Raw genomic sequence first — 56,721 nt, 5'->3', positions numbered from 1 at the left:
AAATATAATTATGACTTTAAAATTAAACATTTTAAAAAAAATTAAATAATCTAAGTTTTTTATTGAACATATTATCAATATTATATTGGTATTAATTATCTCTAAAAAAATCTGATCAATGGAGTTAAAATCGATAATTTATTCCGGTAACGAACATAAACGATTATAATATAAGTGAAGAACTTTATATATAAGAATTCTTTGTATGGATAATCTTTCTTGTAAATCTTTTAGACAGATGTCTTGTCTGAGTTTAAATCCATTATGAAAAAATTAAACACGGTATAAGATTCATAAGTTTATTATCTTAAAATCTTCAATTAAAAGTTATATCAATTACTTATATGAATTGGAAGTATTTCATAGATGTTGTATTACCTAAATGAATATTTTTTCAAAAACTTATTATTTTTTAATAAAGTTATACTTACTTTACACCATCTCATTATTAAAAGAACAGTTATATGGATCAAACACAACTTTAATTAATAATACATTTTTATTATTTTTGAGTTAAACTCAAACATGAATTTAATATAATAAAAAATGAATTATAACCCTGCCATACACAACTTCATTTAACTACTGTAATCTTAGAAAATGTTAAATGCTGTGCATTAATGTCGAATCTTTATATGTAAAAGTTTCTTTATGTCTGTTCAAATTTAGTTGAAATATTTTTTTGTTAAAAAAAATGGAGACACTAAAGTTCAAATTTAAAACCTGTATGTATCAAAGTCTCCATCACGTCAAATCCAATTAATATTAAGCATGCACATTTATGGTGGTCTTCCAGGATATAATTAGGTATCATACTTTCATATTGCCATTTTTTTTATGTTTATATAAAGATGGTATATGTGAACAAACTTATTAGATATATTATTTTAATTTAAAAACTATAAAGAGGTGATGAAGTGTTGAGTAAGTTGACTCGATTAGCAAGCTTTTGACAAGAACATGATTAGTACGGGCAGATTTGCGTTAATTAGCACAAAATTAGCTGTCTAATCTTTCTCATTTCAACCCATTCTTCTTCCCTTTCAGTACTTATTATTTTAACAAAATAATTTTCAACTTTTCATAAATTTTGTTTTTTTTTTACTAAAAAAACATATTTTATTCTTTTATTTTGATTTGATTGCCAATCAATATATGATGTGATTGCTATTTTATGTATGATTAATTAAATGTTTTTATATAAAAAAATAAAAATTAATTTAATTGAATTTTAATTTTATAAAAAAAATATTTTATTAGGTGTTTAAATTATTTATATATTTTTAATTAAGTTTCTGTCACTAATTAAAATGACATTTTGCAATCTCTAATGAAATATCATGAATTTAAATAATAATAAAATATTTTTTGTTCTTTCATATAATTGATTTTATTTTATTATTTAATTTGTAAGATGAATAATATGTAAATTTTTATAAAAGTAATTAGAATTTTATAGTTTTTTTTCTTAATGTTTTGATTTGGGGTATTTTATTTGAGAAGGTAAATGATCATATTGATGATATGAACTTAATTTTAAAAATATTAAAATTTTAAAAAATAATTAAAAGTATTTAAATTTTTAAATTTTTAAATTTTTAAAATTTAGTTAAATCTATAATAAATAAAACTTTAAATATACAATTTATATCTGTATATTTGTAAAGAAAAATTAAATTTAACCACATGGTGAGTATCATTTATATTCCCCAACATGATTATTAACAAAATTTAATATTATTTCATAATTTACAATGCTCTAATAGAAATTTTAAATTAGTAGTGAGACTTACGAAAATTTGGTACCTTTCACCCAAAGATAAAATTAATTTTATTAATTTACCAACTTTTTTTATAGGACTGTAAAAAGCATTTCTTACTACACACAAAATCAGTGCAAATTGACGCACCTTATTACTGCATATTCCTTTTGAAAAAGTAAATACCACTGTCTTAAAAAGTTTTCTAAGTTCTTCTTTATCCCTTCAACTTTCAACATGTTTATAACTCACCCTTCAAGTCTTCAAAGGGATGATCCAAATTTGCAGAATTGGCCAAAGGACAAATAATAGTGTGTTTGTCAATTGTAGGTATTTCCAGCTTTGAAGCAATCAACATTCTAATGAGATGCAGCATCCAGATTCATAGATTCTCACACCATTAAAAGGCATCCTAGTTTTCTAATAAGATGATTCAAAATTAATAATCAGTTTTATATAATTCAAAACTCACTAATCAATAAACTAATTAATGATTTTACTTTCTACTTGAGTCACAAACGCCTTTCGAGAATGGGGAATTCATTTTATTGCTGTGAACCAAAAACAAGGTTAATTCCAGATATAAATTTGATACTAAAGACAAAGCAGAGCAAAAGGATATTACTAATGTTATGAGTATTAAGAAAAAATATATGCAATTTGTAAGGATCTAAAAAATGGGTCAAGAGCAGTTGGACCTTATGTTAAGACAGTTAGGCTCGTAACACTAAAGACATCATGATCTTAGAAGGGATTTTTCAAAATCTGAGTTCATTAGCCAAATTTCCCTTCTCTCTAGAACTCTTATTTTCCTTAACCTTGCTCTGCCTTCTCTCTACCATTCCCTCACATTCAGCCATTGCATTGTTGATTAGGTGGTGCTCAAGTGATCGCGGTGTTGAGACCTTCGCAACCATCCGAATAGATTTTCATTCTTCAGCGGGTAAGTAGCTCTTCACTTTTCTCCGTTGTTTGGGACTTAGGACAAGTTGCATCTGCCTAGTGTGTCCTTCTTTACGTTTTTCCTTTGTTCGTTCTAGCTTTAAGAGCTGTTTCTTTCGCCACTTGGGTGATTTGTAGAGTGGGGTTGTGCCCTTGCTGTGTGAGGTGTTGTAGAGAACAGTACTGTAAGTTGTGCTATGGAGCTTTCCAGGTAAAGGGAGCTAGATATTGTTTTCAATTTGCTTGCAGTATTTGTATGTATGTTAAATTCCTTAATGGGTGTGTTGTTTGGTTTGCTTGTTTAAGCTCTAAAGTAAGTGAAATTATGGTGTTTTAGGTCACTTTGAGAGGAAGTAAGGTAGTGATTTTGGGCATTTGAGGTCTAAAGCGCAACTGGGCTGTTGGGGCAGCCTTAGCAAGTGAATTGTGACTTGTTTGAGTCACTAAATTGATCAAAATAGGTGCAAAGCAGTAGGATTGGGTTTTGGATCCCGAAGTTGGGAAAATTGGTGTTTTAGAGTTGAAATTGAGTCTTAATCACTTTAGAATGGTAATAGGAATGTTCAGAATCATTTAGATGAGTTTAATTAAGTATAAAACAAGAATTAAGGGTGTTAGAAGTTAGTAAAAATGGTTAGGAATGGTTATGTTAGGTGTTGTTCATAATTCTACAGAAATTCTGCAGAATTATGCAGTTTCGCCGAAAGTGAACTGATAACCGTTCGGACATACGTTGTTAAGCGTTCGGTCTTAGTGCTCGGTCTTAAGTAGAGTTCGGTCTTAGTGCTCGGTCTTAAGTAGCGTTTGGTCTTAGTGCTCGGTCTTAAGTAGAGTTCGGTCTTAGTGCTCGGTCTTAAGTAGAGTTCGGTCTTAGTGCTCAGTCTTAAGTAGCGTTCGGTTTTAGTACTCGGTTTTAAGTAGAGTTCGGTCTTAATGCTCGGTCTTAAGTAGCGTTCGGTCTTAGTGCTCGGTCTTAAGTAGCGTTAGATCTTAGTGTTCGGTCTTAGGTAACGTTCAGTCTTGATAGTGTTCGGTCTCTTAGGTAGCGTTCGGTGTTGATAGTGCTCGGTCTCAGGTAGCGTTCGGTCTCTATGGTAGCGTTTGGTCTTGATAGTGCTTAGTCTTAGGTAGCATTCGGTCTTGATAATGCTCGGTCTCAGGTAGCATTCGGTCTCTATGGTAGCGCTTGGTCTTGATAGTGCTCAGTCTTAGGTAGCGTTCGGTCTTGATAGTGCTCAGTCTTAGGTAGTGTTCGGTCTCTATGGTAGTGTTTGGTCTTGATAGTGCTCAGTCTTGGGTAGCGTTCAGTCTCTCAAGTAGCGTTTAGTCGTAATAGCGTTCGGCCTTAGTGGGTGGTCTTAAGTAGCGTTCGGTCTTATTGGATGTCTTAAATAGTGCCCGGCCACTTCTTCGGTCTTACCTTTTATGGACCGTTCAGTCCTGTCCTTTGGGAAGGGAGATACTGTTCGGTCTCACCATTCACCGGGTGTTCAATCTTGCTCATTACGTGTTGATGTTTTGTGTTCGGCCTGTATTCCTATTTATTCCAGTATGCTATTTTACTTAATTGTTCCAGTCGCTTTAAGGGCTGATGTGTGCATTATCATGTTGGTAAGGTGAAAAGTATCAGTATTGGACGTAATTCCATGATCCTCAAGGGAGATACATGGTGGTGCCCTCAGTGTTTAGAATGCTTTGCATGGTAGCTTAGTCTTGGGGATTATCCTGAAACTACAATGGTCGATCATTCTCAAGTAGAGAGGATTGAACCATGTCGTGAGTAGTAGCAGGAGGTCCTAGTCTTGGGTGCTTCCAGTATGGCCCAAGGTGAGTGATAACGGACTAACCTCGTGAGTGTGGTAGGGTGAAACCCATTGGCAATGGCTTTGCAAAGCAGTAGAGGCCACCACGAGTGCACGACCCGCCATTGCTCGACAATCATTCTAAGTTCGAACGAGTCAAGTTTAAGTGCCACAAGTCATGTTTGTATAGTATAGTATATTCATCTTTACTTGCATGTTGCCTATGACTTTTATAACATAATTTTTATATCTAGCTCACCATTGCTTGTGTGTTTGTGTTTGTGTTTGCTTGGGTATGCTTTCTTTTGCAATGATCATCCACTTGGATGTGAGCAGAGATGGATGAGATGTCTCTGGAGCAGGCTTTGGAGGAAGATGATGCTGCTGCTTAGTCTCCTTAGGATTCTATCAGTTATTCCTTTTGAAATACTCTAGTATGCTTAAGTTTTAAATTCTGACTCCTTATCGGATGACTGTACGCTTAACAAACTTTATTTACAGTCTACTCTAACTGTTCTCTTTTATTTAAATGTGAACTTACTATGTTATATACTTCTATATAATCTGGGATGTTACCGTTTTCCTTTATATTATGTCTTATCTTAAATTTTTGGTAAACTTTAAAATATTTAAAAAGCTAACATAAATTTATAAATAAAAATAATTTTTGTTTCTTAAATCTGAAAATAATTTAAGGAAAAACAATTAATATTTTTTGGACAACTAAAATTTAGTTTAAAAATGTGTAAGAATAAATAAGGGTTAAATATGTTTTTAGCCCCTATACTATCACGCGATTTTGGTTTTAGTCCCTCTTTCAAACTAAGGTACATTTTAGTCCTCCTCCTTAAGGAAACTTTGATTTTAGTCCTCCAAAATTAACACCGTTAAAAACCAGCTGACGTGGCTAACGGTAGGCTGACATCATTTTCTTTTCTTGCGCTGAGTGAGTGTTTCTCACTTTTTCTCCTCTCTCTCCCTCGTCTCTTCCTTCCATCTTCTACCCAACCTCCCCACCCTCTCCAAAAAGGTCATTGACGTTGTGCAACTTGGGTGGTCTGCAGTGGAACAAACAAATTAGGCTGTTGAGGTTGCTGGGGTGGAGTAGGAGCACCATAACCTCTTCCGTATCTAGGATCAAACGGTTGTTGATAGCTATCAGGATATTGAATTCCAGAAACACCATGCTGCACATGAATGGGTACTGACTCCTAGATGATGAAACACATGGAATAATTTCATTGAATGCCCCATTTCTTTTAATGCCTTTATGTTTAAGAATACTCCATTTCTTTTAATGCCTTTTAATGCCTCATCAAAGCCTGGTGGAAAGGAGCGTTTGAATCACTCTCTTCCCACCAACAAAACAGAAAACCAATAGTTTCATAGAATTCACTCATTATGGTGGTTTATTTACAGAAGTTGAGATGATAAGACGCTAAGTGATTATTTACATGAAAGTAGATATTTATTTTAAATTAAAACCTTATTATTTCAATCTCATTTGTAATTCTTTTAATTGATATGATTTATTGTTTTGGATTCCAGTGAATATATTTCATTATAGGGCTGACTACGTTCCAAGCAAAAATATCTCCTTCAATAATGACACTCATCCATTCTTGTTGCTTCTTGATTCTGGTTCTGTCAACAAAAGCAACATACAGAGCAGTGTGTTAAGACTGAAAATTTTCACATGACACAAATGAACGACAGAGGTCCTCCCATAGTTTGCCCTCATGAGAGTGCGACTTATGTAAAAGTGCAGGATTAGGTTGTTATTATATTGATACTCTCACATGTAAGTTTATATGATGACTGGTATAAGTAAAATATTGGACACCTTCAATAAATCAAATTAGTTGCAGAATATGATTGATCGGAAGTCTGATTAAATATTATTTGTCAAGAATAAGATTTTAAAGATACTCACAATTCCACCTGATTCTTGTGAATTTAGTTTATTGTGATAAGAACTTTAAAGAAAATGTTTGATGAAAAAAACAGAGGACAAAGTTAAGCTTTAACCATTTGCAAAGAAAACTATTTATCTGAAAGTATCAGTTACAAGTAACCCATATAAAAGGAAGTTTCAATAATATTCGGATTCGGTAACTCGTGAATTGGGATATGTGAAAACCTAAATCGACAAGAGACTTCATAGAAACACAGAATTGGGATATGATTATTCGTTCTAAAGTGAACCAGGGACATACTAATGGACAATATGGTTATGGTGCTCCTACTCCACCCCACAGCAACCTCAACGACCTAATTTGTTTGTTCCACCGCAGACCACCCAAGTTGCACAGCGTCAATGACCTTTTTGGAGAGGGTAGGGAGGTTGGGTAGAAGATGGAAAGAAGAGACGAGGGAGAGAGAGGGAGAAAAAATGAGAAACACTGACTCAGCGCAAGAAAAGAAAATCATGTCAGTCTACTGTTAGTCACGTCAGCTGATTTTTAACGGTGTTAATTTTGGAGGACTAAAATCAAAGTTTCCTTAAGGAGGAGGACTAAAATGTACTTAGTTTGAAAAAAACAAAAAAAAAAAAAGAAAAAAAAAAAAAAAAAAAAGAGGGACTAAAACCAAAATCGCGTGATAGTATAGGGACTAAAAACATATTTAACCCAATAAATAATTGAGGAAGAATGTGACGTTTGTAAGCAAAAATATCGTTGACATTAAGCCTTAGTTTGAATGAGAGGGCCACATTTTGAAAGCCTTTAAATTGAAGTTCAATTCTTCATGCATCAACTGAAGCAAACACACATAACACGTCAATGGCATTTGGGAAAGTTTTTCCAAAACGCCTTTTCGAATCTGTTAAAAAGTCGTTGCGTGTCCTAGTTTCCCCTAAACTCACCTCCCGCTGCCACTACCTAACCTCGCCGGAATCCTCTGGCTTTCTCCACCACTTTCTCGAGGTTAGAAGTGTGTGCGGCCACTTCGGCAATCCCTCACTTTCGATGGGAGACAGACTCACAGACATCAGGACCGTTGATCTTGATGTTAATCATCCAACGGCTCGAGATGTCAGCGGAATTTTCATCCATGATGCGAGAAAGATTCTTAGAGAGTCGCAGATGCAGAAGGTGAAAGCGAAGCTGAGAGACATTCCTCACACTTCAATTTATTACTCTCACTATTTTCAAATCTGTCTTCAGTACTGCGGTCACAGTCAACATCAAGCCACGGTGTTTGCCGAGACACTGAATCACTCTGGAGATGTCATTGTTTTCGGTGACGTCGTTTTTTTACGCCCATAACAGGTAGGCCTCTTAGAAATAAACAATTCTTTTTTATTGTAGAATAAAATTAATAAAAGTATTATGATGTAAAATTGTATATATTTCATATTTTATGGTGTAAATGATTTTGCTAAGTGTAAATCTACTTGGTAACATAGTATTTGAGTGAGCCTATCTTAGTTATGTTCATTGATAAATTGAATTTTATAAAATTGAGTTATATATAAATCTCATCACTTCCAAAACTAAAATTTAAATTGACTTGTCTTTTCTTCTTCTCTGACAAATTCACGAGTTTAAAATTTTGGAATCCTGCTGCAGGCAGGGTGGCATATGCAGAACTTTTCGTTTTGTTTTTTTATAATTTTTGTTAAATTATTTGATATAGTGTCAGAGTTGTAAGACGAATTTCTATTTGATTTGAGAGCTCATATTGACTCAATTCTCATTATATCCTCGAATGAGACAAAGGTTCTGATGATCTCCTAATTCTGAGGGTAGTTTCAGGCAGTGGAAATATTCTTGTATGCTAAATCATAACAAGACTGTAATATTTTTAGTAAAAACTATATGTAAGTTCTAACCCTCAGATTACATCTATTCTTACATTTCAAAGAGAATGTAAGATTTCAAGTATATATACAATCTTACTCTCAAAATTATTTATATTTTAACTATATTATTAAATAAAATAAAATATTCTCCTAAATGAGCAATTAAGTTTAGAGTTTATATGGTTCTGTGAATAAATACTTTCAAATAATATGTTAAAACGATATAAATAAAAACCCTTAAAAAGTTATCAAACAAAATTGATAAAACTTGTTTACGTAATAAATACTCCATCTTATTGCTGATAAAAAAATATTCCATCTTATTACTCCGATTTGAAATAATTTTAAACTGCACCTGAATAGAAGATGTGAAAAATAAAAATTAAAAACTATTTAAAAGTACATATAAGATATGCTTAATTAACTAGAGCAAAACTTAAAATAAACATAGACTGAAAATAAACTACTTTCAAGAATTTACTATACTTGAATTCTAAAATACAATTAATTTACTATACTTGAATTTTAAACATGAAAATTTACTTTCAAGAAAATAAAATATAGTTTAATATATTAAGGGTGGTTAATTACTTTGCATTTAGTTATACTACGTATTTTATGTATATTTTGCCATAAGATCTTTAAAAAGTGCTTGAAGTTTCGCCAATTTTAGTCTATTTTGATAAATTTATTTTTGAGAATAAAAGCCTTAGTTTTTATTCATATATAAAAAAAGTGATTGGAATGGAATGCATCCTTAATATTACTTGATAATATTAATTGTGTTCCGACAAAAAGCTCTTTCTAATTATTTATCCCACTTTTATTTGTTTTTAACAATAAATAGATTTATTTTGGAAGATAATTTTTTCATTCTCGAAATCACATTTGATCCACCATTTCATGCATATCTAAAGCTTCCTTTCAATTAAAGAGAGTAATAGTTGTATGAACACAACTACAGTAAAGTTTTAAATGTTGCTTAATGGTGAGAGATTTGTGAAAAGATTGGAGTGTCAATGAATAAAATGTAATGATGTTTTAATTTATAGGTAGCTAAAACAATGGAGCGGTTAATATCGGAGTCAATAGCAAATCCAAAGGACCGAAGGAAGGAGTTAGAGACTATGGAAAGACAAAAGTTAGGGTGTTACTCCCTCCACCTCCACAGCCTTCTCCCTCCACCTCCCCAATTATCTTTAATTCCAATTATATCCTTAAAGTTAAAATTTTTTATTTTTATTATTTTATTATTTTAATATTTTAATATTTAAATATAAACTAATATAAATATACCTTATTAAAATACATTAAAAAGATATTCAAAAATAATAAATCAAAATATTAAAATATCTAATAAATAATAACAGAAGCATAAAATTAAAACAAAGCTTAAACGGATGACATCCTTCAACGGATGTCAACATCCGTTTAAGGCGAAACGGATGTCGACATCCGTTTTGCCTTAAACGGATGTTGACATCCGTTGAAGGATGTCATCCGTTTAGGCTTCGTTTTCATTTTACATTTTAGGGTTAAAGGATTATTGGAAAGATTATTGGAAGGATTATTGGAAGGGTTTAGGGTTTAGGGTTTAGGATTATTGGAAGGATTATGACTACGTACCTGGAGAGGAACCACGACAAGCACATTACACCACAAACGCACTGCACCACGTACTGCACCGAAAGCAAGAGGAAGATTGCTTGATAATTCTTTTCACGATCACTGAGCTTTGCAGAAAAATATTTTACTCATACAAGGAACTACGTAGGTTATCAGTGAAATATGTTATAAATGAGTAAAATTAAAAAACAATAATTCTAAAAATAAAATTTTACTGAGGGACAAAATATTACTGAGGGGCAAAATAGTAAAGGGGAGGTAGAGGGAGAAGACTGTGGTGGTGGAGGGAGCAACACCCCAAAAGTTAATTATCGATGAAAAGGCAAAGGCCCAAGTGAGATGCGAGCTTTACTGTGGGCTGGGCTTCTTAACCCTCTGAAACAATTGGGCTGATGAGACTTACTTTCTGGGAACTGGACTGGGATATGATGGAGCCCATATGTTTTTATCTGACCCCTCTGTACTTCTCTTTGGTATACATGTTCTTCCTAAGGACATCAACAGAACCCACCTTCGAGGGCTATTTCCAAAGCAGGTTCAAGACCATTAAATCATATTAAATAAAAATGAACAAAATAAAACATCATATAAAAATAAAAAGTCCATTAATTTATTATTTTAAAATTTTATATTTTGTGTATGTTAATTTTTTATATGATTAATGAATCTATTATAAATCCAACACAGACCTGTTATTCACAATCACGTCTCATTAATTACTTTTATTTAACACTTCTAAACACGGTGATTAAAAGTACATGTCCAATTAATTAAGATTATTTATTGGTAAAGTTCGATTATAACCTTTAGCAACAACATCGTGTCCTACAAAAATCTTTGAAAGAAAGAAGCTTCAGAACTCTGGATTCTTTTTCGAGTAAACTCGTACCAGGAATTTATTTGAGCATCTTATCCATGAATTATGTTTTTATTGCATCACTATTCAACACGTAAGTTGTGGTTTTAATGGACATATTATTTTAAGTTTGTACTATGAAAATATATAATTAACTTGAATAGTCCGAAATATTCTTTTGTTGTTGTTTGTTTTGTTTTGCTGGTATAAATAGCGATTGGTTGTAGTAGTTAGCTACTGGCACAATAGTCACTTTCTAGTATACATACGAACACGTGTATAGAGAACAAAAAATTGATCAACTTGTAGCTAAGCCATGACCCGCCATTTTTTATAGGTTTATATTTACAGATCTTTATCTATATGAATATATCATGCATTGTTCATGTTGTGACGTGCATTGAAAATGACAGCAGTGTAGCTTAGTCTGTAATCAAACAAATAGATGAAAACGGTGAGAGTTCAAAAACCCATGCAGCTCTACGGTATAACCGAGGCACTAACTCGTGTGATAAATATTTGTAAAATAAAATATGTAATGACTTCTTTTAGAAATTAAAATATTTTTTTAATCATTTCAGCTATTATAAAATAATCTAATATATATTTATAATTAAACTGATTATTTTGTTATTTTTTATATTTTTGTTGGGAATGAGTTTGTTTAAACAGAAGTGGTATGGACATTAGTGTCTGGCTGGAGGCCCACCAGCACGTGCCCTACCACCGAAAGGTCCACAGAGTGTAAAAAAGTAGTAACCTGATGCAACACTTGTAATTGGGTTGTTTTGAGAAGTTCCGATTATCAAAGGTCATGCAGCATTAAATTCGTTCACACTTACATTCTTTCTCTAGGAGAATGGATGAAAACATGTGCAAAGGATTTTATTGCTTGAATAGGAAGAGAATTTTAGGAACAAGTGGATAGATTTCAGAAAATAAAGAAAGAATTGTAGTTTTGTTTGAATTAAGAGGTGAATGAAAGAATTTGAAAGAAAAATTTATATTTTTTTTAAAAACCAAATAATTTTTTTAAAAAAATAAAATAAAAATCATATAAAAGAAAACATATTTATCAAATATTCAGTATTAGTATTTTTACTTCTGTCAATTATTTAAAATTTATAATTATATAAATTTTAAATAAAAATAATAATTGACTAATAATAAAAGAATTGTATAAAATATTTCATAATTACACATAAATAAAATTTCATGACAACTAAAACATTTATTAATTTTTCAAACCATTAATAAAACCAAATTTATAAAGTTAAAAAGTATTTTTAAAAACTTATAAAAAATTATTTAAATCTAAACATATTTCATATTTTTTTACTTTTTCTTTAGGTTCTAAAAAACTTTTTGATAGAACAAATATTAAAGTAATAATAATTCAATTTTAAATATGTATTTCATTTTTGAAATTCAATATCTTTGAAGGGTGGATAAAATTTATGAAAAATATATTAAATTGTTATATTATAATAAATGAAACATTTTTATATTTATAGCGATAAAATTACAATCACAAAAATAAATTATAAAATAAAAATAACTGTATAAAAATTTATCAAAAATAATATTTATATGATAAAAATATATAATAAAATAAAATGGTAGAATGATCAAACATATGTTCCATAAATGATTTGATATATCTTTAAATAAAATCGCTTAAAGAAAAGAAAATGTATAATTGAATGCATAATAAGTTATAAAATAATATGAAAATGTGAGAAAACTTTTCAAATATCAAATATTCGAATAATTGAAAAGTAATTAAAATTGTTACAGTAGCTTTTTAAATAAAACAAAAGTTAATGATAGAAAAAAGAGAAAAAGGTTTATATTATCTATTAAATTAAATATTTATGCATACACTCGAAATTGAAATTAAATTATTACCGTATAAAAAAAGATAATCAATAAATAAAATATTAATAAGAAATATAAATAAATAAATTGAGACACGGAATTTATCATACTTAATTTTAAACAATGACTTGTTTAATACTGTATTTGGATTAGAAAAATTGTAAAAGTATAATTTATTTTTATAGAAATTTTAAAATTTTAAATATCACCAAAAAGAAATAAAATAGTTTTTCTTTTTTACATTGATTGTTTTTCCTTTAGACTCGTTTAATGAGTTTGATAGGATCTATTTTAGTTGGATTAAGATTAAGATATTACTGGCTTGCTTTAAATTGGAATATAGTTGAATTTAATTAATGTAAGTTGTTAAACACTTTGTTTTTCTTTCATTTTAGTCTGACAAAAAACATTACATACTAAACTTGATTATAGTTATTTTTCAACAATATTGTTATAATTATTTTTTTCACCAATATAGTAATTATTTATTTATTATGTTATTTAATAGTGTTGTTTTTTATATCAATATATATTAAAAAAGTAAATGAAAATTAACCCTTATGAAGAATATTGAAAAAGTAATTTTACGTGATTTCAACCAAAACTATAATAACAAATATCAATCAAAACTAACTGAGTTTTACAAAATCATGATAAGGCTAAATAAATTTTTAGCAACCTTTGCTTGAAAAATAACTCATTTTTGTGTTTAGTAGTTATTTTAGCATGAAAAGTAAAATTTAATAATTATTTATTTTATCCAAATAGAGAAAACTATTTGAACAGGAACCTAGATAAAATTTAATATATTTTAATTTATTGAAATCTGTCAAACTCTTATTGAAATATACCATAATAATACTGTAATCCCTCAATTTCACATTCGTGACGCTTTTATGACTAAAAATATCAAATTAAATGATTTTCTCACACTTTAATGACATAGGAAGGAAAAGGAGAGGTTTCTCAAATTTAAATGCAACCACTTCTTACCTTTAAACTACTAATTTCATTTCAAACAAGTGTGTTTTTAATCTTTGAAAGACTTATGGTATATCATAAAATATAAATTACACTGATATTTTCAAAATAAAAATAATATATTTAATAAAGAAAATAAAATTTATTTCCAAAATATTATTTACTTTTGTTTCTAACATTAATATACATAATCTGATAATCCAACATAGGGAATATAAATTATCGATCATAACATTAATGTCTTCTGAAGTGGAGAGCTGAAATTAGAGCATACAAATACTCTCAAAAGCTTGCAATTCCCAAAAGTTACCAGATCATACGTTATACCTATAGAAGACAACAACTTCCCTAACTATTAAAAATAGTTGGTATATCTATTCATTCACGTGTTTATTTAAGTATACGTGTATAAATCAATCACACGATACTTACTAAAAGATATTATATATTTTTCTTTCAACAAAAAAATTATTTTTTATAAGTTAGTATACAAAATTACACATCGAATCAATTAAATCCATCATCAACGACTTTTTAGACTATTAATGTAAAAACAATAGTTTTGGTCATAAACAGACATTTATAATTAAATGAGGTCATAACAATCTATTATGAACAGAAAAAAAGAAGGTACTTGATTGAACTAAGAAATCCACAATAATATTAATTGTAATTTAATTCGAAACATTTCACAGATTATAATTCAAACTCAGTTATAATTATGTAGTAGAATGTATAAATGTTATATTTCTAATTAAATTTGACGTTAGATTAAGTAAAGCACCCATGTTATATAAAATTCGATTTATGAATATTGCATGTTAGATATTTCGAACGTCTAAAATAAAATAAAAACTGAAAATTTATGTGTGAATTTAAATGAAAATTCATCAATTGGTTATTTTAAAAAGTTATATGATTGGAATTTATTTTTTGGGTTTTAAGTTATGATTACGCATTCCCCAGTAGGCACCACTGCATGTGCCAGTTCGTCTTTTTCTGATATTAATAATGAAAAAGAAAGCATTTTATCTATTAGGATTTCTGGTGAAGGAAATGAAAGGTTTATGATAAGTGGCGTATATGGAGCTACCTAGGAGGAAGTTGTTACTGACATAAACACGAACAGTGTTGCAGTTGAAAACACATAAACTGCATTAGTGGTAGGCAACCTACTTGTTTATTCAATAGTTTCGTATATAAAACTTGAGATTCTTTTGCACCATTACGAGGATTTGTTGCCACCGAAGAAGCAGTACTCATGGATTAGTTGCAACCTTAAAATAATAATGATATTTTAATAATATTTTTTTAAGGATATTTTAACATTATTTACGTGTCCATGATGTTTATGATTATTATTATTGATTGTATAATAATTTTGGATCAATCATACACATAAATAATATTAAAATGTTATCAAGATTTGTCAAAATATTATTATCTTAAAAAATATCTGGTACACGCCAACAAACGAATAAAAAATAAAAAAATGGTGAAACCAAAAAGTTGTATCTCTTTGATTTCATGGAAGGACTCCTATGCTACTTTGAGGTCCACCTTCCATGCTATTATAATTGACGTAACGTATGAAGTTGTGATTGTGCTAGGAACAAGTTTTGTTTAACTTTTCCTCTTGCAAAATTTTAAAATTGTGATAGGTTGATTTGTAATTTACAAAAATTAGATTTTTTTTAGATTTAAAATAAGTGGTTATAATGATTTTTCATAAAAAAAAATTAAAAAAAAGTCATCAAGACTTATATAACAATTTATCTTAAATATGTAAAAAAAAAATCAAACTATTTCATTTTTAAAAAGTATATATCAAATTATCCTAATTTTAAAAGTTTACCTTTTTCTTTTCTCTAAAGAAGATGTACAAAAAATTTACTTCTTATTTACAAATTGGATTCTGCTTAAACCTGGTTCTTCATTTATGTTATTGTAGTTAAAATGGAGAGTTAACCTTTAAGTTAAAAAATCTTGCGGTTTTGCATAATATTTGTGATTTAAATTGAATGCATGATCATGACATGATAAATTTGTTAGGATTGTTGAATGAAAATGTAAAATCATTAGAATTATCAAAACAAATAATAAATTATATATATTCTACGTATTTACTTTTTCAGATGAATGAACTTAGTTCAAATAAAAACTAAACATGATTATAAGTTAATGTATTTAAAAATTTAACACGAGATACCATTTCATTAAAGTTTATTTTTCAACTGGAGAGCTACTACTCATTAAAAGGATATTTTTTTTTTTTTTTTCTGTTGTATGCTTCACTTTTTTTTTTAATAAAACTTATTATTCATGACACAATTTCATAATTTACGATTTTGTGAAATCTTTAATGTTCTAATCATAATCTCAAATTTAACCATCTTGTTTCGTATATTAATTAATGTTTCTTTATGACAAGTAACCTAATGAAGTGAGTGTTTGACCATCTACCCATAAGTTATGTGAAAGGAAAACTACACAAGTCTCAGAAAATATTATAGATGCATTGGTAAAACACTACTTTTATGACAGTATAACTTATAATTTTACATGAAATTAATTATATAAGAAGTGTGCAAAACTAAAACACGAAAATCATAGGAATTTTGATTTTGAACTATTGAAATTATGATGAAGAATTAGAGTGTAATTTTGATTTAATGACATTATTGGGATGGGAGAAATAAGAATGAAATGGGTGAGCTGTACTACAGTTCATAGTCAACTGTGGTTTAGCCAATGCATTAGATTTGCCAACTGTGATTAAACTCTACCGTTACCAAAATACCTAACCTCGTATGGTGAGGTCAAAAGCTGTTAAAAAGAAATAAATAAATAACTTATTTGATAACTTGTGTCTGTATCATTCAAATATCAGTAATATTTGAGGATCAAAATTGTAAAAAATGATTAAATTTTGTTGTGAGTAGGTGGGTAGTTAATAACTTTTTTTTAACTAACATTTTGACAACTGGATATGTATCGTGATTTTATTAATCTACTTGAATTTAATTTTAAAAAAAATTTGAAACGGACCCACAATGTTAAAAAAATTTTAAAACAGATTTTGTTAAAAAAACTTTTTCTTTTTATTATATTATTATCACACAAAAAACAAGGAACAATAAACCTACTTCACATGACCCAATTCCATTGCCTCATCATTTATTTATTTAAAGATCCCAATTCCTATCTTTTAAAATGACAAAATGCATATATATATATATATATATATATATATATATATATAATAAAGAATTTTACCTATTACTAACAAAAACGTTTTTTAAATAAAAAAATTGGTGTATTGACAACTAAAAACTTTTATTTGATAGAATTTTATTTTGGTAAAACACTTAGTTTTAGCTGTATAGCCATTGTCAAATAGAAAACTATAATTTATCAGTGTAAATATTATATTTTATGGAATGTATTATACTAATAACTAATTTTATTAACGAATAAATAATATATATACTACCAGTATTTTACACTGTGTTGAACTTGTTAGAATACATTTTCTGTCCCTCTCGATGTATTAAACTCTTAGGAATGGAACAAGTTTTTCTATAATTTTTTAAAATTATTTTATAATTTTTTTTTATAAACTCATGTAAAAGAAACTTTTTACATGGTTCTAGAAAAAATAATTAATGTTGAAAAATTATAATTGTTTTACATTCACTTTTAATGTGAATATATTATTTACCAAGGAGATTATTCTAATTTTATTATTAGTTATATTTAGATAGAAAAAAATATCATATAGCGAATCCTGTAGAAAAAATTAGGTTTAATAAGTAATTAAAATAACGTTTGCCAAGTGTATAAGAGATAATAGTGTGACAAGTATTTATAAGGTGTAAATTCAAAATACTTGTGTATTGTTTTAGAAAGTATCTGAGAGGAGTATTAGTATTTTTAATATACACCTAATGATATTTGTAAATTTGAGTATTCTAGCATTAAATAATTACACACTTTAGTTAATATACATGTTATTTATTATATTATGTTAATATATGTATATTTTATTATGTGAACGTGGTATTAAAGTTTTTAAATTATTAATCTTTTCTTAAGACAAGATCATGATAAATACCATTATCAATTTTAAGTTAATATTTCAAAATGAATTGATCATTTATAGATTTTTTATAAAATCATATATAATATGGAAATTACACTAAACTTATATATAATAAATAAATATTATATATATAATTTTTCGATAGAGGTTAGAAGATTGGTTATCTTTCACATAAAACAACAATTTTTCTTTTCAAATTTATAATAATTACTTTGAAATTGATAAACTGAGTGACCATATAATTTTAGTTTATAAAAATGATATATTATCAATCCATTTATCATATTTGTTTAAAATTTTTAAGTTACTCAATTAATAACCTCAAATTTGAATATTTTCTAATGCACAATAAACTATTACTATAGCAGAATATGTGCACTCAATGCTCTCACGGTATTACCATTGTGTTTAATAATTAATAGGTTGTACAGGATATTATCCTCAAAAAATAAAAAATAGTAAACTACCTGATATTTAACATATGAATTAATTAATGCGAAACTCCTCTGTAAGTGTTTTTTTTTTAACTTAAGTTTTATATTTTGACCTGAAGAGAAAAAAATGAAGGGTTAAACTATTGTAGTATCTTATAAATATTTTGAAATTTTAATTATACTTCTTGAACAAAATTGCTACCTCAATTGTGACCTATGTTTTCTATTTTTCCCCTTTGAGGTAGCATGTAGTTTTCTGATTGAATCTAATGTGGTAGGCCATTTTTCTGGGACGAAGGAATCACACCTTTTTATATTGCAATTTTTCTTGGATTAAGCAGCGTCATTCAGGATTTATGAGTAGCAGTTCCCATTACAAAAATATCATTACTTTAAGTGTCAGATTAATTTATAGTAAGCATGCAAGTTGAGGATTTTAAACTTTTATTATTTTATTTTTTATGAGATCCGATGGGACAAATAAGGAGAATAGAAAAAACACAATAACACTTTCGAAGTTGCAAATGGTATGAAATCCATCCAATTTCAAAGCAAGACACAGCACACACACTTTTTCCTTTTTTATTTTTTTAATGTAGCTGAATTTTATCCCAAACCCCCCAAAATGGTTAGAATAAAAGCTAATTAAATTAAACACTCATTTCATCATAATTATCAGAAAATAAGTAATTAATAAGTTAATATAATTAAAAATAAAAAATACATTAAAAATAAAACACATGAAAAACAATTAATTGAGGCAATAAAAAAAGATCACATTTACACACGTATTTAACTTAGCTATCTTGATAATTTACTACTTTTATTTCTTAAATAGGCTATCTTGATAATTACTACTTTTATTTCTTAAATAGGCGAACATGACTTGTAAGGTTGGGATACATGTGAAAACCATTGAAATAAAAATAAGACACAGTATTGGTTTTTTTTTTTTAGTTTTAATTTAATTTAATTTTCCATTTAACAGTATTTTAATTATTGGAAAAGCCAAAAATGGTTAAAAAAAAGGAAGATGTTCTCCACCCACTCCTCCACCCAATCTATTTGATTTCTTCTTCTTCTTTGTTCACTGTCAGTGTCTGTTCTCTCTTCGCCCATTTGCAGAGATCAGAAAGAGGAACCTATCAACGCCACTCAGAAGCTCTTCTTTCTTTTTTTCTCTGTCTCTCTCAATCTCCCCACGCGCCACTACCACGTGCCAATTCCACTGTCTTAGTTATCCTTATTAACTTCCAACATTGTTCCTTCGTTTCTCTCAAATCGGAGTCGTTGTTCGTCTTTCCTTTCTTCGAGCAGTTGGATGTCCAAAATGCATAGCAGACGGAGATTCTCCCGCGTTCCGAAGCCGATCGAAGATTTGAGGCCGATTTGATGGAATCTGGGAGGAATTTGTTTCAGTGCTCGCCTTATCATAGAGCTGATGGCTCGGTGCACCTCATGCGCGCTTTCCAGATTTCATTGCAAGCTTAGATTTGCTGTGGTTGTTTTCGTGGTAAAACTCTGCTAGTTTGCGAGTTTTTGTTCTTATTGTTACATTTCTTTTAATTCAAATTTGCTCTGTCGTGTAAGATGTATGACTTCGTGGAATAAATGTTCAACTGTGATTGGGCTCTAATTGGTCGGTGTAAGCAGTGAGAAAGTGAATATTTGAAATTGATGTGTTTTTAGTATTTTTCTTATTCTTGTCCTGAAACTGAACTGTGGAGGTTAGGGTTTTGTTGTCAGAGCAATGATTCATCTAGAGGTGCTGGATTAGTTCTTTTCCTAGTTTTTTTCTTTCTTTCAAAACTATATATTTTTCTGAATTAGAATTTTAAGGGAAGCTGGTCAACTAGCCTCTTTGGCGGCTGATTTCTTACAGGTTATTCATTGGTCTTTTTCGGTGATTCTTTGTCTGTGGTTTCACATTATTAGTTTTGAAATTCTACTGATCTGAGATTTGGCTCTCGTAAGAGAGGGAAGATTTCATAAGATTCTTCTTCGTGTTGCAGATTATATTGATATTGGCGTGGGTGGAGGCCCGCAACGCAAATCTCCACGAACACCAACTTCAGGGAGACTGGGAGAGGAATACTGAGAACATTGCCACCCATTCTTGCATACATGATCAGATTCTTGAACAGAGGAAGCGGCCTGGGCGAAAGGTGTATTTAGTTACCCCACAGGTTTATGAGCCCAGTCGCTTAAAACATCTTCAGCACAAAGGTAGGGCATTACTTGATGTGTCAACTTCTTCAGGTTCTCAAGAGGATGCAAAGAAGCCTATTAGGATATATCTAAATTATGATGCTGTTGGCCACTCCCCTGACAGGGATTGTCGAGCAGTTGGCGATATTGTTAAAGTGAGTGCTCAATATAAATGCAAAAGAAATATTTCGGATGGATTTTATCTACCTATAACTTTGGTATTATATTTCATGTATTTTATTGAAATTAAATCTTAAATTTTATGTTAACAGCTCGGGGAGCCTCCCATGACTTATCCTCCCGGTTTTCCTTCTTGTGATCCCCATGGCAATCCTCCAATATTTGGTGATTGTTGGTATAACTGCACTTCTGAAGATATCTCAGGAGAGGACAAAAAACGTCGCCTTCGTAAGGTCAATTATTTTATCCTTTTTAGTTTGCCTTAATTCATCTGGGTGGTAATCTTTTTTCTTGAGAAAATTACTTGGTGATATGTTAGTTATGTTGTTATGTCTCTTTGAGAAGTGTTGTTCTGAGGAACTATCATAAATGGATAGAGATATTTATCCTTCATAACCAATTTCAGGCATTAGGTCAGACAGCTGACTGGTTTAGGAGAGCATTGGCGGTTGAACCTGTCAAGGGGAACTTGCGTTTGAGTGGGTATTCTGCATGTGGACAAGATGGAGGCGTGCAGCTTCCTCGTGGATATATTGAGGGTAAATTTATTAAATTGCATTTCTTGTAAAAATTAGATGTCAGATTTGTACTTCTGAATTTAAGATATTACCTTTTTGTTCAACTTCTCCAGAGGGTGTCTCTGATGCTGACTTGGTTCTTTTGGTGACTACAAGACCTACAACTGGAAATACACTTGCCTGGGCAGTGGCATGTGAGCGAGATCAATGGGGTCGTGCGATAGCTGGTATATTATCCCATAAACATGTTGGTTTCAGTGGATTTTTTTGTCATCCCACATTTGGAATGCCTCAGAACTGAAAGTACTTCTGTTCTTCTGCAGGACATGTTAATGTTGCGCCTCGCCATTTGACTGCCGAGGCAGAGACTTTACTTTCCGCTACTCTTATACACGAGGTTTGTTGTATATTATCTCTGTGTGGATGCATGAGAAGCGTTATGCGTGGCATTGTTCGTCAAACTTGATTTTTTTTTTCAGGTTATGCATGTTCTTGGTTTTGATCCACATGCCTTTGCTCATTTTAGAGATGAAAGGAAAAGACGGCGTAATCAGGTATAAACTGCCTTTTTATGCTGCAAGTTCAACTCTGGTTTACTTTTATAATGTTGTACGTCTCACCAAGTATGTTTGAGTCATGATTCTTTATTGGTCATTTCTTATAAATGAGGCTTGATAGATGAAAGTCGAGTAAAATGTCTGCCTGTATTGTTAGAGACAAAAACATTCCTGCAACTGGTAATTGTATGCAATTTCTATGATTTGTCTTTAAAATAAATTTTATAATTGTATTGAATTTGAAAACATTTTAGGGGAAAAATAATGAATTAATGTACTTTTTTATCCCTTAATTGAGCACATATTTGTGTTTCTGATTTAATTTTTGGGCATATTTCTTTTTCTCCCAATAGGTGTATTAAAAAATTTCAGTTTCATAATTAATTTAGATTCCAGGTATTTTAATGACACATTTTATAATCTAATCAATACACTTTGATTTTTTAAGGTTACCAAACAAGTTATGGATGAAAAGCTTGGACGAGTGGTAACACGTGTGGTGCTTCCTCGCGTTGTCATGCATTCTCGATATCATTATGCGGTATTTTCTTGGGAGCTACCTATCCAGAATACTTCCATTTTCTTGTTTACTGTTTTCAGTTGTAAAAGGATCCAGCATATGACTGAAGTGACTTGTTGGCAGGCGTTCTCAGGGAATTTTTCTGGTTTGGAGCTGGAAGATGGTGGAGGACGTGGCACATCAGGTTTGTATCCCCTGATTGAGCATTAAAATTCAACTAAATTAAATTAATTTGATCCACTTTCCTCCGGGTAAGATTAATGAGATATACTATTAATCCAAGATTTGTGAATGACTTGCAGGATCTCACTGGGAAAAACGGCTTCTGATGAATGAAATTATGACTGGTTCTGTGGATACAAGATCTGTTGTTTCAAAAATGACATTAGCTCTATTAGAAGATAGTGGATGGTACAAAGCCAACTATAGTATGGCAGACCGTCTTGATTGGGGTCTCAACCAAGGTACCGAGTTTGTTACATCCCCTTGCAATCTTTGGAAGGGAGCCTATCGTTGCAACACAACACAGTTTTCCGGCTGTACATATAACAGGGAGGCAGAGGGATACTGCCCTATCCTAACTTATAGTGGAGATCTCCCCCAGTGGGCTCGGTATTTTCCGCAACCTAATAAGGGTATGTAGAATCATCTCTTCATTTTCAACATGCATGTCGATGCATATATATTTAATGTGTTAATGCCTCTTCTAGTTTCTTTTTTGCCATATCCTTTAGTATTATTCTGGATTGTCAAGACATTGTTAAACCTTTTATGCTATTGCATCGTGATTGATATGTAGTTTCTGATTTTATTTTTCTGTTTCTGTTACACATGATAGATTTTCTTGGCACTATTCATGGGTGGCTGACTTGTAAATATTTTGAACTCTGAATATTTGGCTGTTCACTGGTTGTTGCAGGCGGACAATCCTCATTGGCTGATTATTGCACTTATTTTGTTGCTTACTCTGATGGATCATGTACAGACACTAATAGTGCTCGAGCACCTGATAGAATGCTAGGTGAAGTCAGAGGAAGTAACTCTAGGTAAGATTTGTAACTTAATATTTATGCCCTGAGTCTTCTTTACATTTTGATTACACAGACTTGTGGAGTTGCTGACTATTTTTACCTTTCTGGTACAGGTGTATGGCTTCATCACTAGTACGGACTGGCTTTGTACGAGGTTCTATGACCCAGGGAAATGGTTGTTATCAGCACAGATGTATTAATAATTCTTTGGAGGTATGGTTTTGAGTATCAGTAGAGGTGAAATGATTACCCTTCTTATAGTGGTTTATTTTGTTAGATTTTGACCTGGAATGCTGATACTGCTTGATTCTCCAGACTTTTTAATGAAAAAATGAAAAATGATATTTGGCACCCTTTGTTTTGGATACAACTACTCGACAACCTTGTTAGAATAGTATTAATAATATAGCATTTAAACGTTACCTTGTTAATTCAAACATTCATATTATTAAATTATTATAACAAATTGTCAAGTAGTTCTATCCAAAATAAAGGGGGTCAAAATATCATCTTTCTAAAATATTTTAAGTGATTTCAGACGGACAAAACTTATATCTAGTTCCTTGTATTTTTGCCATCAAATTCTTCATTCTAATGATGACAAGTAGATGCTCTTTCTTATAATAAATAACTTCATTAAATATTTGTGTTAGAATATGTCTTATATAGGCTTTATTGAAAAGCTGTTTGTGCTGTACCTGTCTCTATACCTAGGACTCCAGATATGACTTTTCTTGTTTTTTAACTCTTCCCTCTCTTCATTGTATGTGAGAACAGCCGCTGTTGATATAAATATGAGAACCTAAGAGAGGACAATTAAGCTCTCTAAATAATATTGTATCTTTTTATTTCTCCCAAGTATTTGTCAGAGTTTGAATAATGTATCCATCTGTTATCATTTAATTGGAAAATTTGATGGCCGGAAAAGTGTGTAAGAAAGTAAGGAACTTATATCGAAGTTGTGTTCTTCTTTCTTATATTTGCCATAAAGTTCTTCGTTCTAATGATTGCACATGAATGCTCTTTCCAATAATAAATAACTTCCATTTAATATCTGTTACAGCCTTTTAAATAATGTCTGTGTTATCATTTAGTTGGAGAACGTGATGTCTAGAAAAGAATGTAAGGAACTTGATCTTAGTTTTGTCCTTTGACCTCTTAGCACTGTTTACATACATTGTGTTAGGTTAAGTTGAGAGAAAGGCTTATAATCTGTTAAAATAGGTAGTTAATCTGTTTGCATAGAGGCTGAAAATGGCAAGGTAGTTTGGTTGAATCAGTTTTGGGCAGCAAAGCCCAGGTTCTCGAGTTTTTGGACTTCGATCAGTCATTCTTGTTTGTTCTCTTGCCCCTCTACTAACGTACTGATACTAGTTGGGAATTAGGGATTTGATCATTAAAATGTCATTTTATTCTAGTCCAGTTTATTGCATTGCATCATTTGTTTCCTCCTCGAATTAATGCAATACATTTTTTAGTCCCTAGAATTAATCAATGTACATACATACATCGCATTAAATCCTGGAACTGGAAGGAAAGTTTTTTCGAAAGGTGTCCTAAATTTGTATTGGCAATTTGACATGGATTTGTGGAATGATATTATAATTTTTTTTTTGTAATAGGGTGAACAGGGCATTGTTATTGATCTCATCTCTTTATTTATGTTGATAGATAACTTACATTTTGAAGAAATAATTATACATCTGATTGAGCAATCATATAGTGTTTGAGTTGTGCAATTTCTTCGTATAGGTTTGGGTAGCAATTCCTACTTTTTTGTTAGGTCTGGGTATATACATTGTATGTTTACCTCTCCTTTCCTTTTCCTTTATTACCAAATTCACTGAATGAAATTCTCTTTTCTTTCCACTTTTGTACAGGTTGCAGTGGATGGCATCTGGAAAGTGTGTCCTCAAACTGGTGGACCCATTCAGTTCCCGGGCTTTAATGGTTGATATTACTGCTTTTTTTTTTTTTACTTGTCTATGTTTAGTTGTTTACGCTGGGGTGTTAATTTGTCATTTATTGCAAAGACAATTTACTCTTTATTATATTTTTGTATAGGTGAATTAATCTGCCCTGCCTACCATGAGCTCTGTAACACTGACCCAATAGCTGTGTCTGGTCAATGCCCTAATTCATGTAATTTCAATGGAGATTGTGTTGATGGAAAGTGCCGATGCTTTCTTGGATTTCACGGGAATGATTGCAGTAGACGTGAGCTCTCATTTTTCACTTTTATTTTTATGTGATGATTTGTGCAATATTTGTACTTATACTGTTGTCAGTGTCAGTTAACTCGTGCTTCTACTCTAAGTTACCTTCAGCCTAGCAGCAGCGGGTTTTTCTCATTGTGCTTACTCTTAACTTCTTCCAGGTTCTTGCCCCAGCAAATGCAATGGCAATGGAATGTGCCTTTCCGATGGGATTTGTGAATGTAAACCTGGCTATACTGGCATTGATTGCTCCACTGGTACGTACCAAGATTTTAGACTAGATATTTGCTACAAGAGTATATCTTTGTATTAGAGATCTACATTTATGAGCCGTGGCAAGTTCTTTTTCACAGCTTGTGTATTTCCTTTTATTTTATTGGTTGAGGGTGGACAACATTATCCCTCGCTTATTTTAGGGGCTAAGTTCTCACCATCCTGTCTAAAAGAGTATACTATTTTGTTTCATACACTGTAAAATACATTCTTGAATATCACCAACCTCATGTTCGATTAATGAAAGCTTTACTCCCAAACAAACTCCAAAGCAATAAGATGTCCTAGGGATGAGCTTTTGAAAAGTGTACTATTCTATAGAAGATCAAGCAGCGATTATTGGTTATTTCCATGGCTCCTTTTGGATAATTAAGCTCACTCCCTTATATATAATTGAGGCTTTCAAGCATTTGTTTCATTAGAACAGATATAGACACTGGTAAGGTGGTTGAGTGTACTGATAAATGAACTGTGATACTGGAAGACAAATGAAGGTTTGAGACCTCAAGACATACTTCGTTGGATAAACTGAAGGTTAATTGTACCAATCGATTCCTAAAAGAATCTCAAGATACTCTAGGAAACCTGGAAAAGGGGAAAAAAATTCAGTCAATCTTTTCCAACAATTGTTCGAGTGTGAAAAACATATATATAGATCTTAAAGAAACATGATTTGGTTATTAACCTTTTCCTCATACTTTGTGCAGCTGTGTGTGACGAGCAATGCAGCCTTCACGGCGGGGTTTGTGATAATGGAGTTTGTGAATTCCGCTGTTCAGACTATGCGGGTTATACATGCCAGAACAGCTCCATGCTCCTCTCTAGTCTTTCTGTGTGCAAAAATGTGCTGGGAAATGATGTTTCTGGGCAGCATTGTGCCCCCAGTGAGCCTAGCATTCTTCAACAGCTGGAAGAAGTAGTTGTCTTACCCAACTACCATCGATTATTCCCTGGAGGTGCTAGGAAACTATTTAATATATTTGGCAGCACCTACTGTGATGAGACTGCTAAACGTCTTGCCTGCTGGGTATGCCGTCTTTTTATACTAAAGTTATTCTTAAGCTTTTCCTGTTTCAGAATTGAAATATGGTTGGGTTTTTAGTTATTCGTAAATTTTTGTTTCGCAAGCTGATTTCTGTTGTTTTCATTCCTTCGTTCCTTTCCTAGTCAGTTCATATATAATTTAAGTTGCCGCATGTGACACTCATTCTGACAAAACCATGGTATAAGTTGAACGTAAGTTGTTCGATAGGTGTTTAATTACTTTCCAAGTTTCAATATCCCAATTCAAACACGAGTGATTTACTTTTTTAGAACGGTGAGAACGTGTGACTCTCTGGTTTTTATCCAATTGTACTAGAGATCAATATTTATCAGTCGTGACAATTTCTTTTTCTCAGTTGGTGTCTTCCATTTTGTTGTGGTTCGAAGGTGGGCTTTTGAAAAGCATAAAATTGTATAAAATATCAAGTACTGGTTATTTTAGATATTAGAGCATATGCATGGTTGGTTGTGTTACTTATCTGTCTGAAATGGTTGGCATTTAATTTTCAGATCTCGATCCAGAAGTGTGAGAAGGATGGAGATAATAGGCTTCGGGTATGCCATTCTGCATGCGAATCTTATAATCTGGCTTGTGGAGCTTCACTTGACTGCTCTGATCAGACCCTTTTCAGCCGTGACGGGGAAGGGGAGGGTCAATGCACTGGCTCTGGTGAGATGAAAATGTCATGGTTTAATCGTCTACGAAGCACATTTTCTTTGAGAAATAGTTCCTTGAAAGGAATATCTGTAAGATATAGGCAGCTTTAAGTCTTTTTTTCTTCCTTTTCTTTATCTTTTTGGGATTTTGGGTTGTAATTTTTTAATCCTCAGAATTAGGGTTGCTTACTCATCCAAAATGTTTAGGAAAAATTGGATGAGGTTGCAGCATTGGCTTTCAAAGAGGAGAGCCTTTTGTAGAGAAAATTGGGAATTTAGGAATATAGATAATGTAGAGGGTAAAGGATAAAAAACGAAATGGTAATTGAAATGTTTGTCAGAGGTTGGGCCGAAGGCCTTGAAATGAAAAAAAAGAAGAAAATTCTACTCGTTCATGTCTGTGTTTGTGTGTGTGTGTATATATATATATATATATATATATATATATATATATATATATATATATATATATATATATATATATATATATATATATATATATATCACTTGTTCACTGAAAGTGTTACTTCCTTTTTGCCATTTATTTTATTACATTCTGATTTTCAATTTTACGCATTTCTTGTTACGCACCGTCTATTCACATATAATAGGAAAATCGAAAAATTCATATGTGCGGATTATCTCTAAAATGCTCCTGATTGGAAATAAATCTTCTCCAAGGATAACTGTAAATGCTGCGTGCAACCACCATTTACATTTAATGATATAAGAATGAGTGTGCTGGTTGTACATGTCAAAGTATTGCCTGTATCCTTTTCGTTTGGGTTCATGGGAATTAAGGTAAACTTGAGGAACGTAGAAGAGTGATAACGGAATTATATCTTCTCCTTATTACTAATATTAGATGTCGTGTTTAATAAACCTTAATTATTTATCATGTTCTATTACTTAATTTAGTGTTGAATATAAACATGGAAACTATAATAGAGGAAAGAAAAAGTAACTACTCAGAATCTGTACTCTCTTTGCATATTCAGAAGCGCAAGGTAGAAGCGGGGTTTAACGGGTTTTGCTAAATTATAAGTCGGTTTACATAGTCATTAGGTTCGTGTCGATTTTGGTTTGGGACAATGAAATTAGTGCAACATTTCCCAATTAATTGAGGGGTTGAACCAACTGGACTGGTTTTATTTTTTCTTGCAGTTTCTCACCTTGTCAGTTCTTACAAACAAAATTAACCACATTTCTTCGTACTCTGAATTTGTATATAAAGACATAACCCTTATTTATTATTTAAAAGAATAAAAAGGATAGTAATATTTATATTTTAAAACATTTATATGTTTATATATTAAAATTAAAATTTTATATTTATTATTAAATTAAATATATTTTTAGTCTTTAAATTTTGATACAAAATTAAAATTTGTATTTTAAATTTTGATACATTTTAACTTTTAACTTAAAAATTAAATAAATATAGTCATTTTTAATCAAACCGTAACTTTTACTTACGTGTTAAATAGTGTTATAAACTGTAACTCAATTGTCAGTCTAAAAGGATTTTTAACACATTACAAAATTTACATATTTAAATTAAAATCATTATATTTATTTATAAAGTTTAAAATCTAAATTATATTAAAATTTAAAAAATAGATGAATTTCAATTTTGCATCCAAATTAAACGTCTTCTCTTTCGTACGTTTAACATAGAAACCTAAAAAATCAATATTTATTAGGAGAGCACTTAGATGTAATTTTCCCTTGAAGATCAAATTTAGAGTTTTGTTTTAATAATTTATTAATTGATTTCTTATAAGATATTAACGATATTATTATAATAAAATTCAAAATTTGGTTGACAACAACGCCAACGCCAACGCCGACAATGGTAATACATCTAACTTTTATCCTATTTTTAATAAATGTGTGACGTTGGGTCCATTCTGATGTTAGCACTCACCTGACCATAAAATTAAGAAGACATATATCCAGAAAGCAATGCTTTTCACATGTCTATTCGCAGTTGCATGAATTTCAAAGCAAAAAAAACACAAGAAAAATGTTGAGGAAAACAAAGAAAAGTGAGAATGTTTGGTAACTTTTGACGAGTCAAGTGGAAACATCTCGTTCTGGAAGCCGATGCCAGTATTGATTGATATGTCTATCAAATTCATAAATGATTTCCAACCACAAGTTTGCGAAAGATTTTGATATGTATATGCTACCTTTACTAGATTAATGTAGTGTGCGTAAGTACATAGGCACACTTAATTCACGAAAAATAAGGTCAGAACTTGGCATGTTGACCATTTCTTGAATTGTATAAAAATGGTTAGGTTAGCAGCCCCTCAATTAATTTATTAACCCCATTAACTGTTTCTAGAATCATAGACGCTAGAATCCTCAAATCCAAGTAAGTCAAATAAATCTAATGTTTAAGTATATTTACGAAACAATATTTTATTGGAACATACAAAAAATGACACAAAACACAAAGGGTTTGCAAAGAGAAAAATAAAGCTAAACGAGAGAATTTTACAGAGACGTCTGCATGGAATATATAGGCATGCAGCAGGTTTATACAGAAACAGAGCAACTAAACAGAAACTAACTAAAACAGAAAGAGGTTTGAATTACAACAGCTAACACTCTCCCTTAATTCAAATTCTCGAAGGACACCATTCCAATTTTTGATCGCATATTCACGAACTTATCAATGGCTAAAGACTTGGTACATAGATCTGCCAATTGTTCCAAAGTCTTGCAGTATGTCAACTTGATCCTTTCCTTGTTAACAACATCACGTAAGAAGTGAAATTTCACTTCAATGTGTTTGCTCCTCCCGTGGCTGACAGGATTCCTGGCAAGGTTTATGGCCGAAGTATTGTCCATTCTCAGCTCCACAGGTTCCTCCAAAACAATTCTCAGCTCAAACAATAATTCATCAAGCCAAACTCCTTGACATGCAGCATAGCAACCTGCGACATACTCAGCTTCGCAGCTGGACAGAGCAACGACCGTTTGCTTCTTGGATGACCATGAGATGGGTGCTCCATTAATGAAGTATATGAACCCGGAAGTACTTCTCCTCTCAACAGTGTCACCACCATAGTCAGAATCGCAAAAACCTGTGATCTTCAAACAACTTTCCTGGTTTCCAAAGGGAAACAATATTCCATAGCCAGTGGTGCCTTTGACATATCTGAGAATACGCTTGGTAGAGTCCATATGACTTTTCCTTGGTTGGCACATGAACCTGCTTATCAAGCCTACACTAAACATTAAATCAGGTCTACTATTACACAAAAATCTTAACGACCCAACAACCTGTTTGTATTTTGTGGCATCTGCATACTCTTCAGCATCGTTATTCCCAAGTTTTATATTTGCCTCTAAAGGACTTTGAGCTGCATTGCACTGGTGCATTTGAAATCTCTCAAGTATTTCATTTGCATACTTCTGTTGGTGCATAACAATACCTCTTTCAGACCGTGTGAACTCCATTCCGAGGAAATAATATCATATCGAAGTCTCTTTTCATGTTCATCTTGAATTCATCTACATCCTCCAGCCTTGATCCTGTTACAAGTAAGTCATCTACGTATAAACAAACAATTAACATATTACCTTTTGATGTTTCTTTCACGTAGACACTGTGTTCAACCTTGCATTTTTCAAATCCTTGATTTATCAGAGAAGAGTCAATCCTCTTATTCCAAGCTCTGGGTGCTTGGCGCAGACCATACAAGGCTTTCTGCAACTTATAGACCTTTCTCTCATCATTCTTAATCTTAAAGCCTGGAGGTTGTTGTACGTAAACCTCTTCTTCCAACACTCCATGAAGAAAGGCAGACTTGACATCAAGCTGATAGATCTGCCATCTTCGAGCACAAGCAATTGCCACCACCACGAATGGTTTCCATCTCGCCACTGGCGAAAACCTCGTCAAAATCAATGCCCTTCTTCTGCAAAAATCCCCTGGCAACGAGACGTGCCTTATGCTTTGACACCGAGCCATCTGGATTTAGCTTTCTCTTGAATATCCATTTGACACCAATGCTACATTTTCCAGGTGGGAGATCAACTAAGCGCCACGTGTTGTTCCTTTCAATGGAGTTCAGTTCTTCCATCATTGCATTCTTCCAAACAGGTTGTTTCAGCGCATCATCAACACTCACAGGCTCTGCCTCTGCCATTATAGCTATGTGGATTAGACTCCCTTCCTCATCAATAGCAGAATCTGAGTACGTCTCATAATCGGAAAATCTTGAGGATCTCACAATCTGCCTTCTGGGTCGTTGATTACCAACTTCAACACTGATGTTCTCAGTAGAGTCATCCTCAGTTTCAGGTACAACCTTTGTTCCTTCTTCTTCTTCATGATTTTCGAGAGTTTCTCGTATCAAGATTCTTTTAGGATTCTTATGCATGCAGCTCCAGTCCCAGGTTTCCTTTTCTAACACAAGCACATCCCTGCTGATGACCATTTTTTGCTTCCTTGGATTGTAGAGCTTGTACGCTCCAGTGGGATGATATCCCATGAACACCATAGGTTCACTCTTGTCTTCAAGTTTGGTACGTTTCTGATCTGCAACATGAACAAACGCAAGGGAACCAAAGATTTTTAAATGCTTTACAGAAGGTGTGTTACCTGTCCATACTTCGAGAGACACCTTTCCTTTGATACGCTTTGTAGGACATCTGTTTAAGAGGTATACAGCTGTAGCTACTGCCTCTGCCCAGAAATCACGTGGCACATTCTTTTCTTTCATCAAACATCTTGCAGTATTCAGGATAGTGCGGTTTCTCCTTTCTACCAGAGCATTATGTTGTGGGGTATATGGAGCAGTAACTTCATGACTTATACCTTTCTTTTGGCAGAAATCTTCAAACGCATAAGAGGTAAACTCACCTCCAGCATCAGTTCTAAGAACCTTCAACGTTTTTCCACTTTCTCTTTCCACACCAGCAATATACTTCTTGAACACATCAAGAGCTTCTCCTTTCAATTTGATCATATAAACCCAACACATTCTGCTGAATTCATCCACGAACACGATAAAATACCTATTTCCACCAAGAGATGGTGTATCTAAAGGACCACAAATGTCCGCATGTATGATATCAAGGCATCCTTTTGATCTCATCTCTATTTCAGATCGAAAAACTTTTCTGGGTTGCTTGCCTGCCAAACAAGACTTACAGGCATCATCTGGTATGGAAATATGTGGCATACATGTTACCATATCCTTTTCTTCGAGCCTTTTCAAGTCTCTGAAATTTAAATGTCCATATCGTAAGTGCCACTTCCAACTTTCCTCGTTCTTCACTGCTGATAGACATTGTATATTCTCGGTTCCATCGAAACATACTTGAAATGTTCTATTCTGAGAGATCTTGCTAATCAAGACTAATCTATTCTTGCTGTCGTATAGCTCAACCTTATTTTGATTGCCCATAAACACAGTAAAACCTTTCTCAACCAATTGCCCAATGCTAAGGAGGTTGCATTTCATATCAGGAACATACAACACATTTGAGATAACTACCTGAGAACCATTCCTTCTATTAATCACCACATCTCCTGCACCTTCAACCTTTAATGTGCTATTATCAGCGAATTTAACTTTGCTCTTCTTGGTCTGATTAAAATTGACGAGCCACTCCTTGTTGCATGTCATGTGATTTGAACATCCAGAGTCGAGATACCAGGTCTTGTTTAAAGAATTTGTACATTCTGTTGCTGTCAACACCATCAGAGTTAGCGTTGTCTCTGTGTCCGAGTCTTCTTCAGCAACATGCGCTTCTTTCTCCTTGCTCTTCTTCTCTTTGGATTTCTCTGGAAAACACTCAGACGCAAAGTGACCATACTTATGACAATTGAAGCATTCTATATTCCTTTTATCTTTCTTCTTTTTCCAGCCTTTCTTGTAACCTTTCTTGTCTTTGGAATCAGATGTACTGGTATCGGATTTCTCATCTGGTTCTTCATTATCAGCGTTATTTCCTTCTTTCTTCCACTTCCCTTTTCTTGGTTTTCCTTCCCATTTCTTGATCTTCCTTTTCTCTTCTCCTTTTACGTATCTGACTTTCAGAGCTTGATCATCACGTTTAGACTTCCTTTCAATCTTCCTCATTTCATAGGCTTCTAAAGAACTTTGAAGTTCCTCAATCTTGAGTTTAGAAACATCCCTTGATTCCTCAATGGCAACAACTATGTGGTCAAACATTTCCGGTAACGACCTCATGATTTTTTCGATGACCATCGTGTCTGTAATCTCTTCACCACAGGCTTTCATTTGATTCTTGATCGTTATGACTTGACTGAAAAACTCATTTATTCGTTCACCTTCCTCTAATTCCAGATGCTCGTACTGTCTTCTGAGTGCTTGGAGTCACACCTTCTTAACTTTTTCTCCTCCCGAATAACATCGCATCAAGATGCCCCATGCTTCTTTAGCTGTAGACGCGTTCTGAATCTTTTCAAAATGGACGTCATCAACACATTGATGAATGAGCATCAACGCTTTATCATCTTTCTGCTTGAACTCCTTTTCTTGTCCTTCTCTGCCGGAAGAATCATCCTCTGTCTTCTCAATGACTCCACTTACACACTTGCACAAAACACGAAACCCACCCTCATCTGGGTGCTCCAGCGGTTCCAATTTTATCTGTTAAAATTGGAAGTTGTGATGATGAAAGATCAGCAGCCATTCTCACGAGCCAAGAACAACAATCTTGAACAACAGCAAAGACACCACCAGACACAACAGAAGCCTGGAGAGAAACAACGAAAAGCCCACACGCCCAAGGTAAGGGAACCTTGGCTCTGGATACTACTATTGGAACATACGAAAAATGACACAAAACACAAAGGGTTTGCAAAGAGAAAGATAAAGCTAAACGAGAGAATTTTACAGAGACGTCTGCATGGAATATATAGACATGCAGCAGGTTTATACAGAAACAGAGCAACTAAACAGAAACTAACTAAAACAGAAAGAGGTTTGAATTACAACAGCTAACATATTTGAGTTTTATATATCTGATAGATAACCGACATTTCAATCCACACCACTGGTATGTAATTTATTCTTGAAGGTTTTGCGTAGTATTCACCATGAATCACTTGCTAATATATTTAACTTGGAACATGACAACATAATGGTATATAAATAAAATCATCATCTTTATTTCCATCAAAATCCTTATTTTTTTTATATTATTATAACTCAACTCAAATACTGTATCACTCTTCACTCTACAAACACGAGTATGTGTTATATTTAGAGTACTAGAGTGAGATACACAAATTACTTAATTTATTTTTATTTAGATTTTTGGTATTTCTAATACCAAAATACATGAGTATATGTATTTCTTTAACTGTACAACTTGAATTCAAAATTGGTGAATGAAAACTTTAGGAGTCATTAGATTTGATGACAAATCACAAAACTTGAATAACCGCAGCGTTAGATTAAGCTATATTATGCAGAAGAAGAGGAAGACTTTTCCTTTGCGAATGCGTTTTCACGTAGATTTCAAGACGAACGAGAAAACCAGCGTTTAAGAGAGAGTTGAAAACCATCTCCGATTCCGTTACACCCTCCTCTCAAGTAATGCAGCGAGACCACGCCAACGTGCACGCAAATTACAACCCAACAGTGCCAGCTGGCAATTCGCGGTGAGCCACCCGGCGTTTGCTGGCCAACCCGAGTCCGTCCAGCCGGAACGCGCAACCACGAATAAGCCGACGTGTAAAACAGAATGGCCAGCACCTGAAGCGACTGCGAAACTCCAGCACAGAAACGACATCACCAGGATACGGAGTTGTAACAGTCGCAAAAACGACAACCTTCGCTCACGCAAAACCACGAAGAAGTGCGCAGAAGGTGAAGAAAGCGTGACAAGTAGAAAACGTACGACCAGAAGAAAACACGACCGACGGACGAGTACCTAGGGAAAACAGAGAGCCACTCGAAAGAGGTGTTCTGCTGCGCCGCACAGCCAACGCGTGTCGCGGGCTTCCGCTCGGCGGAGAAGAGCGTGCCGGGTGAAATATCGCGACGGAGATTACGACATGATGAGGCTGTGGAGGGCGGGATAGGTCCTAACGGAAACGATCGACGGCGACGGGAGAGTTTGAGGAGGAGGTGGATGACGAGGGCGGCGGTGATGTAAAATGAAATGCGAAGNTTTCATCCCAACCTAATATCCATGCAACGTAAATGAATTAAAAGAAATTTCAACTGAATGAGTTACTATAACTAAATTGATAATTCTTAATTCATTCAAACATAGTCCTAAAGCATCCAAACATCGGTAAGAATAATTACAGAACTTTGGAAGCATAACTTTAAAGTATCCAAACATAAATCTAACAATAGACTCCTATAACAGCTGCTTTTGTAAACTTTGACATCGTGTTCTATCACTCTCCAGAATTTAAAAAATAAATTATTCGTTTCCTCCTCTTTAGTAGATATAGAGAACGTGTCTTTAACATTACTGGAGAAGAAAAAATTGATCCTAATTAATGTAGAAAAACGATTTAAACCTGTCTTCATTATAGGATTAAAAGTAAGCACATTTCATATAATACATCTTATGCAAAATTAATTATGCTTTCACTTTTAATCTAAAATATCTAATTATTATCCCAAGTCAATGACTTAATTGATACACATCAATACATATCCTTCCCCGTTGGAGTGACGTATATTTCCTTGTCCGGGAACCATTTTGTTTGTCAGCTTAGCTCTCGCACTTACATAAATAAGTAATCTTAAAAATATTATTATAAAATATTTATTTTGTTATTCCTTATATGTGATTAAATTTGAGTTCGTGTTTTAATAGTGTAATATTTTTTTACCATGCCTTATTTTCTTCCTGGGGTATCAAATTTTGTTATAAACACTATCTTTTAGATGTTTTTTAATTCATTTTAACGAATTTAAACTATTCACATTTTTTGGTTTATATAACGGAATTTTCTTATAATATATATGATATCGTTTTGTATATGCGTACAAATTTAAGAATATAGCTTATCTAAATCACACATAAAAACAATTGTATTTAAATAAAAGAATAAATAGTTTTACAGTTACTCAATCACAGAGTACCATCTATGTTAAGTTTGTTAGGTTTTAAAGGTCTTATGAAGGGAGACTTGGAATTATATGGCAGTGTAAAAAAAATTTATATTAGTAAGTTTGTGCCTGATCATTAAACTCTTGAAATAATATATGTGTGTATGTGTGATAATTTTTAAGTAATTATATTAAATGGGTGCGAGTGTAAAGTGATATGAGTCCTATAACACCCATATTCGTCGCTGAATTTTTGAGTAAATCCTCTCTGTTACAGATATTTTGCAGTTCCTATAGGTTCAAGATAGAATTTTAAACCCTAAACACCCATACGATTATTTTACAGTGTTCTTAACTGGCATAAAAAAAATGCAGGTTCTTACAAATGGTATTGAAGTGAAACTACAGAGGAATGCTCTTAGCGTTATTGAAGCACCCACGGGTAATGAGGAAGATGATGACCTTGAATTTGAGAATATGCAGTGGAATGGATCTGATATGGGTGAGTACTTTACAGTTTTTAATTGTCTTGCCTCTGACAGTTACTGGTATTGTGTGCTAATTGTGTGTGCACCCGACACTGAAAGTAGACAAATTTTGGAATGCTGTGGTATTTTTATTAATTAATTGTTGTTTTGGCGTCCATATTCGTGGGCTTCCAAAGTGGGAAGAGGTTGGTAACATTGGATCCATTGTCTTCTGGTTTTGCTTTTGTTATCTCTGAAGTTCTAGTGTTCTGCTTTAATCTCCAATGACCCCACCACTTTATAGTTTTCCTATTTATGTTGTGATCTTTTTTTGATTTCTCAGCATCCGACGACACACAGAAGTCCCACAAATCGAGACACAGAATGCATAGAACATTGGGATCATCTCACAAGACAATGAGTAGGTCCTTCTCTGGCGATTCACACTCGAAGGGGTCCGTTTCTATGCCTCATGGGTCCACGGTATATAAACCTTATTTTTTTTTTAAATCTTTTCGTTCCCACTGACATAGTCAATGATCTAGTTATTAGTTAGTGTTCTATTTATTGACATTATGTTGAAATCTTTCTGTAGAAGGTGGACTTGAGCAAACTTGAAATGGCTGCATTGTGGAGATATTGGCGACATTTTAATCTTGTAAATTTTTTGAACTATCCGCGTTGTTACTTTGTTCCACAGAAGATTATTTTAGCGGCGTGTTTGTGTCCCCTTTGTACTTACTTGAAATGGATCTGTAGGTGGACGCGGTCCCAAACCCATCAAAAGAGCAGCTAGTGGACATTGTTCAGAGGCATTTCATGTCGCAGGTATCTGATAATTGCTGATTGCATTTTCGTTTTTCTTTGATGCTAATTGTTCAAATATTATATGCTGCATAAATTAAGATTTTAAGTGGTGAATTTCATGTCTGATTGCAATCTCTCCGAGAGCAGGCTAATCTCTATTAGCAAATGATAAAAAAAATTATTCTTTCTAATCTTTGAGGAACAAAATTGGAATGAAAGGAATATTCTTGTTATAAACAAGCAGTTAATTATTATACTATATTCTTTGATTGTGCAGTGTTTTGAGTAATGTAAACCTAACTTGTTATAGCTTTGTAAATAACTATTACCAAACAAAGAAGAATTGGGTTTAAATGTATGTGAAGTGTTTGGGAAAGATTGATGAAGAAGGAGAATTTAGCTGGTAGTCTGAAGCTGTGTTTGTTTTTTGTGAAGCAAATTGACGAGTTGCAGGTGATTGTGGGATTTGTCCAGGCTGCAAAGAGGCTGAAGACTGTATGCAAATGAGATGGAATGATGCTCGAAATGATGTTTGATAAGTTAAACTGTCTATGCTAACAAAGATAATGTATGTAATATCCACTTCCCTTCGAATTATGTAACATATTTATCGGTAACTTTTAATATTCTGATATAGTAGTAGGTTAGTAGTTTGAGGTTATAGAGGTTCTTACTCTTTTGTAGCCACCCAGTTGTGTAGATATGTATGACATTGCAACTGGAACGTAGGGAAGTCTCCACGGCTTTCTTTTCATTCACTGTATTGCTGACCTGGGAAGTGGTTTTCAGAGACCTTAATGTATATATTCTTTCACTTTCTCTCAACTTTCTTTTATTCGTTTTACATCACTTCTCCTGTGGATCCAGTTTGGATTTTGTGCTACCTCGAACGTGCGTTGAGAAGAAATTAGAAACAGTGTTCCATTGTTTTACTGAATGTTTTATTTCTCAATGGATGTTGTTGGCGGAATTCTGGAAATATATTTTAGATATAAAGAATTTATATATTGATGTACTTTACATATAGAGAATATCAAATATTAAAATCTTAATCCTATTCAAAATATATTTTAAGCAACAATATGCCTGTTTGGATTTACATTGGTTTACTTTTAAAATCACGTCTTTTTCACTTGAAGTCAAAAGCTTCCTTGTTATTGGCATCAATTTGCGCGTCAAAAACACAAGTTCATGTAACGCGGACGCAAAATTAAACATCACAGATGCCAGTTTTTTTCTTTTACGTTTCTCTCTCTTCTCTTATTTTAGTCTCATTTTCTTAGGGTTACGAGTGGTTTACACTGAGTAGACTTCCATCTAGATTCCATTGAATTAAGTTTGACATTTCTGGTGTGGCAACCCTACTATAATTGAGTTGAATAATCAATTTCAATAATTGAAAAACATTTTACACCTTCACTCTTAACAGAAAAATTTTCAAAATTAACAATTTAAATATTTTTTCATATTTTCAGGCTAACAACAATGTTTGCAATATATATGTATATTATATAATATATATATATATATATATATATATATATATATATATATATATATATATATATATATATACAACTCATTCAATGTAATTCAAATAGATTATGTAAATAATAATAGTGATTATGAATGTATGTGTATGAATGTTTAATCACAATACTCATACGACAATATTTATACGAACTATAAGATTGTTTTTTAATACGTTTTCTTACTATTTTATCTTTAAATTTATGATAATTTGTTTACTTATTAAAATAAATAATAAATCAATAATAGTTGTTGATAATAATTTAACTATTTTTGGAAGTAATTATGAAAAATAAATTCTTATTTTAATTAGTACTGTGTATGCATATTTATTTAAAAATTAAAAATAAGACAAACAAGAAAAATTAAGATAATTATTTTTATACGTATTCAGTCATAATTTTACTTTTTTATATTTTACTAAATTTTAATTATAATAATTATATTCATTGAATTTATTATCCTAAAAGTATGTGACATTAAGTTGCAAAGCACATGTGTTTCTATCAACTGAAACAGATTTCCGAGGTTTAGAAGTCTAAACTCAATGTAGTTATAATTTGATGCACAAAATGAAGTTCGAAACAACCCAAAAAAGTATAATTAGTGTGTTTTGGGTTGAGTGGAGTTAATAATTAATCACAATCCGCTTACACCCTTTACTTTTTCCTTAATTTTTTATTTATTAGTTTTTTTCTCTCCTCTTTCTTTTATCTCCCTCTTCAGTGTCTCCTTTGTATGAATACTTACGAAAAAAAATTAATATATGTATAGTATGAAATATTAACCGAGCGGTTACAAACAACCAACCGGATATTTAGGTAATCTGTTTATATCTTATTCTGTTTATATTTTATTGGGCTTATATTAGCTCAAGATCCATGAGGAAAATAATAAATACAAAGCTAGGGCCAAGAGCCAGGTACGTTCCACTTACGCATTATTTACTCTACGCTACTCTCAAATATTCAATAATGATAATCATTCACTAAATATTCAAACAAGAGCCGAGGCTCTTCAAATCACACGCCTAACTTGGGCGTCGGAGTACCTTTTGCAGGTACATCCCCCTCGTCAAGAAGGAGACCGATCGGTTTGCGCCAACACCGATCGGCCAACAGGAGGAGTTTGGAAGCGAGCGAGCGGCCCAGACGCGTCAGCAGGTTAGTCTCTCGGTCCCTAAAAGTATCTACCGAAACATTTTGGCGCCCACCGTGGGGCCGAGCGTCAAACCCAATGATGACCACGAGGAGCATGGAGGAACAACAAAGCACCAGAAAGATTATTAGAAACCACAAGAAACCAAGACGAGCGTTCGGTCTCGACATCACTATTTCGGATCAACACGAGAAACTTTCGACAAAGTAAAAACTACAGTAGATGAATCATCATCTCTACGTGAGACGTCGTCAACAAGATAAGTATTTTTTGAAATATGAATATTTCATAAAATATCTAATTGATAATAGATATTATAACAACTATTTTTATGTTAAATATATAGTATAATCCATAATATATATGATATATGATATATTATATATAATATAGCATATAACTATAAATATAGTTATCTAATTATTATAACCGAAATATTTTCTAGCATGATTAAAATAGTCAAAGAAATTGTTGTGTGAGAGATAAGTATCAATAGCAATATTATAAAATCTCAAGACGGTTTTGATACCTTGTTTATTATCTATGTGATTTATTCGGTGCAATTCATAATATCTGGTAACCGAATCATTTATTATACGGTCATATACCATAATATATATCATCATGAGAATTTCAGCAATGAACATCTTGAAGAAATATATATCAAAATCCACGCCATCAATTATGCAAGTGCATACTAAGATCTAGTCATAAACGGACTTCATGGAATTCAATTAACGAAGGGGAAGTCTCCTATTACAAACACCGATTGCCAATTTCGTCAGCAAAGTTCATAATTAACGATCAAGTCAGGGACCGAGCGGTAAATCCCTCTCGGGAGAGAGGTAAAGCCCTCTCGAAGACGAACGGTAAATCCCGTTCACTAGGAAACACTCCTAGATCAAAGCAGAGGTAAAACCCTCTCAAAGCCGAACGGTAAAGCCCGTTCCCTAGGAAGCACTCCTAGGTCGAAGACCGAGCGGTAAATCCCCCTCGGGAGAGAGGTAAAGCCCTCTCAAAGACGAACGGTAAATCCCGTTCACTAGGAAACAATCCTAGCTCAAAACAGAGGTAAAACCCTCTCAAAGCCGAACGGTAAAGCCCGTTCCCTAGGAAGCACTCCTAGGTCGAAGACCGAGCGGTAAATCCCCCTCGGGAGAGAGGTAAAGCCCACTCAAAGACGAACGGTAAATCCCGTTCACTAGGAAACAATCCTAGCTCAAAACAGAGGTAAAACCCTCTCAAAGCCGAACGGTAAAGCCCGTTCCCTAGGAAGCACTCCTAGGTCGAAGACCGAGCGGTAAATCCCCCTCGGGAGAGAGGTAAAGCCCTCTCAAAGACGAACGGTAAATCCCGTTCACTAGGAAACAATCCTAGCTCAAAACAGAGGTAAAACCCTCTCAAAGCCGAACGGTAAAGCCCGTTCCCTAGGAAGCACTCCTAGGTCGAAGACCGAGCGGTAAATCCCCCTCGGGAGAGAGGTAAAGCCCTCTCAAAGACGAACGGTAAATCCCGTTCACTAGGAAACAATCCTAGCTCAAAAATGAGGTAAAACCCTCTCAAAGCCGAACGGTAAAGCCCGTTCCCTGGGAAGCACTCCTAGGTCGAAGACCGAGCGGTAAATCCCTCTCGGTTCATGTTGAAGGACGAGCGGTAAAACGCCATCGGTCTGTCTTTACATGGAGAAAGTTCTAAAAAGAACTCTCTTCAACCACCGACAAGAGCGGCAGAAGCTCACCAATACCACAAACACACCCTCCCTCAAACTCATAAGTCCTATAGTTAACCACGGCTAAAGCCAAACGCTTAACTCGGACTTGGGGGGCATAATGTATAGTATGAAATATTAACCGAGCGGTTACAAACAACCAACCGGATATTTAGGTAATCTGTTTATATCTTATTCTGTCGAAGGTCGAGAGGTAAATCCCTCTCGGTTGATGTTGAAGGTCGAGAGGTAAATCCCTCTCGGTTAATGTGGAAGGTCGAGAGGTAAATCCCTCTCGGTTAATGTCGAAGGTCGAGAGGTAAACCCCTCTCGGTTAAAGTCGAAGGTCGAGAGGTAAACCCCTCTCGGTTAAAGTCGAAGGTCGAGAGGTAAACCCCTCTCGATTAAAGTCGAAGGTCGAGAGGTAAATCCCTCTCGGTTAAAGTCGAAGGTCGAGAGGTAAATCCCTCTCGGTTAAAGTCGAAGGTCGAGAGGTAAACCCCTCTCGGTTAAAGTCGAAGGTCGAGAGGTAAACCCCTCTCGGTTAAAGTCGAAGGTCGAGAGGTAAATCCCTCTCGGTTAAAGTCGAAGGTCGAGAGGTAAACCCCTCTCGGTTAAAGTCGAAGGTCGAGAGGTAAACCCCTCTCGGTTAAAGTCGAAGGTCGAGAGGTAAACCCCTCTCGATTAAAGTCGAAGGTCGAGAGGTAAATCCCTCTCGGTTAAAGTAGAAGGTCGAGAGGTAAAGCCCTCTCGGTTAATGTCGAAGGTCGAGAGGTAAACCCCTCTCGGTTAAAGACGAAGGTCGAGAGGTAAACCCCTCTCGATTAAAGTCGAAGGTCGAGAGGTAAATCCCTCTCGGTTAAAGTAGAAGGTCGAGAGGTAAAGCCCTCTCGGTTAATGTCGAAGACCGAGAGGTAAACTCCTCTCGGTTCCTGTTGAAGGACGAGCTATAAATCCAGCTCGGTTAGTGTCGATCGTCGAGCGTCGATCGTCGAGCGGTAAAACCCGCTCGCTTATTGTCGAAGACCGAGAGGTAAACTCCTCTCAGTACCTGTTGAAGGACGAGCTCTAAATCCAGCTCGGTTAGTGTCAATCGTCGAGCGGTAAAATCCGCTCGCTTATTGTCGAAGACCGAGAGGTAAAATTCCTCTCGGTTCCTGTTGAAGGGCGAGAGGTAAATTCCTCTCGGTTCATGTTGAAGGACGAGCGGTAAAACGCCATCGGTCTGTCTTTACATGGAGAAAGTTCTAAAAAGAACTCTCTTCAACCACCGACAAGAGCGGCAGAAGCTCACCAATACCACAAACACACCCTCCCTCAAACTCATAAGTCCTATAGTTAACCACGGCTAAAGCCAAACGCTTAACTCGGACTTGGGGGGCATAATGTATAGTATGAAATATTAACCGAGCGGTTACAAACAACCAACCGGATATTTAGGTAATCTGTTTATATCTTATTCTGTTTATATTTTATTGGGCTTATATTAGCTCAAGATCCATGAGGAAAATAATAAATACAAAGCTAGGGCCAAGAGCCAGGTACGTTCCACTTACGCATTATTTACTCTACGCTACTCTCAAATATTCAATAATGATAATCATTCACTAAATATTCAAACAAGAGCCGAGGCTCTTCAAATCACACGCCTAACTTGGGCGTCGGAGTACCTTTTGCAGGTACATCCCCCTCGTCAAGAAGGAGACCGATCGGTTTGCGCCAACACCGATCGGCCAACAGGAGGAGTTTGGAAGCGAGCGAGCGGCCCAGACGCGTCAGCAGGTTAGTCTCTCGGTCCCTAAAAGTATCTACCGAAACAATATATATTTTCAAAATCATCAATTATTAATTAATTTTAAATCAACAAATTGTTAAAAAACGACTAATGTTGTTTTCCATAAAATCTAACGTAAAAAAAATTATTTCAAAATATCAAACAAATAAATAAAAATTATTTACATAAAGATATACAAATTTATTATTTTAAGATTTTGAATTAAAAATATCTTAATATTTTATATCAGTTAAATCCATATCTCATCATTACTGAATCCCACGCTAATCTCTTAAAAGAAACTCATGACAAAAACTAAAGCTAAAATTTTGAAAAAGTTAAATTGACTTGTTCAATTCAAAATTTTAAAATTGTTCATTCAAACCTAACGTACTATTTGGTAATAAACAACAAGTGCATGTAAGATAGAGTTGATAAAAATAGTAAAAAATAAATGTAAATAAAGAGAAGTAGGTAAGAAATTGAGTAAGAAAGGGAAATGTGATAGTGGGTGTGGGGTCAGAGAGCGGCGAAGCACTGAAGAGAGCTTTTAGAGAAAATTGAATTTCAATTTCAATTTCAATTTCAATATCTGCCTTCACTTAACACCAAACATATCAGACACGCCAATAAAGGTTGTTGGTCGGTTGGTGCTTTCTTTGACATTCATTATCGAAACCTTATTATTAAAACCATTCTTCAAAACTCTTCAAAATCCACAAATTGCTGTTTTAACTAACTCATTTTAACTCTCTTCTTTGACCCTTTGCCTCTATAAGTACACCATTTGTCTCTATTATTCATTATAACACTTTTTTTATGAGTGGTCTTAGTGACAAACAATTCAAGAAGAAACGAAAATTAATATGAGTAACTTTCGAGTGTGGTTTGTGTTTCTTTTGGCTTTGTCGCTCTCCAATTCATGTGCTCTTGTCTACTCTCACCATGCTGCATACAAGCCTGACTGCTACCACCCCACACCTCCAAACCATAGGCATCGTAAAACTCTACCACCGCCACCGTTGTGGTTGTCGCCGCCGCCACCGGCCGCGTTTTATTTCTTTTCTCCACCACCTCCCAGTCCTCCTTATTTTCATCGAAGGCATGTGGGACAGGACACAAAACACGTGGCCCCACCAAGGCTTCGGGTGCTTTGATTTGACATCGGATACCACTGGGTGCTTCATCGAGCATATGTGGGAAAAAAATCGCTTGTTGTTGTGATAGTGGCTTGAATTAATTGTCTTGAACTCTCGTCTCCTTTGTCTTTTTCTGTTCTTGAAGAACACATTACTCCTTGGTTGTAAGCTTTGGTTTTGTTGTTAATGTGGAAGTGGTTGAACTTCTTGATTTGTGGTGAAAATGTTGGCCTTCTTACGTCGTTATTAAGCTTGGTTAAATATCAGAATGGTGAAATTTAACTCTGAATTTACTTTGACAAAAAAAAAATTATTATTATATGTTTATGCTGAATGGGACTTGAAAAAACTTTTGCTGCCTCCGCTCGGAAACACTCCTGCTATACCGATCCGTCCTTCAACCTCACCGCCTTCCTGAATCTCGCTCTCTCAATCTCGAAATGGGGGTGATCTGCGGAAAAACACTTCGACGCTCAAGTCAGAATTTGTCTTTTCAAGCCTATCGAATTGTAGTAAAAAACAGAGAGTTTACCTTCTCCATAGATTGTTTTTTATATGATTTCAGATAATATTACACATTAATTTACCTCTTAATGTCGTTCAATGCTGACCTTAACTACTCCAACAATGACCGTTACCTCATTAATTACGCATTGATGAGCATTCAAACGCTGTCTCTAGCAAACGGCTCGCAAGGCCCGATCGGACATACTAGACTTGTTCCCACATACTCAGTATTATCTAAACACTCCCGATCGGTCAATCCTACTCGGTAGTAACATTATACATGACTAGTACTAAGTTGTCATGACTTTATAACACTTTTTGTTGTTAAAATATAATTATGACTTTAAAATTAAACATTTTAAAAAAAATTAAATAATCTAAGTTTTTTATTGAACATATTATCAATATTATATTGGTATTAATTATCTCTAAAAAAATCTGATCAATGGAGTTAAAATCGATAATTTATTCCGGTAACGAACATAAACGATTATAATATAAGTGAAGAACTTTATATATAAGAATTCTTTGTATGGATAATCTTTCTTGTAAATCTTTTAGACAGATGTCTTGTCTGAGTTTAAATCCATTATGAAAAAATTAAACACGGTATAAGATTCATAAGTTTATTATCTTAAAATCTTCAATTAAAAGTTATATCAATTACTTATATGAATTGGAAGTATTTCATAGATGTTGTATTACCTAAATGAATATTTTTTCAAAAACTTATTATTTTTTAATAAAGTTATACTTACTTTACACCATCTCATTATTAAAAGAACAGTTATATGGATCAAACACAACTTTAATTAATAATACATTTTTATTATTTTTGAGTTAAACTCAAACATGAATTTAATATAATAAAAAATGAATTATAACCCTGCCATACACAACTTCATTTAACTACTGTAATCTTAGAAAATGTTAAATGCTGTGCATTAATGTCGAATCTTTATATGTAAAAGTTTCTTTATGTCTGTTCAAATTTAGTTGAAATATTTTTTTTAAAAAAAATGGAGACACTAAAGTTCAAATTTAAAACCTGTATGTATCAAAGTCTCCATCACGTCAAATCCAATTAATATTAAGCATGCACATTTATGGTGGTCTTCCAGGATATAATTAGGTATCATACTTTCATATTGCCATTTTTTTTATGTTTATATAAAGATGGTATATGTGAACAAACTTATTAGATATATTATTTTAATTTAAAAACTATAAAGAGGTGATGAAGTGTTGAGTAAGTTGACTCGATTAGCAAGCTTTTGACAAGAACATGATTAGTACGGGCAGATTTGCGTTAATTAGCACAAAATTAGCTGTCTAATCTTTCTCATTTCAACCCATTCTTCTTCCCTTTCAGTACTTATTATTTTAACAAAATAATTTTCAACTTTTCATAAATTTTGTTTTTTTTTTACTAAAAAAACATATTTTATTCTTTTATTTTGATTTGATTGCCAATCAATATATGATGTGATTGCTATTTTATGTATGATTAATTAAATGTTTTTATATAAAAAAATAAAAATTAATTTAATTGAATTTTAATTTTATAAAAAAAATATTTTATTAGGTGTTTAAATTATTTATATATTTTTAATTAAGTTTCTGTCACTAATTAAAATGACATTTTGCAATCTCTAATGAAATATCATGAATTTAAATAATAATAAAATATTTTTTGTTCTTTCATATAATTGATTTTATTTTATTATTTAATTTGTAAGATGAATAATATGTAAATTTTTATAAAAGTAATTAGAATTTTATAGTTTTTTTTCTTAATGTTTTGATTTGGGGTATTTTATTTGAGAAGGTAAATGATCATATTGATGATATGAACTTAATTTTAAAAATATTAAAATTTTAAAAAATAATTAAAAGTATTTAAATTTTTAAATTTTTAAATTTTTAAAATTTAGTTAAATCTATAATAAATAAAACTTTAAATATACAATTTATATCTGTATATTTGTAAAGAAAAATTAAATTTAACCACATGGTGAGTATCATTTATATTCCCCAACATGATTATTAACAAAATTTAATATTATTTCATAATTTACAATGCTCTAATAGAAATTTTAAATTAGTAGTGAGACTTACGAAAATTTGGTACCTTTCACCCAAAGATAAAATTAATTTTATTAATTTACCAACTTTTTTTATAGGACTGTAAAAAGCATTTCTTACTACACACAAAATCAGTGCAAATTGACGCACCTTATTACTGCATATTCCTTTTGAAAAAGTAAATACCACTGTCTTAAAAAGTTTTCTAAGTTCTTCTTTATCCCTTCAACTTTCAACATGTTTATAACTCACCCTTCAAGTCTTCAAAGGGATGATCCAAATTTGCAGAATTGGCCAAAGGACAAATAATAGTGTGTTTGTCAATTGTAGGTATTTCCAGCTTTGAAGCAATCAACATTCTAATGAGATGCAGCATCCAGATTCATAGATTCTCACACCATTAAAAGGCATCCTAGTTTTCTAATAAGATGATTCAAAATTAATAATCAGTTTTATATAATTCAAAACTCACTAATCAATAAACTAATTAATGATTTTACTTTCTACTTGAGTCACAAACGCCTTTCGAGAATGGGGAATTCATTTTATTGCTGTGAACCAAAAACAAGGTTAATTCCAGATATAAATTTGATACTAAAGACAAAGCAGAGCAAAAGGATATTACTAATGTTATGAGTATTAAGAAAAAATATATGCAATTTGTAAGGATCTAAAAAATGGGTCAAGAGCAGTTGGACCTTATGTTAAGACAGTTAGGCTCGTAACACTAAAGACATCATGATCTTAGAAGGGATTTTTCAAAATCTGAGTTCATTAGCCAAATTTCCCTTCTCTCTAGAACTCTTATTTTCCTTAACCTTGCTCTGCCTTCTCTCTACCATTCCCTCACATTCAGCCATTGCATTGTTGATTAGGTGGTGCTCAAGTGATCGCGGTGTTGAGACCTTCGCAACCATCCGAATAGATTTTCATTCTTCAGCGGGTAAGTAGCTCTTCACTTTTCTCCGTTGTTTGGGACTTAGGACAAGTTGCATCTGCCTAGTGTGTCCTTCTTTACGTTTTTCCTTTGTTCGTTCTAGCTTTAAGAGCTGTTTCTTTCGCCACTTGGGTGATTTGTAGAGTGGGGTTGTGCCCTTGCTGTGTGAGGTGTTGTAGAGAACAGTACTGTAAGTTGTGCTATGGAGCTTTCCAGGTAAAGGGAGCTAGATATTGTTTTCAATTTGCTTGCAGTATTTGTATGTATGTTAAATTCCTTAATGGGTGTGTTGTTTGGTTTGCTTGTTTAAGCTCTAAAGTAAGTGAAATTATGGTGTTTTAGGTCACTTTGAGAGGAAGTAAGGTAGTGATTTTGGGCATTTGAGGTCTAAAGCGCAACTGGGCTGTTGGGGCAGCCTTAGCAAGTGAATTGTGACTTGTTTGAGTCACTAAATTGATCAAAATAGGTGCAAAGCAGTAGGATTGGGTTTTGGATCCCGAAGTTGGGAAAATTGGTGTTTTAGAGTTGAAATTGAGTCTTAATCACTTTAGAATGGTAATAGGAATGTTCAGAATCATTTAGATGAGTTTAATTAAGTATAAAACAAGAATTAAGGGTGTTAGAAGTTAGTAAAAATGGTTAGGAATGGTTATGTTAGGTGTTGTTCATAATTCTACAGAAATTCTGCAGAATTATGCAGTTTCGCCGAAAGTGAACTGATAACCGTTCGGACATACGTTGTTAAGCGTTCGGTCTTAGTGCTCGGTCTTAAGTAGAGTTCGGTCTTAGTGCTCGGTCTTAAGTAGCGTTTGGTCTTAGTGCTCGGTCTTAAGTAGAGTTCGGTCTTAGTGCTCGGTCTTAAGTAGAGTTCGGTCTTAGTGCTCAGTCTTAAGTAGCGTTCGGTTTTAGTACTCGGTTTTAAGTAGAGTTCGGTCTTAATGCTCGGTCTTAAGTAGCGTTCGGTCTTAGTGCTCGGTCTTAAGTAGCGTTAGATCTTAGTGTTCGGTCTTAGGTAACGTTCAGTCTTGATAGTGTTCGGTCTCTTAGGTAGCGTTCGGTGTTGATAGTGCTCGGTCTCAGGTAGCGTTCGGTCTCTATGGTAGCGTTTGGTCTTGATAGTGCTTAGTCTTAGGTAGCATTCGGTCTTGATAATGCTCGGTCTCAGGTAGCATTCGGTCTCTATGGTAGCGCTTGGTCTTGATAGTGCTCAGTCTTAGGTAGCGTTCGGTCTTGATAGTGCTCAGTCTTAGGTAGTGTTCGGTCTCTATGGTAGTGTTTGGTCTTGATAGTGCTCAGTCTTGGGTAGCGTTCAGTCTCTCAAGTAGCGTTTAGTCGTAATAGCGTTCGGCCTTAGTGGGTGGTCTTAAGTAGCGTTCGGTCTTATTGGATGTCTTAAATAGTGCCCGGCCACTTCTTCGGTCTTACCTTTTATGGACCGTTCAGTCCTGTCCTTTGGGAAGGGAGATACTGTTCGGTCTCACCATTCACCGGGTGTTCAATCTTGCTCATTACGTGTTGATGTTTTGTGTTCGGCCTGTATTCCTATTTATTCCAGTATGCTATTTTACTTAATTGTTCCAGTCGCTTTAAGGGCTGATGTGTGCATTATCATGTTGGTAAGGTGAAAAGTATCAGTATTGGACGTAATTCCATGATCCTCAAGGGAGATACATGGTGGTGCCCTCAGTGTTTAGAATGCTTTGCATGGTAGCTTAGTCTTGGGGATTATCCTGAAACTACAATGGTCGATCATTCTCAAGTAGAGAGGATTGAACCATGTCGTGAGTAGTAGCAGGAGGTCCTAGTCTTGGGTGCTTCCAGTATGGCCCAAGGTGAGTGATAACGGACTAACCTCGTGAGTGTGGTAGGGTGAAACCCATTGGCAATGGCTTTGCAAAGCAGTAGAGGCCACCACGAGTGCACGACCCGCCATTGCTCGACAATCATTCTAAGTTCGAACGAGTCAAGTTTAAGTGCCACAAGTCATGTTTGTATAGTATAGTATATTCATCTTTACTTGCATGTTGCCTATGACTTTTATAACATAATTTTTATATCTAGCTCACCATTGCTTGTGTGTTTGTGTTTGTGTTTGCTTGGGTATGCTTTCTTTTGCAATGATCATCCACTTGGATGTGAGCAGAGATGGATGAGATGTCTCTGGAGCAGGCTTTGGAGGAAGATGATGCTGCTGCTTAGTCTCCTTAGGATTCTATCAGTTATTCCTTTTGAAATACTCTAGTATGCTTAAGTTTTAAATTCTGACTCCTTATCGGATGACTGTACGCTTAACAAACTTTATTTACAGTCTACTCTAACTGTTCTCTTTTATTTAAATGTGAACTTACTATGTTATATACTTCTATATAATCTGGGATGTTACCGTTTTCCTTTATATTATGTCTTATCTTAAATTTTTGGTAAACTTTAAAATATTTAAAAAGCTAACATAAATTTATAAATAAAAATAATTTTTGTTTCTTAAATCTGAAAATAATTTAAGGAAAAACAATTAATATTTTTTGGACAACTAAAATTTAGTTTAAAAATGTGTAAGAATAAATAAGGGTTAAATATGTTTTTAGCCCCTATACTATCACGCGATTTTGGTTTTAGTCCCTCTTTCAAACTAAGGTACATTTTAGTCCTCCTCCTTAAGGAAACTTTGATTTTAGTCCTCCAAAATTAACACCGTTAAAAACCAGCTGACGTGGCTAACGGTAGGCTGACATCATTTTCTTTTCTTGCGCTGAGTGAGTGTTTCTCACTTTTTCTCCCTCTCTCTCCCTCGTCTCTTCCTTCCATCTTCTACCCAACCTCCCCACCCTCTCCAAAAAGGTCATTGACGTTGTGCAACTTGGGTGGTCTGCAGTGGAACAAACAAATTAGGCTGTTGAGGTTGCTGGGGTGGAGTAGGAGCACCATAACCTCTTCCGTATCTAGGATCAAACGGTTGTTGATAGCTATCAGGATATTGAATTCCAGAAACACCATGCTGCACATGAATGGGTACTGACTCCTAGATGATGAAACACATGGAATAATTTCATTGAATGCCCCATTTCTTTTAATGCCTTTATGTTTAAGAATACTCCATTTCTTTTAATGCCTTTTAATGCCTCATCAAAGCCTGGTGGAAAGGAGCGTTTGAATCACTCTCTTCCCACCAACAAAACAGAAAACCAATAGTTTCATAGAATTCACTCATTATGGTGGTTTATTTACAGAAGTTGAGATGATAAGACGCTAAGTGATTATTTACATGAAAGTAGATATTTATTTTAAATTAAAACCTTATTATTTCAATCTCATTTGTAATTCTTTTAATTGATATGATTTATTGTTTTGGATTCCAGTGAATATATTTCATTATAGGGCTGACTACGTTCCAAGCAAAAATATCTCCTTCAATAATGACACTCATCCATTCTTGTTGCTTCTTGATTCTGGTTCTGTCAACAAAAGCAACATACAGAGCAGTGTGTTAAGACTGAAAATTTTCACATGACACAAATGAACGACAGAGGTCCTCCCATAGTTTGCCCTCATGAGAGTGCGACTTATGTAAAAGTGCAGGATTAGGTTGTTATTATATTGATACTCTCACATGTAAGTTTATATGATGACTGGTATAAGTAAAATATTGGACACCTTCAATAAATCAAATTAGTTGCAGAATATGATTGATCGGAAGTCTGATTAAATATTATTTGTCAAGAATAAGATTTTAAAGATACTCACAATTCCACCTGATTCTTGTGAATTTAGTTTATTGTGATAAGAACTTTAAAGAAAATGTTTGATGAAAAAAACAGAGGACAAAGTTAAGCTTTAACCATTTGCAAAGAAAACTATTTATCTGAAAGTATCAGTTACAAGTAACCCATATAAAAGGAAGTTTCAATAATATTCGGATTCGGTAACTCGTGAATTGGGATATGTGAAAACCTAAATCGACAAGAGACTTCATAGAAACACAGAATTGGGATATGATTATTCGTTCTAAAGTGAACCAGGGACATACTAATGGACAATATGGTTATGGTGCTCCTACTCCACCCCACAGCAACCTCAACGACCTAATTTGTTTGTTCCACCGCAGACCACCCAAGTTGCACAGCGTCAATGACCTTTTTGGAGAGGGTAGGGAGGTTGGGTAGAAGATGGAAAGAAGAGACGAGGGAGAGAGAGGGAGAAAAAATGAGAAACACTGACTCAGCGCAAGAAAAGAAAATCATGTCAGTCTACTGTTAGTCACGTCAGCTGATTTTTAACGGTGTTAATTTTGGAGGACTAAAATCAAAGTTTCCTTAAGGAGGAGGACTAAAATGTACCTTAGTTTGAAAGAGGGACTAAAACCAAAATCGCGTGATAGTATAGGGACTAAAAACATATTTAACCCAATAAATAATTGAGGAAGAATGTGACGTTTGTAAGCAAAAATATCGTTGACATTAAGCCTTAGTTTGAATGAGAGGGCCACATTTTGAAAGCCTTTAAATTGAAGTTCAATTCTTCATGCATCAACTGAAGCAAACACACATAACACGTCAATGGCATTTGGGAAAGTTTTTCCAAAACGCCTTTTCGAATCTGTTAAAAAGTCGTTGCGTGTCCTAGTTTCCCCTAAACTCACCTCCCGCTGCCACTACCTAACCTCGCCGGAATCCTCTGGCTTTCTCCACCACTTTCTCGAGGTTAGAAGTGTGTGCGGCCACTTCGGCAATCCCTCACTTTCGATGGGAGACAGACTCACAGACATCAGGACCGTTGATCTTGATGTTAATCATCCAACGGCTCGAGATGTCAGCGGAATTTTCATCCATGATGCGAGAAAGATTCTTAGAGAGTCGCAGATGCAGAAGGTGAAAGCGAAGCTGAGAGACATTCCTCACACTTCAATTTATTACTCTCACTATTTTCAAATCTGTCTTCAGTACTGCGGTCACAGTCAACATCAAGCCACGGTGTTTGCCGAGACACTGAATCACTCTGGAGATGTCATTGTTTTCGGTGACGTCGTTTTTTTACGCCCATAACAGGTAGGCCTCTTAGAAATAAACAATTCTTTTTTATTGTAGAATAAAATTAATAAAAGTATTATGATGTAAAATTGTATATATTTCATATTTTATGGTGTAAATGATTTTGCTAAGTGTAAATCTACTTGGTAACATAGTATTTGAGTGAGCCTATCTTAGTTATGTTCATTGATAAATTGAATTTTATAAAATTGAGTTATATATAAATCTCATCACTTCCAAAACTAAAATTTAAATTGACTTGTCTTTTCTTCTTCTCTGACAAATTCACGAGTTTAAAATTTTGGAATCCTGCTGCAGGCAGGGTGGCATATGCAGAACTTTTCGTTTTGTTTTTTTATAATTTTTGTTAAATTATTTGATATAGTGTCAGAGTTGTAAGACGAATTTCTATTTGATTTGAGAGCTCATATTGACTCAATTCTCATTATATCCTCGAATGAGACAAAGGTTCTGATGATCTCCTAATTCTGAGGGTAGTTTCAGGCAGTGGAAATATTCTTGTATGCTAAATCATAACAAGACTGTAATATTTTTAGTAAAAAACTATATGTAAGTTCTAACCCTCAGATTACATCTATTCTTACATTTCAAAGAGAATGTAAGATTTCAAGTATATATACAATCTTACTCTCAAAATTATTTATATTTTAACTATATTATTAAATAAAATAAAATATTCTCCTAAATGAGCAATTAAGTTTAGAGTTTATATGGTTCTGTGAATAAATACTTTCAAATAATATGTTAAAACGATATAAATAAAAACCCTTAAAAAGTTATCAAACAAAATTGATAAAACTTGTTTACGTAATAAATACTCCATCTTATTGCTGATAAAAAAATATTCCATCTTATTACTCCGATTTGAAATAATTTTAAACTGCACCTGAATAGAAGATGTGAAAAATAAAAATTAAAAACTATTTAAAAGTACATATAAGATATGCTTAATTAACTAGAGCAAAACTTAAAATAAACATAGACTGAAAATAAACTACTTTCAAGAATTTACTATACTTGAATTCTAAAATACAATTAATTTACTATACTTGAATTTTAAACATGAAAATTTACTTTCAAGAAAATAAAATATAGTTTAATATATTAAGGGTGGTTAATTACTTTGCATTTAGTTATACTACGTATTTTATGTATATTTTGCCATAAGATCTTTAAAAAGTGCTTGAAGTTTCGCCAATTTTAGTCTATTTTGATAAATTTATTTTTGAGAATAAAAGCCTTAGTTTTTATTCATATATAAAAAAAGTGATTGGAATGGAATGCATCCTTAATATTACTTGATAATATTAATTGTGTTCCGACAAAAAGCTCTTTCTAATTATTTATCCCACTTTTATTTGTTTTTAACAATAAATAGATTTATTTTGGAAGATAATTTTTTCATTCTCGAAATCACATTTGATCCACCATTTCATGCATATCTAAAGCTTCCTTTCAATTAAAGAGAGTAATAGTTGTATGAACACAACTACAGTAAAGTTTTAAATGTTGCTTAATGGTGAGAGATTTGTGAAAAGATTGGAGTGTCAATGAATAAAATGTAATGATGTTTTAATTTATAGGTAGCTAAAACAATGGAGCGGTTAATATCGGAGTCAATAGCAAATCCAAAGGACCGAAGGAAGGAGTTAGAGACTATGGAAAGACAAAAGTTAGGGTGTTACTCCCTCCACCTCCACAGCCTTCTCCCTCCACCTCCCCAATTATCTTTAATTCCAATTATATCCTTAAAGTTAAAATTTTTTATTTTTATTATTTTATTATTTTAATATTTTAATATTTAAATATAAACTAATATAAATATACCTTATTAAAATACATTAAAAAGATATTCAAAAATAATAAATCAAAATATTAAAATATCTAATAAAATAATAACAGAAGCATAAAATTAAAACAAAGCTTAAACGGATGACATCCTTCAACGGATGTCAACATCCGTTTAAGGCGAAACGGATGTCGACATCCGTTTTGCCTTAAACGGATGTTGACATCCGTTGAAGGATGTCATCCGTTTAGGCTTCGTTTTCATTTTACATTTTAGGGTTAAAGGATTATTGGAAAGATTATTGGAAGGATTATTGGAAGGGTTTAGGGTTTAGGGTTTAGGATTATTGGAAGGATTATGACTACGTACCTGGAGAGGAACCACGACAAGCACATTACACCACAAACGCACTGCACCACGTACTGCACCGAAAGCAAGAGGAAGATTGCTTGATAATTCTTTTCACGATCACTGAGCTTTGCAGAAAAATATTTTACTCATACAAGGAACTACGTAGGTTATCAGTGAAATATGTTATAAATGAGTAAAATTAAAAAACAATAATTCTAAAAATAAAATTTTACTGAGGGACAAAATATTACTGAGGGGCAAAATAGTAAAGGGGAGGTAGAGGGAGAAGACTGTGGTGGTGGAGGGAGCAACACCCCAAAAGTTAATTATCGATGAAAAGGCAAAGGCCCAAGTGAGATGCGAGCTTTACTGTGGGCTGGGCTTCTTAACCCTCTGAAACAATTGGGCTGATGAGACTTACTTTCTGGGAACTGGACTGGGATATGATGGAGCCCATATGTTTTTATCTGACCCCTCTGTACTTCTCTTTGGTATACATGTTCTTCCTAAGGACATCAACAGAACCCACCTTCGAGGGCTATTTCCAAAGCAGGTTCAAGACCATTAAATCATATTAAATAAAAATGAACAAAATAAAACATCATATAAAAATAAAAAGTCCATTAATTTATTATTTTAAAATTTTATATTTTGTGTATGTTAATTTTTTATATGATTAATGAATCTATTATAAATCCAACACAGACCTGTTATTCACAATCACGTCTCATTAATTACTTTTATTTAACACTTCTAAACACGGTGATTAAAAGTACATGTCCAATTAATTAAGATTATTTATTGGTAAAGTTCGATTATAACCTTTAGCAACAACATCGTGTCCTACAAAAATCTTTGAAAGAAAGAAGCTTCAGAACTCTGGATTCTTTTTCGAGTAAACTCGTACCAGGAATTTATTTGAGCATCTTATCCATGAATTATGTTTTTTATTGCATCACTATTCAACAC

General features: G+C 33.2%; 4 protein-coding genes and 1 pseudogene across 4 annotated transcripts; 4 read left to right on the top strand and 1 right to left on the bottom strand.

Annotated features, from left to right (window-relative positions):
* The first annotated feature begins 7,287 nt into the window (after positions 1 to 7,287).
* Positions 7,288 to 7,773, top strand: LOC148204217 (calcium uniporter protein 5, mitochondrial-like). Its single transcript, XM_088107865.1, has one exon. It carries the CDS (start codon positions 7,288 to 7,290, stop codon positions 7,771 to 7,773), a length of 486 nt encoding a protein of 161 aa, XP_087963991.1.
* Positions 7,774 to 19,228: 11,455 nt separating this feature from the next.
* On the top strand, positions 19,229 to 27,783 carry LOC124828014 (uncharacterized). The gene is made up of 17 exons (XM_047301213.2): positions 19,229 to 19,699; positions 20,199 to 20,549; positions 20,667 to 20,807; positions 20,981 to 21,113; positions 21,206 to 21,319; positions 21,416 to 21,489; positions 21,572 to 21,646; positions 22,098 to 22,190; positions 22,293 to 22,353; positions 22,472 to 22,804; positions 23,089 to 23,215; positions 23,314 to 23,413; positions 25,081 to 25,150; positions 25,265 to 25,417; positions 25,578 to 25,673; positions 26,397 to 26,716; positions 27,244 to 27,783. Exons 1-17 carry the CDS (start codon positions 19,628 to 19,630, stop codon positions 27,499 to 27,501), a joined length of 2,571 nt encoding a protein of 856 aa, XP_047157169.1. The 5' UTR covers positions 19,229 to 19,627; the 3' UTR covers positions 27,502 to 27,783.
* Positions 27,784 to 33,752: 5,969 nt separating this feature from the next.
* Positions 33,753 to 35,540, bottom strand: LOC148204216 (fatty acid elongase 3-like; annotated as a pseudogene).
* A 1,255-nt stretch (positions 35,541 to 36,795) lies between these two features.
* LOC148204215 (uncharacterized) lies at positions 36,796 to 38,554 on the top strand. The gene is made up of 5 exons (XM_088107321.1): positions 36,796 to 36,957; positions 37,266 to 37,405; positions 37,518 to 37,580; positions 37,682 to 37,750; positions 38,165 to 38,554. The coding sequence occupies exons 1-5, from the start codon at positions 36,825 to 36,827 to the stop codon at positions 38,234 to 38,236; spliced, it is 477 nt and encodes a 158-aa protein (XP_087963447.1). The 5' UTR covers positions 36,796 to 36,824; the 3' UTR covers positions 38,237 to 38,554.
* Positions 38,555 to 53,120: 14,566 nt separating this feature from the next.
* On the top strand, positions 53,121 to 53,606 carry LOC148204214 (calcium uniporter protein 5, mitochondrial-like). Its single transcript, XM_088107864.1, has one exon. The coding sequence runs from the start codon at positions 53,121 to 53,123 to the stop codon at positions 53,604 to 53,606; it is 486 nt and encodes a 161-aa protein (XP_087963990.1).
* The last annotated feature ends 3,115 nt before the right edge of the window (positions 53,607 to 56,721 follow it).

The sequence above is a fragment of the Vigna umbellata genome, chromosome 2 (assembly GCF_029865625.1).
Source record: "Vigna umbellata cultivar VRB3 chromosome 2, Vumbellata_1.0, whole genome shotgun sequence".
NCBI lineage: Eukaryota > Viridiplantae > Streptophyta > Magnoliopsida > Fabales > Fabaceae > Vigna > Vigna umbellata.
The sequence above is the reverse complement of the archived record's forward strand: the minus strand, read 5'-3'. Positions and strand labels throughout refer to the sequence as shown.

Coding starts and splice junctions, on each gene's coding strand:
- LOC148204217 (XM_088107865.1), top strand. CDS start 7,288: ATGGCATTTGGGAAAGTTTTTCCAAAACGCCTTTTCGAATCTGTTAAA.
- LOC148204215 (XM_088107321.1), top strand. CDS start 36,825: ATGCAGGTTCTTACAAATGGTATTGAAGTGAAACTACAGAGGAATGCT. Junction 36,958..37,265: donor GTGGAATGGATCTGATATGG/GTGAGTACTTTA, acceptor TTGATTTCTCAG/CATCCGACGACACACAGAAG. Junction 37,751..38,164: donor AGAGGCATTTCATGTCGCAG/GTATCTGATAAT, acceptor TTTTTTGTGAAG/CAAATTGACGAGTTGCAGGT.
- LOC124828014 (XM_047301213.2), top strand. CDS start 19,628: ATGGCTCGGTGCACCTCATGCGCGCTTTCCAGATTTCATTGCAAGCTT. Junction 22,354..22,471: donor TGGAGGACGTGGCACATCAG/GTTTGTATCCCC, acceptor AATGACTTGCAG/GATCTCACTGGGAAAAACGG. Junction 22,805..23,088: donor TTTTCCGCAACCTAATAAGG/GTATGTAGAATC, acceptor TGGTTGTTGCAG/GCGGACAATCCTCATTGGCT.
- LOC148204214 (XM_088107864.1), top strand. CDS start 53,121: ATGGCATTTGGGAAAGTTTTTCCAAAACGCCTTTTCGAATCTGTTAAA.